At 41.3% G+C, this 56904-nt stretch overlaps 5 protein-coding genes across 39 annotated transcripts in view; 2 read left to right on the forward strand and 3 right to left on the reverse strand.

The window, feature by feature from the left end:
* Positions 1-3870, forward strand: part of LOC108619667 (uncharacterized protein CG43867) — a 155157-nt gene extending 151287 nt beyond the window's left edge. For all 15 annotated transcript variants that reach the window (XM_089474907.1, XM_089474910.1, XM_089474909.1 and 12 more), the window contains 2 exons: positions 1-292; positions 575-3870. The exon at positions 1-292 is cut by the window's left edge and continues 50 nt beyond it. In XM_089474907.1, the coding sequence (XP_089331033.1) occupies positions 1-292; positions 575-1912 (1630 nt within the window). In that variant the 3' untranslated portion in view covers positions 1913-3870. The remainder of the gene's footprint in view (positions 293-574) is intronic.
* A 99-nt stretch (positions 3871-3969) lies between these two features.
* Sec22 (vesicle-trafficking protein SEC22) lies at positions 3970-6057 on the reverse strand. Of its 3 annotated transcripts, none has more exons than XM_018016370.2 (5): positions 5898-6057; positions 5500-5824; positions 5318-5427; positions 4933-5234; positions 3970-4865 (listed from the first exon to the last, which is right to left on the reverse strand). In XM_018016370.2, exons 2-5 carry the CDS (start codon positions 5572-5574, stop codon positions 4717-4719), a joined length of 636 nt encoding a protein of 211 aa, XP_017871859.1. In that variant the 5' UTR covers positions 5575-5824; positions 5898-6057; the 3' UTR covers positions 3970-4716. The 3 variants fall into 3 exon arrangements, with proteins under 3 accessions (XP_017871859.1, XP_017871861.1, XP_089331063.1); XM_018016372.2 differs by having other exon boundaries at positions 5500-5839; XM_089474937.1 differs by having other exon boundaries at positions 5500-5832; positions 5898-6056.
* Positions 6058-6549: 492 nt separating this feature from the next.
* betaCOP (coatomer subunit beta) lies at positions 6550-10157 on the reverse strand. The gene is made up of 7 exons (XM_018016369.2): positions 9665-10157; positions 8308-9611; positions 7589-8244; positions 7363-7524; positions 7028-7301; positions 6861-6966; positions 6550-6803 (listed from the first exon to the last, which is right to left on the reverse strand). The coding sequence occupies exons 1-7, from the start codon at positions 9974-9976 to the stop codon at positions 6738-6740; spliced, it is 2880 nt and encodes a 959-aa protein (XP_017871858.1). The 5' UTR covers positions 9977-10157; the 3' UTR covers positions 6550-6737.
* A 2423-nt stretch (positions 10158-12580) lies between these two features.
* Tsf1 (Transferrin 1) lies at positions 12581-16231 on the forward strand. The gene is made up of 5 exons (XM_018016627.2): positions 12581-12741; positions 12837-13079; positions 14396-15488; positions 15570-15954; positions 16033-16231. The coding sequence occupies exons 1-5, from the start codon at positions 12648-12650 to the stop codon at positions 16132-16134; spliced, it is 1917 nt and encodes a 638-aa protein (XP_017872116.1). The 5' UTR covers positions 12581-12647; the 3' UTR covers positions 16135-16231.
* A 543-nt stretch (positions 16232-16774) lies between these two features.
* Nt5b (5' nucleotidase B) lies at positions 16775-42574 on the reverse strand. Of its 19 annotated transcripts, none has more exons than XM_089474923.1 (10): positions 42474-42574; positions 42096-42215; positions 40360-40978; positions 39784-39863; positions 19519-19592; positions 19235-19448; positions 19021-19167; positions 18702-18822; positions 17305-18303; positions 16775-17239 (listed from the first exon to the last, which is right to left on the reverse strand). In XM_089474923.1, the coding sequence occupies exons 3-10, from the start codon at positions 40822-40824 to the stop codon at positions 17102-17104; spliced, it is 2238 nt and encodes a 745-aa protein (XP_089331049.1). In that variant the 5' UTR covers positions 40825-40978; positions 42096-42215; positions 42474-42574; the 3' UTR covers positions 16775-17101. The 19 variants fall into 19 exon arrangements, with proteins under 19 accessions (XP_089331049.1, XP_089331057.1, XP_089331048.1 ...); XM_089474931.1 differs by having other exon boundaries at positions 40360-40685; positions 42474-42568; XM_089474922.1 differs by having other exon boundaries at positions 42407-42540.
* Between the last annotated feature and the right edge of the window lie 14330 nt (positions 42575-56904).

Here is a 56904-nt window from a genome sequence, read left to right on the forward strand (position 1 = left end):
CAGCTTTGTTCAGGGCTGGCAGCTGCTCGCACTGGCCGTCTCCTTGTTTGTGCCCAAGTCCAGTCGCCTACTGTGGTATCTCAAGCTGCACTTGTCCCGCAACGCGGACACCAAAACAGAAACGGGCAAATATGCCGCCTACTGCGAGCGCGCCCTGGAGCGCACCCTGAAGAATGGCGGGCGCGAGACGAAGCCATCGCGCATGGAGGTGCTATCCATATTGCTGAAGAATCCATATCATCACTCCCTGCCGCACGCCATACCCGTTCACATGATGAACGCCACGTATCAGGTAAGCAAGCAATATGAACTAGTTCGCCAATTCGGATCATTTTTGGATGGGAACTATTTATGTGAACCAGTTCACTAGTGCATAAGTCTATCATAAGATAGCGCTCTGTTTCGACAGTAGTTTATAGAAACAAGAACTATTAAGTATAAGGACCTCCTTGTGAACTTGTTCAAAAGAACACTAGTTAACTTGCTGGTTAGCAGCAGTTACAACTCGTGATGTAAGAACTAGAGTTTAAGATCTTGGAACCAAATACTGAACAAGTTCATTTATCATCTTCAGGTGGTTTCCTTTGACGGCTCCACCACCATCGAGGAATTCCAAACAACACTGGCCCAGGAGCTGGGCACCCGCGATGCCAACAACGGCTTCTGTCTGTTCAGCGATGATCCGATTGAAAAGGATCTGGAGCACTATCTGGAGCCGCTGGCCAAGCTGTGCGATGTGATCAGCAAGTGGGAGACGGCGCTGCGTGAGAAGGGCTCCGGAAAGTTCGAGAACTCGCGCGTCATCCAGCTGAGCTACAAGAACCGGCTCTACTGGAAGCACACCATCAAGTGCGAGACGGACAAGGAGCGGCTGCTGCTCTGCTACCAGACCAATGCGCAGATCGTGCAGGGCCGGTTTCCGCTCTCGCGTGAGCTGGCCCTGGAGCTGGCCTCGCTGATGTCGCAGATCGACATGGGCGACTACTCGCACGAGAAGTCGCGCGACGTGGGCCTCAAGGCGCTGGACAAGTTCTATCCGTATCGCTATCGGGACGCACTCGGCGCCGATCAGCTGAAGGATGTGCAGGAGCTGCTCATATCCAAGTGGACGCTGCTCAAGGGCCGCTCGACGCTGGACTGCGTGCGCATCTATTTGACCTGCTGCCGCAAGTGGCCCTACTTCGGCGCCTGCCTGTTCCAGGCGAAGCCACGCCAGTGCGAGCCGCACACCGCCGCCGGCACGCCCGTCGCCTGGCTGGCCGTCGCCGAGGATGCGCTCAACGTGCTCGAGCTGTCGACGATGGCGCCCGTGGCGCGCTATCCCTACAGCACGGTGATGACATTCGGTGGCTGCCAGGATGACTTCATGCTGGTCGTCTCGCACGACGACGGCACCCTGGCCGGCGGCTGCGAGCAGAAGCTGCTCTTCGCCATGAGCAAGCCGAAGATCTTGGAGATAACGCTGCTCATTGCAGACTACATGAATGCGCTGGGCCACACCGTGCCGGGCACACCGCAGATGAATTCGCTCACGCGCAACGGATCGCATCGCTCGCTGCGCACCTCCCAGCGACCGGGCGTCGGCGTTGGTGGCGTTGGCGGCGTCGCGGGCCTCACGGCAGTCGGCGCAGCTGGCAGCATCACAGGCTTCTCCACAAATGCCACCACCACGGCTCACAACACGCTCAACTCGCACGCCACCCACACGCTTAACTCCACGCACTCGCACACGCTCAGCAGCTCGCACCATGCGGGCGGTACTGGCGGTAGTGGCGGTGCCGGCGCCGGTGGTGGCAGCCACCAGGGCACGCTCAACTCGCAATCGGGTGGCGGCCATCATCAGCATCACCATCATCATCCGCATCAGCCGGATATACTGAAGAGCACGCCGGATCATCAGCGCATCAAGTGAGCCACGCCCAGGGGCGGGGCGTGTACAGAAGTGCATAAATAAGACAGACAGAGGAGATGCATCTATAAGTAGATATATACAACATATAGTATATATATATATCTAGGTAACGCCGTGCTATACTGTACTGTACTTTGCGCGCTTCTCAACACTAAACAAGAACGTTCTTTCCTAAGCTAAGCTAATAACGGTACTCGTACTCTAAAGCCCATACAAGCGTATATTGTAAACAGAACTTTTTTTTTGAATAGCCTTAAGTCGTACCCCACGTCAGGTACAAGCATATACTATACATGCATATACATACACACATATGTATATGCATACATATATTCATTCTGTGTGTCTCTTCAACGAATTTTCTTTTGTGATTTTCTTTTGTACAGCAGTTTGTGCAAATCGCGTTTCAGCACCTTCTTCTTGATCTATTCGTTTTCACTATTTTACTCTCTCACCTATGTATACTCGTATTGTACTATATACACACAGCTTTATATATATACACACATATATATATATATAGATATATCCGATATTCTTGCTAATTAATGCTTCGTCATGAATCTCACTTTGTCCCTCCATGCTCAAAAACTGCCTTTTGAATGTAGATGATGAAGAAGAAGATGTAGAGAACAAAACCAAGATAATGAAACAAGCCAAAAACAACAACAACAACAACAACAAAATTAAGCTGAAATTGCAATAATTTGCATCAGGGTTTACCCTAGAGCAACAGGGTGGAAGAATTAACAATTGTATAACCATATTTTGTATAGTGTTTTTCATGTCCAGACATAGGATACAATTTTTTTTTTTTTTTATTAAAATATTTTTTTTCACAACTTTTTTTTTAAGATAAACGAAAGTGAGGAATTAGATAACGTAGAGCATAGGCATAGATGGCATAGAGACTAAACATTATCATTATGGCTTCTAGAAAGAGCACTTGATATATTAATGTTGTCTACATAGTTACGGTGCGAGGGGAAGTGTTTGTATTGAATATTTATATATATGTATATCATATCCATGTTTTATTTTTGAAATATCATCATTGTACGATTCCTAATTTGCATAATGTATTTTTGAAATCAGCTCATTTCACAGCAAAGTAGGTTTTTTATTCAAATGTTAACAAATCAAAAGAAATGAAATTAAATACAAATATTTATATAAGTAAAAAAGTAAAAAACAAAACAACAAGAATAGCCAACCGAACACAGCCAGAGCTTCTAGTGACAAACAACATAAGAAACTTAAGCGAAAATAGAAATTCCAATTGATATACAACATAGAAACGTTCTTTTGTAATTTATACAAAGGAAACGTCCAAAGAAACAAGACACAAAATTGAATAATGAAAACGACAACAAACATTTATTGTATACAAAATATTGAGATTTATATATTGTAGTAAAAACCAATTTTCCTAGTAAGTTATACACTTACGCAATCAAAGAAAATACAAAATTGCTGTAAAACAATAAATTAACACCAAATAGCACTCCAGCTGCTGCTCCCTGTCGATTGGCCGTTTTTACTAAGTATTTGTCAAAGCACTTTCGAATATTGTTTCATGTTTTCTGTTTTGTTCTGTTCTGTTTCGAAAGAACTTATAATATATCATATATAGTATATACACGTACACACACACACACACACATTTATATATATACATATATTTAACGAATGAAAATTATACAAGCATTATATAACTGTGTAAATGGCAACAGCGCATTTTTTTCCTAATTGTAAAAATTTGATATTAAAAATTTATATGCAAAATCGCAAAAATAAAACAAAAAGCAAAAAAACAGAAGGCGACATTCAACTAGTATATATAAATATACATGCATAAACATTTGTCAGCGCATATATGGCAAGGAATAGGCGAATATATCAACACTCCAAAACAAAGGAAATAAATATATATATATAAAGGAAAAATTAATCATTAATATCTAACCTGCAGTTTTAATCTCAGGAATGCGAATTGGTATGGGTAATATATGCGTAAATAATATTTATGAACTCAAATTGATTTAATTGTTCAATAATTTGTTTGAAATTGCCTAATATAGTATTTTATTGATATCCATCATTAGTCATAGTGATGATTAGCATCATATACAAGCTATTTATACACACATTTGTTTGGGCTTACGATAATTTACAAAAGTTTTCTGTGCCTGTGGGCCGGCTCCATAAACAGATAAATACAGTATATAAAACTAATTTTGTCCATTACTCTCACTCCCTCTTCCTTTCTCTTTCTCGCTGCTGCATGCCAGATAATGGTGTTAAGCAAGCCAATTAAATATATGAACAAGTGTCATAAACCGTAGTCAGTATATTATCGCCGTTTTATGGAGTTGTGGCTCGCCTCTCTTTGGGAGTGTGTGTGTGTGTGTGTGGTTCAGTGTTCGTATGTGTATGCTTGGAAATAAAAGGTAGTTTAAACCCACAACGCAAGGTATAAATTGAAGCAAGCAGCGGGGCAGCGTGTCAAAATGATGTGCCCCCCATTCAGTGGTTATTATTATCTAGGTTGTTGTTGCTGCTGCAGCTGCTGCTCTTGTTGTTGTTGTACAAGTACTATATTAAATATTGAAATGTCTTTTGGCCTTTGAAACTAGCAGCACACAGTTGGCGCCACGACCGCTCCGCTGCTCGTCGTCTATGACGTGTTGAAAGCAACGATGCCAGCGGCACACAACAAAGATGAAAGCGTGCCGCCCGAACGAGCCATACATTCATTACATATTGACAACTAACATCTAGTGCGACTAACGTACGTACATATATTACAAAACCCAAAAGTAAAGTATAAACACTAGAAATAGAGTGCCCACGGCGGCCGCCTGGACGTACATTGATTTGCGATTTAATAATTTGGCATCCTTCTTATACTTCTGTGACATCATCGACAAGTTCTGTGTTTTAGTGTCCAGCTCTGCAAGCGATAAGCGCAAGGCATTAGAATTATTTAGTCGACTAATCGCATTGTTCTTTATACGCACCCGCCAAGACAGTGCCACGTTGCAGTACATCGTCAATGTTCTGGACCATTATGCGCTGCACATCCTGCAGCTGTGTGTTAATGTTGCTTATGTTGCGTCTGCGGTCTGTCAGTTGTTTTTTCGCCTTCTGTATGTACACGTCGAACTCGATGAAGGCGTAGGGGCGTGTCACCGAATTGACACGCCGGCCGTAGTTCGTATGAAACTCCTGTGCCAGATCCTCCAGATAGTTGAATGCCAAACGCTTCGAATACATTTTATCAACCATCACCAAGTAGCAAACATCGTTCTCGATAAGATAGCTGTGCGAGTGCGAGGTCAAGTCAAGGCGATTAAATCAAACGATGATTCAATGTTGGCAAATATTTCAACATTCGCAACTTACTGAAATAAATATGGTCCTGTTTCGATGCTGCTGCGCGCTGGCGAGTGTGTGCCCAGCTTGCGAAATAGCATTTTCGCTTGATTTTGATAATCCAAGATGCTACGACCGCTCTAATGCACAAAAAGTGAAAGTGTTATAAAACTGTGAATGTGTATATACATATGTGTGTGTGTGTGACGCACCTGCTCGTCGTCCTGCATGGTGCCCACCAGTGGCAGACCATCAATGACCCGGGCAATCATCGTCAGCAGCGCCATAGTTTAGCCTGTGTCCTTTGCTCTCTGCTCTCTGGGACTGGGGTAATATCAATTGGAAATGTTTGTGTGTGTGTGTGTCTGTCTATGTTGCTTAATGCGCGACTGTGGCCACGGCTACAGTTTAATGCGGCTGGCTTTCCACTTCGTTTATTGTTGCCGCGGCCGCTACTCCCCACTTTTGGCCGCTGTGTCCGTTGGAATCAGTTGTTGTTTTTGTTGTTGCTTTGAATTAGCAACTTTCATTTAGAGTCTGAAATACTGAAAACTGTATGATTGTTGAAATAAGTAGCCCTGCACACTGTGCCCAAATTTTGTATCCTTACCCAAATGACTGTGATGTTATTTTGTTGGCGAAATCACGATTTCGTACATCGCCCGATAAATTTACGGAACTATGTTGTGTGAGGGTAAATGGATTCGTGTTTTTGTATTGCTTGAAACACGTCAGCGGCTAGCGCTGGACCTGTCAAAGCACGATGCATCAACAACAATCGTTAAAGCGTGTATCTATGTGTGCGATAGTATCGATAGTTGGCCAGGCGCGGTTTTGATCTGGCAATCGAAATTTCAAATTTAAGGAAAATAAATACATATTATGCAATTTACATAAATGAATAAAGCAGCTTAAATTTATACTCAATTTAGTGGACGAAACTTCGTGGCGAGTACTTTTTTTGTTTTTGCCGTTAAGTTAATCACACAAAATCTGATTTAAAATGCTGACGTGACACATGTGAAAAATTTTGAAATTGAAATTTCCCACAGCATTTTATCTATTAGTTGATGAAGAGCACTTCAGTAATTACAAGTTATCAAAGATAAAAGCCAAAATCTACTATATTATATAAATACACCGTTATGTTTAGCTGTGTATGAAGGCATTTCATTATTTGCTATCTCGCTCTATTTAACAACGAATTGCGTGTTCATGTATCTCCTGTCTCTGTCGCACAATGCAAGTAAAATAAAGTTCAATTTGGGGCGGTTAACTTTATTAAATAAGTATATAATTGCATGCATAATCATAATATGTATGTAATAGGCTGTTGTGGTCTGCTTTTATTCAAAATCAGGCGGAATGCAGGCCGTGGCTCGGCCACCTCTTAAATAAGCTTGAATTTCTTGTGCTGGCTCCTGCTGTTGCTTATACTGCTGCTGATTAACTAGGCGGCCTGCACCGATTGCTTCTGTGAGGAGCTAATCTTATCGCCCAGGCTAAGTGCCATGCCCTGAAAGAAAAATGAATCATTAAGGTGTGACAAATATGCTGGAGGAGCTACACTTGCCTGGCTCTTGGCGCGAATACGTATGTGGCCAGTTACTTTCGAGTCGGGATCATCGACAGGCTTCTCAATGCTCAGATTGGCAAGAGCGTTCTCTCCAAAGATGGACCTGTTAGAATGCGAATCGTTAGACTGGACAGCAACAGACTGAAAGGCAATGCGATACGTACTTGGCATACATGTTTGCGGCCATGAAGCCGCATTGGCCGGAGAGGGCCTTCTCGGGCGTCAGGCACTTCATGTTGGTGCTCTTCAACAGGTGCTTGAGGTACTCGTGCAGATCGGTGAAGCTGGTGTTGACGGTTACCTTGTTCTCCCACTCAAAGTCCTGCCACATCTGACGGAACTCGGTGTCCGTGCAGCTGGCCGGAATGATGTAATCCATGATGTCAATGTGTATGGTATTGAGTACCACGACGTTGGTGTTCAGCGCCGTGTCGTATACTGCACGATGTGGAATCAGAATCAGTAAAGGACATAAATGAATCATTCCCACGTCACTTACCTATGTTGCCAAAGATGATACCATTCTCTGTGGAGGATACCTTCACGTTGGCCTTGATGTTGCAGAAATCGTGAGGCGCCAGCACCACCGGATGCGGACGCTCCACCAGCTTCAGATCGCCCAATGTCGCCAACTCCAATGTGCAGTTCTGCAGCGTATCATCTGGAATATGGACAGATTATAGAAATCTGACCTTTGAAAGGTTTCAGTTAAGAGATCGACTCACTTGTCTGGTTCACAATCAACACGTCCAAGACGATGTCGTACTGGTTGACATTGACGTAGGCCTCGGCATAGACCGGATCGGAGAAGCCAGTTAGCTGGGTGACCTTGTTAAGCTTGTTGTTGGGCGAGGACATGTCGCTGATTTGGGCTGTCTTGGTGCCGGCTAACGCCTGATTGAGGCTGGATTCGAATACGTTCTCGCCCAACTGATTGTCGCGTCCGTTTGAGAGCTGGGCAAACAGCACCGGCGAATCGGGCTGCACCTTGGCCGTGGCGCGCTGCTTCTCCTTCAGCATGCGCTGGTCCTCCTCCGTTTGGGCATCCAGCATCTTGCTGAGTGCGTCGCGGCAGTCGTGCAAAAAGACGCCAACAGCCTCCGGTGTGCGCTCGCTAAGCGTACGCAGGCAGATCATGATGCGATCCGAATCATCGTATGTAATCGGCTTGGTGGGGAAGCCAGACTTGCCCAGATGCAAGATGGAGCTCATAATGAGCATGACCTGTGTGGTGAGACGGTTCACGGTGCGCGCATCCGTCACCAGCTCCGCGTAGCGCAACGCCAGTTTGGTCAACGTGGCTGAGAGGGCGGCGCCAAAGAAGAAATCCCCATCCATCAAATATTGGCGGAGTGGTGGTCGCTTTTCCTTCTTGGTTACGCTGCGGGAAAAAGGGCGAACGATGAGGATGGCTGTTGGACATGATCCTATTTTGGGTACTTACGGTGCCAGGCTGTAGGCGCTCTGCGTGGCATAGGTGCCATCGGATGTGACCTTGTTACTGCTGTTTGTTGTCTGTTCACCACTGCCGGCTGTGCCCTGTTGTTGTTGCTGCTGCTGCAGCTGCTCCTCGGTCTGGTCGCCGGCGAGGCGACGCTGCTCGGCATCGACCATGGGTATTTCGCCGAGAGTCTGCTGTATGGCTGCAATAACCTCAGGAATCTGTTCACCTTCCACATACTCGCCCAGAATCCAGACGGCGGCACGATGGATCTTCGAGGATTTGATTTGTGGGAAGGCCTCGATCAGATGCTTGATAATAAGTCCGCGCAGAGCCGGGAACTTCTGTATGGCTTCGCGTATAAAGATCAGCACATCGACGGCGGCCAGTTCGTTGGTGTCGGAGAGGAACTCCACCAGCACGGGGATGACACTGCTGGCCACATCCGGGAACTTGATGGAGCAGGTGTGGAGGGTGCGCACCAACAGCTGGCGATATTTGCCCGTGTCCTCGTGCTCCACGTTGTGCGTCTTGGCCACCTCCTTCTGCAGCACTTGGATCATTTCGTTGATGTTACGCGAGTAGACCAAGTCCATGGCCAGAGCCAGAGTCTTGCGGCGCACCTCGATGTCCGGGGCAGCCAGGACGCGCAGCACGTCCATTACCAGGTCCTGCATGACCTTCTCCATGTTCTCGTTCTCCTTCATGGCAATCAGACGGTCCAGCACAATAAGCTTCACATTGTTGTCGCTCTCCTTGACGATCAGTTCGATGTAGCAGCCGGCGGCGGCCTTGATGGCGGTGGGTGCCAGCGAGAGTGTGATCAGCGTGCCGGCAGATTCGTAGCGCACTGCATTCGACGGTGAGTTGAGTAGATTGTAGATGCAGCGTATGAAGCGCGAGCGCTCGGCGGGATTGGCGTGGCACACCTTGTAAATGAGCTCCACAATGACCAGTTGGAGGATGTCGCCGAAGCTCTGCACCTGATCGATGCACGAGGCCAGAAAGTTGAGGGCACGCTCCTGGTCGGCATGCAGCAGCATGAGGAAGGCGTTGCGCTTGCACGACATGTCCTGCTGTGTGTCAAGGAAGTTGGCAATCAGCTCCGGGCCATCTGGCACCAGCCAGTCGAAGTTCTTGTATATGGTGAAAATGGCCAGTACGGCGTTGCGGCGCACGTACGAGTGGCGATGATCCAGGCAGGCGCGAATGGCCGGCATCAGAGGCTCCAACAACTCCGGCTCCTTCAGTTTGCACAGAAAACGCAACGTGGAGCCACGCAAGAACTCATTCGGATGTTGCAAGTCCTAGAGGGATAATGGTCAGTTCATAGTTCTGGCAAAAGCAATGCTGAGCTTACCTTGCGATAGGCATCGCACACGAGTATCATCTCCTGGAGCAACTTGCCATCGGCGGAGGTCTTGGGCACGATTTCCCAGAAAATGAGCAACAGCTTCTTGATCATGTGATTTTGCACGGGCAGCACGAAGCGTATGATGGTCATGATGAGGCCCGGATAGCGTTCGCCATTTAGCATCAGCTTGATCACCTTCTTCAGCGTCTCAATTTTCACATTCGTGTCGCCTTTTTCGAGGTCTTGCTTCAGCTGCATCTCGTTCGGCACCTCGAGGTCCGGCGAGTTGATGATCGTGTAACACGGTACTTGGGTCATCTTTGCACCAAACTAAGCGGCAACGCTGTCCACGATTTCTATACGGAATTTGTTATTGAATAGTGTAGTTAATTGCCGATTTATTTCACTGTTTGGCTCCCAATATCCAATTCACTTGACGTGTCATTTGTTTCGAGGCAAAAGTTCAATGTGACCAGCTATATCGGTTTTGACACTTGCCAAGTGTGACCGGATAACAGCTGACTAATCGCTTGCGTGTGCCACTCGAGTCGTGCTCAACATCCGCCAGGTGGCGCTATCATATTTGGCGCTGCTAGCGCATGCAGTGCTGCCATTGCGCGGGAAATTCAAATTTGACAATGTACCATTTATTTGTTCAGCTCAGCTGTAAATAGAAGGAAATTTCTAGAGCAAATCTGATTAGCAAGTTCATTGTGCATACTTTCTTTTTGAGTATATTATGCATAACAACAGCAATAAACGGCAATAATTGGATGCGCTGCCCACCTGCCCCCCAAATGCTCAGCTCTGATTAAATTTAAATTGAAAAATTCCCGGTACGTCATTTGGAAAGTCCCGTCGATGCGTTGTGTTTTTCAATTGACCTTTCAGCACAACGTCTGCGATGATATACAAATCAACATATGCCAATATATGACATTAGTTATCTAATCTGCTAAATCATATCATATTATACATATATGCAATGTTGGAGGACTATTATGGATAATTGAAGCCAAGCGCACTTAGTTATATGTGCATAGCGTCAGCATTTAATTGGTTCAGCTCGGTGCCCCGTCCAGCAAGTGCACCATTAGTAGGCAGTAATAAAAATAAATGAAATACATAATTAAATTCTCCCGTTGCGATATATTTAAGAATTACTTTTGTGATCTTGTTTACCCAGACTTTTCCAGCGAATTCTATCAAGCTTCATTTAGAAGTCTACTACCGCCCACCACAGAGCTCAGGCAATTTGCTCAGCTACTATGTATGTATACACTACCTCGCCCCTTCCACGCACCACCCATGGCCCCCCCAGCACGACACGCCCCTGCATTTTAAGTGAATCGCAAAAATTTATATTCGGGAAGGGGCTGCGATGGGATCGTCGGCTGTGAGCTCTACAGAACAGGTTCTACTGACATGCAAATAAATCAATTGTTTGCCTAAGAAAATCACAAAAAATACATTTAAAAGAATATAAAAAAGAACCTCGCATATAATGACAGTGGGTATATATGTATATGTGTATATGTGGCTGGTTATACTGTAGGTCGGCTCGTCAATTAGTACTCGCCTAGCGGGCGGTAGGCGATAGGCTCAAAAAGGGGCCGGACGGGTCGGGGGCGGTGGTTGTGCCCTGTCGCTGACTGGGACCTTAAGTGACATCGTTGCATTAATCCAATAAATACTCAGAAATTATTATACTGTAAGTGGCTAGTGGTCTATGCCTATGCTGCTCCACGGCGATAACCTGTTTAAAAAAACCACATTATATATACATATAGAATCTATCTATGTTTGAGTGTTGATGCACTTGCAGAAAAGAATAGGGAAATAGGGTATTGAAGAGCAATTTAATTTTCAGTTGAAGAACTTTGCAATTGAATAGGATTTACTATATATAAAGACACATATATACCTATGTATGTATGTATTATTACTACTTTTATATATATTTTAATTATTTTATTATTTATTTTAATTACTTATTATTTCTACTCTTTGAATTAAAGCAATAAATTGAGTATTGCTGTTTTTTTTTTTTTTTGCCAACTCTACTGAAAATTCGTTCAGTGTACATAGGCATATACATATAAATATAGATATGAACGTGCTCAGCCTTAAACAGTTTGCTGATTCAGCCAATTGGTAGAGGCGAACGGCAAATCAACCGATTTACATTATGCCAAATAGAATTTAAATTGAACTACTTGAATAGTTGAGCAGTTGAATAAATATATGTGTATATACAATATACTCGAAATGTTTGTTAAATATGAATTATTAATTTGATTTTTAATATCTTTATTGATCACTAATTGTAGCATAGAACTGGCTGTTAAGGCCTGCATAAAGCCAACTGGCTAGGCAAGTTTTCTGTGGCTCTGACTTGAGATGAATCTGGTTGTTCAACTTTGATCGCTGCTCGATCGTTTGCCTAACTCTACCCAATTACCCATTTCAGCTGGGATTAGCCATGAAGATACACTAATTATAAGCGCTAGCACGATCATTATCAATTGATCTATAAATGCGCGTGGGCCGATCGACACGCCCTGTCGCTATTTCGTAGCGCAGACCTAAGCTCAGCCGGGAAGAACCCGCGATCGGGCGACGAGTGCCTGAGACGTTGCTATATACGTATCGTTTAATGTTTTTTTTTTCCTTCTTTTTTTTTTTTGCAGTTGTCGCTTAATGGAAAGATCACCGGCAATCAAAACATTGGCGGGCGTTGCAATCGAGGCAAAAGAAAAAAAAAAAAAGAAAAAAATAAACCACACACAACACAACAGAACAAAACAAAACGAAACAAAATAAAAGACAACACAACAAAACAGAGCAAACAAACGCGAAAATAATTGCAAATAGAGCAAAAAGCGAGACGAGCTCATCGCAACAGCAGCGACGACCCCTTGTCAGCTGCTAGCCTATAAAAAGCGCCGGCCGGCAAGCCGAGCTCCACAGTTGATCCAAGGCGACTACGATGGCATCAGCGACGATCACACGGATTCTGCCAGCAGTGACGCTGCTGGCGCTGCTGCTCCATGGCAGCTATGCTGCCGACGAGGAGCCCATCTGTAAGCAAACTATCTGAGTATCCATATATATATATATATATTATACAGATCGTGACTAATACACACTTACATATATATGTACATATCTCTTGCAGATCGCTTGTGCGTGCCCCAAATCTATTTCAGTGATTGCCAGAAGCTGCTCGCCGATCCCTCGGAGGCGGGCATTCGCATGGAGTGCGTTGCTGGACGGGATCGTGTCGAGTGCCTCGAACTGATCGAGCAGCGCAAGGCCGATGTGCTGGCCAGCGAGCCAGAGGACATGTACATGGCCTATCATCGCAAGAACGAGGACTATCGCGTCATCTCCGAGATACGCACCCAGGACGACAAGGACGGTGAGTACGATCAATACGATAAGCAGTGCAAGTGAGTGAAACATCCAAGAGACAATTACAGTAACTAGTCTTATGAGACGATAATTGAAAGATGATAATAGATGGGTTAGCATAGAGAAAAACATAAAGTCAGCAGTAGATTTGGAGAAATCGAGCAATAAAAAATAAACATCGGACTTGTCTTTCGAAACCAAAAAAACAAAAAAATTAAATAAATAAATAAATAATAAAAATACGTATATGAAAGAGAAAAAGAAAAATATGGAAGAGAAAAAGAAAAATATAATAAAAGTAAGTTTGACTTCTTCAAACATCCCTGTAATAGAATCTTTTGTATTATTCTTTTTAACTAGAGTTCTTCATACATATTTTGATATACAGTTGAGTCTCGATAATTTGTAAACCGCAAAATCAAAAATCGTGATAAGTCGAAAAAAAAAAAAAATTCAATCCTTTTGAAAAAGATTTGTTCTCGATAATTCTCTATAATTTGATTTTCTGTGTATTCGATAAAAGAAAAAAAAAACAGATAATAACTGACCTCTTCGAACTATCGGGAGTCGAATGTATTGAAATTTATAATAAGTTATTTATATTAGAAATGGCATTGGGAAGAAGAAAATAGAGAAAAGAAAAATTAAAAGAAGCGATTTTCAGTTGAGTTCCCAAAATTTTCATGCAAACAGAATTTTTTAACTAATATGTGTGATAGTTTTTGAAACTGATGATATTTAAATTTAAAAAAAAATATTATAAGATTAAACAGAACTATAAATTTACTTTATTGTAAAGAAAATTTAAAAAAAGTGACTTTCAGTTTGAGTTCTTGAAAATTCCATATAAAAATAATTATTTAGAAAATCTATAGATTTTCGAATGAGTCTCAAATACAACGAAAACTTACTTGAAAATGCATATTTATGGCTCAAAATTACGCATAATTAAATTATATATAAATTATATACAAATATAATATACAAGGAATAGATATAATATAATAGACATTCAGGTCTAATGCTAGTTCTACGGCTGCCATAAAGGTCATGTGCTCAAAAACATTTTTCTGAAACTTCGACTTGTTTCTAAAATGATTCAATTTAATTTAATTAAATATTGTATTTTATTTTAATGATTTAATCGCAATGTTAGTACATTTCATATAAAATTATTCAAGGTTTAAAGTAGCTGATCTGCCTCAACAGATTTTTGATTAAGCAAACTCTTTTCTGATTCGACTCGATTCAAGTCTTTGCTAGGTTTAAGAGTTCCGAAACTCGACTTTGTTTTCTTACTCACTTATTCGCATTTACCTACAGCCGACTTCCGCTATGAGGGCATTATCCTGGTGAAGAAATCGTCGGCGATTCACTCGCTGAAGGAGCTGCGTGGCGCCAAGTCGTGCCACACCGGCTTCGGTCGCAACGTGGGCTACAGGATTCCGATTACCAAGCTGAAGAATACGAATGTGCTGAAGGTCTCGGCCGATCCGCAGATCTCGGCCACGGAGCGTGAGCTGAAGTCTCTGTCGGAGTTCTTCTCGCAGTCGTGCCTGGTGGGCAACTACTCGGCGCATCCGGACACGGACCGTCTGCTCAAGAAGAAGTACGCCAACCTGTGCGCCCTGTGTGAGAAGCCAGCTCAGTGCAACTATCCGGACAAGTACAGTGGCTACGATGGCGCCATCCGCTGCCTGGACAAGGGCCAGGGCGAGGTCGCCTTCACCAAGGTGCAGTACATCAAGAAATACTTCGGCCTGACCGGCGACGCGACCGCCCCAGCAGCCGAGGGCAAGCCCGAGGACTTTGAGTATCTGTGCGAGGATGGCACACGTCGCCCTGTCACCGGACCGGCCTGTTCCTGGGCCCAGCGCCCCTGGAGCGGCTACATATCGAACGAGCAGGCTGTGCACGGCACCGAGAAGCTTCATCAGCTGCAGTCGCGCCTCGAGCGCTTCTTTAACAATGGGCTGCACGCCGACAACCAGGCGGCGGCCGCCCACCTGCTCATCCAGCCGAATGCCGTCTACCACAGCAAGCAGGAGGCCATCGATCCCAAGGTCTATCTGGAGCGTGCCGGCTACAAGGATGTGATTGAGCGCGATGGCAGTGCCATTCGCAAGCTGCGCCTCTGCGCCCAGCGCGACGCCGAGTTCTCCAAGTGCCAGGCGCTTCATCGTGCCGCCTACGCTCGCGATGCTCGCCCAGAGCTGGAGTGCGTCCAATCCACCGACTGCATCGAGGCGCTGGCCAACAACAAGGCCGACATGCTGGTGGCTACCGCTGCCAGCTATGCCGATGCACGGGAGCACAAGCTCTTGCCGCTGGTCTTCGAGAAGCTGAGGCCCGAGGAGCTGCTCGTGGCCGTTGCCCCGCCCACTATCAGCCGCGACGACTTGCAGAAGGCGCCCATGTAAGACAGACAGATTGAGTGCGAGCGAGTGAGAGCAAGGCCTGAATTTTCGCTTCCTTTCCTTCTCTTTCCCTTTCTCAGTCACTTTGATGCCACCAGCGAGCGCGCTCGCCTGAGCGCCGCCTTGTTGAACAAGCGCCGCAGCCTGGATTGGTGCAAGATCGAGCCGAGCACGGAGCAGCAGCTGCTGATCGTGCCCGCCAAGCAGCTGGAGCAGCACAAGGACTGGCAGCTAGTCTGCCCCACCCTGGAGCGTCGTCCCGTCACCGACTTCACCAGCTGCAACGTGGAGGTGCAGCTGCCGCGCGCGATCTTCGCCCGCGCCGACACCACGCCCGTCGAGCAGGAGACCATCAAGCATCTGTTCGCCCTCATCTCGGACCGCTTCGGCGCCCACGGCAAGTTCGTCGATGTCTTCGCCCTCTTTGGCGAGTACCAGAAGGGCGAGCAGAATGTGCTCTTTGACGTAAGTGCTCCCCGACCTGCCCCGACCTGCCCCTAATGCAATCCGTTCATTCATCAATCGGTGTCTCTCTTCCCACAGGACAATGCTGGCGAGCTGGTCACGAAGCTGGAGAGCGACTACCAGAACGAGGCCATCTACAATGACCTACGCTGCGATGCCAACAAGATTGCCAAGCAGTAATCCAAGCGCCGTGGCATCTGCATATGCAGCCATTATCAACTATAGCACTATAAAGCATCGTTTTTTTTTTCCTAAATATATACGATTATTATGATAACCTAAGAGAACTTTCAATTGAGCTGACGGGCAGAAGCTGGAAAGGGGAAGAGCCTTCATAAAGTTCAAGATCTTTAATACAAAAATCTGCATATTTTTCCTCATCTTCTTGAGAAGCCTAATGAAAATGTCGAGATCGGAAGCTTCAGTTAATCATAACTGATTTATTTTGTCATATAACGGAATTTAATTGATTCAAATCAAAGTTTCCTTGATTACAAACCTCAGGGCGGTACTGTATATATGATCATTGTTGATCCTACTCTTTGAAAACTTACCATTTCTTCTTATACAGCAACCAGTTCTTTATGATCACAACCAGTTCTTTATGATCGAGAGAAAAGTGGAATACAATCCTAATTTCTAGACCTATCAAAAATGTCCCTCAGTTAATATTCACTCAGAAAAGCTCTCACGACAGTTCTAATTCCAGATCATGAAAACCTTCAACTGCTATTGAACAATCATGGGAGTTTTTCATATTTTGCGTTAGATTCCCACAGTTCAAACTAATCGAACCGCTTTAGAAAATATGAAAACATGATTAACCCGTTTGATTTTCACTCTATTTTTTTTTTGTTTTTTGTTTTTTTTTGTTTTTGTTACAAAATACATTTTCTATATTTTTTGGGCAAATGGAACCAACCAGCTAGTGTATATATATTATATATATTTTATAGACTTTATAACTGTATATGTAAAATCGAAAAAAAAATCGCTTGTTTCTCACTAGTTGCAATGGGGGGTAGAAGGAGACTGCAACCTTCGCTTAGGTATACGGAGTAGATCTGCCAAATTGACCACAGAAATAGGATTTGCAAATTCGTTGATCTCCGCACATGGGGGAGTGAGCGACAGATTGATAATTCATTTAGTCGGAGACCTCGCGCTTCTGCTGCTCCGCCGAGGACTCTGCACCGCTGGCCGACTCCTCCTCCTCCGAGTAGTCCTCATCGTGTGTGTGAGTCACCACAGTGGGCGTCGATGGGCGCGTGTGCACAATGGAGCTCTGCAAATGGACAAGATGATTAGCCAAGGGCTCACTCAAAGCAGTCTCGATTCTCAAGAGCTTACCGCGCGATGCAAGTCCTTGCCGCTGTTGCCCTCCTTCGCCGGCGCATTGCTGCCAGCGATGACCTCGTCATTGCGCAGCGCCGAGTTGAGCTTGGATGCGACGACGCTGCTGCTGGCACCGACCAGTGCGGCCACCGAGGAGGCGGGCGGTAGCGGTGGTGGCGGCTGGTGGGCCTGATCGTGGGCCACCGTCGACTCGTGGGGCAGCAGCATGGCCGGGGCGCGGAACATGTAGGAGAATGGATAGTAGATGAGATTGAGCAGCGTTGCGGCATAGACGTCGGCGTATCGGACCACCTGGCTGGAGAAGAAGGTCTGGCGTGAGCCAGAGCGGAATAGCGAGCCCATCATGCCGTAGGACATGTCCATTTTGTGTGTGACATCCCGGATGCAGGTGCGCAGCTGCGATATGTCCGGCTTCACCTTGGCACTCGAGTCCAGGTCGCGATACAGCTCGCCCAGCTTGATGTCCAGATTCTGTAGCTCCGCAAACAGCTGGCACTCCTCCGTCCACACGTTCAGCTCCCGCACCAGCTCCGGCACAATGAGGAACGTGCGCCAGCCGCGTATCTTCTTCGACTTGAGTATGTCGCCAAAGATGTGATCGCCCACATACAGCACGTCCTTGCCCTTGGCATTGATGAACTTGGTGAAGAGCTCGCACGACCCGCCCGAGTACACCTGCCCCGGCTGCAGCGGCCCAATATGCGTGCCAATCTTCAGGTCGCCCGTCTCCGTATCCACCTGCCGCAGCACCGTGCCCTCGTCGAAGAACAACGGCTTGCGCGCATCCACCACAATTACATCGAAATAGCTCTTCCAGTCCCGATGCGGCTCATCGGCATTGGCGCCGTGCGGAAAGTCGAACAAATAGGTCATGATCTCATTGGTGTACGTGTAGTCGCTGTTGGTCAGCATGAACAGCTTCGCGCCCGACTCCCGAATGCGGCACAGAACCGTCGGCAGACGCTTGTCCTTCTTCACATAGTAGGCCATGTTCTGCGGAAAGGCGAGATGTGAAAATCAATTGGCAGATAGTGGAAGGAAACAGCTTAAAGGTTTACAGATAGACGACTGAATCAATGTAGAGAAACATTCATTGCATCGAAATTCGTAAACAATTCAATAGACTCTAATGAGGAGTAGCGGTTAGGAAACCCATTGAGAGAGAGATCGCTCTAGACTAATTCTATATAAAAATTTAATTCTGAAACATATTGGATTGCTTCTGCCAAGGATCAACATAGAGTATGGCCAACTGTTAGTATCGATGGAAAAACCTACAATCTCATTTCAGTTTGATTACTAACTTCAATTAAGAGAACTAGAGTACAGAGATCTTCGTGTCTGATAATGGTCAATTTTAGTAGAGTTGATAAACGAATGCTGGAACTCACCTGTGTGGTACGACGCTTCAGATCGCCATCGGAATGCACCCAGTCGACGGCGCGTCGCACGTCCTGGAAAATCGACTTATACGTAAATAGAAAATCACCAGCTTTGATTCCGCGTTCAACGCTGTTGGGTATACGAATAGACATAGAGAGAGATAGTGAGCGAGTAAGACAGTGACAGACAAAGAGAGAAAGAGAGAGGAAGAGAGGGAACGAGACAGTGTGTGTTAGTGTGGAGGGGGAGAGAGAGATAAAGGCGCATCCAGGGAGATCGCAGCAGTTGGGAAACGTGCGTCGAACATAACATTTATGCAAAACTCACCGAACAAAATCTTTGCTGTTGGTAAAGAAATCGACCAGACAGGCCAGCAAATAGGTTTCGGGCAAATTGAATAGAGTGTTCAACACGTAGACCCTAGACTCGTCCAGCTTGAGGAACTTGTTGGGATACAGCTCGTACACCTGATGGCTGCCAAAGGGGAATACATTGTTAGTTAAATGTACTAAAGTTCTTACTATTCAACAGTGAAACCTACTGCTTGATGAACTCAAAGCCATGCACACAGACCAGAATGTTGCCATAGGCATCGACCTTCAGCAGATTGCCGTAAAGCGTATCGAACCACAGGCCACGCACTGGAAATGTTGGATCGTACTCGAACTGCAATATCTCCTTCGGATAGCCCATCGAGACGAGTCGCTCCTTGACCAAATTGAAGCCCAGCTGCTCATATTGCGGCGATTTGTACTCTAAATAAAGAAGATTCATAGATATATAATAAGCGATCTTATTTATTTCTACTCGATTCGGTGTACTCACCTGCCAAGGTGTAATCCATGTCGAAGCCATAGAACTTAATGTTCTCCAAATGCAGCGATCGGTTCACAAAGACTCTGAAAGAGTGAAGATTTCGAAAGATCTTAGGATTGGTTGTTAACATTTTAAAATGTATTAAATATTTATTTTTAGCTAAAACTTGGAGCTTAATGCGACAGAGACTCTTAGTCAATGGAATAATTATAAAATTATCAAGTAACTAAAATTGTGCTTTAGTATTCAACTTTTGATTTTTTGCATAGCAAAATAAATATTGCCTAACTTCAGGCGCCAGGCGTAAAATTAGATCTGGGAGCAAAATGAGACAAAGATTTATATTTTACTGCTATTCAATCGTTTGCCTTTAAAGATTCCTTTTAAAAAATATATATGTATATTTTTAAATACTTTAAATAATAATCCCATTTATAAATAACAACTAATTCAATGTGTACATCATCTCTGATCATTTATTCCACTTGATGTAAAAAAACAAGTCAAAAAACTAGTCGAGACTGCCCGACTACGAAATCTCCTTAACCCTTCGAAGAATTGATATTTCACTATGGAAATTTAATTGCTTAATAACTTGTCTTTTTGATGAACTATGTTCATGAAACTTTCAGATCGTTAATATACCATTAATGTGCGTGTATATGTCAAAGCACAAGTTTGAAATACGCCTTTTACAAAGGTGGGGGTGAGAGGTGGATATGGGTGGGGGATAAATTACAACAAAAGAGCGGAACTATATAAATGCATATAAGTCTACATTTCAAATTTAGAAGCTCTAACATTAAAGATGTAGGAGACATAAATTTATTACTGGTTTTCGATAATGTTTTTAATCTACAACAAAAAACCAGGGCAAGTTATCGATATTTAAAGCAAAACTCGACATGCGCGTGCTATACATGGACCTAGGAAAACAAATTTCAAGTCTCTAGCTTTTATATCTTCTGAGATCGACGTGTTCATACATACGGACGGACAGACAGACAGACGGGCAGAGCCCAATCGACTCAGCTCGTTGCCCTGATCAAGAATATATATACTTTGTGGGGTCTGCCACGCCTCCTTCTGCCTGTTACATACTTTTAACAAAACCATTATACCCTGATTTCCCATTTCCAATGGGTTCAGGGTATAAAAAGAAATTCAAATTCACACAAAATATGAGTTGAAGTTTGATGTTAAGAACTCTACTAATCTTAGCTAGATTTCAGCATTACGTAGCATTGTTTATGTATGTATATGTACGTATTAAGACTACTGAAATCAATTTGTGATGTGATATTATATATTATATATACTCCAACATTTATAGACCAACACCTAATAGAATTGCATAATAAAGGAAACTTTGCAATATTGTTTCTGCTTCAGCTCGAGCACTTAGATGTTCAATCAGTTAATTGTGTTGTTCACAAATATTTGTGATCGTCGCTGACGTCACAAATGGTGTGATGCAAGTTGGCTTATCGCTGACTTTGCAGTTGCATCGACACGGCTCCCCCCTTTTGGCTGACTCCAAACGAACTGTTCGCCGGGGTTATCAAGCCGCTTCACGGCAATTGCACTGCGCAAAAGGCAAAATGCAATTGAGCAATTGTGAACTCAGGCAAATTCAATACAACATATAACGACCACACATTTGGCTTAAACGCCATTCAAAGCAAAACAACGTCCAAATGCAATTGTTCTTAACAACGGAACTTGGATGTGGTTCACGTTGGCCGCAGGCCTCTCTGCGGTCAGCAATTAGTGTAAAAAACTTGTTGTGGGCGTTAACACGCCCCTTTCGCCTGCTCACCAACAGTTCTCTCTCTCTCTCTCTCTCTCTGCGTGTCCCTCTATCCCACGCCCGCTCTGTCTGTCTATCCTGGCTGTGTGTGTTTCTGTGATAACCACGCCCATTAGCGTTACGCCCCCAATTGCGGCAAAACTCATTAGCAACAGCAGCATTGGTAGCGCTTCGCTTGCCATTCAATTTTTTTTTGGAAAAGGCAAGCGAAAGCGTCGATTTTTTTTGGCAAGTAGCAAAATCTTTTAAATTGCCAACAACAAATTTGATTAAAGCACCAAAAGTGTTCTTAGGTCCCTTTTTTCTTCTTTACTGCCTCTACTAAATCTTCAACTTGAATAGAAAATGGGTATATGGCATTCATAATGTTGGTTTAAATAAAAAAAAAAAAAACTTTATATACTTTCATTAAACAAATTAAATGCTCGCAAAGTATAAAATGGCAATATATTAGAAAGAGACGGATAGCTTATACTAAGAATGTATTATAGTCAGAGAGAGAGAGAGAGAGAGAGAGAAAGAGAGAGTGAAAGAGTTTGGGAGAGAGAGACATCTATAGCTGGTGCTGAACATGGATAATGCTGCGTGAGAGTGAGAGGACAACATATGTACTTGGCATAGGCTCACTCATATTTCGATAAACGAAAAGAATGCGACCAGAAATCGAGAGCTTGCAAAGAAAGAGACAGAGAAATGACAGGACTTTGGGACATGTAAGAGACGAAACGACATCGGGAGTACGTGGAAATATAGCACAGCTCCAATGGGACGTATATGAATAATATCGTATAAAATCCCAACTGCTTTCAGCTAAGTCAAATGATATCAGATAGCTTTAATGTGGGTTGAGCCCATTGAGCATATTGAGACTTTTGCTTAGTCAAGAACATTTTGTGACACATTTTTCTTGTTGTTGTTTGTCAGATATATTGTCAACAACGTGTATGTGTGTGTGTGTGCGTTTATTTATTTTGTTGTCGCTTTTGCAATTTGCTTCACTTGAAAATTTGCCAAATAAGCGAAAAGTTGCATCCTTGCCGCAGAATCCAGCTGCTCGTTGTTGTTGGTGTTGTTGTTGCTTGTTGTTTAACCCAAATTCGAACAAAGTGCATAAATCTGACACAGAGGCAGTAAAAGAGAGAGACAGGCACCCAGAGAGAGAGAGAGGGAGAGAGGGAGAGTCAACAAATACCAGAGATGAAAAGCATCTTAAACTATGGCCAACAAACTGTAATTATTTCAAACAGCCAGCAAACGTTGCCAATTCGGGCAAAGGGAAACAAGTTAGGCGTTCGCTAAAAATCAATTAAGTGTTAACCCAGAAAAGCAATTATTATCGATGGCATCGATTCAAATGGTAATCTGCAGTTCGCCTCCTGCTGCCTGCTGCCGTCTCCTGCCGTCTGCAGTCTCTCTATAAATAGCCAAATCACATAAGAGATCGCAAATGATTTCTCACTAATCTGACGAGCTCATTTTGCGGCTGTTGCTTATTTATTTGTTATTTGTTTGTGTCGTTCGTTTTGAGCGGCAATTAATAAAAACAAACACAAAACGAGCGGAAAAACAAAATTAAATTCTAAAAATAATCACAAAATGCAGTGCCAGCAGTCGTGGCGCTTATTTTAGCTGCGCTGCGCACTTTGACGATAATCAAAGCTAATTAAATATGAAGAATCACATTAATGGCAGCAAAAATTAACTTCAAAAAACTTTAGTATAAAGCAACAGCAATCGAGAAAAACTTAATTGATTTTAAATTCATTTCTGAAGCTGAAAAAATCTCTGAGGATATAAATAAGAATTTTCAATTATAGCTAATTTTCTTCTCATATATTTACTAAAAACTCTCTAAATTAGTTTCATGAAAATACATATAAATAATAAAGTAGTATATAGGGTAGGGTATACTTATATATAAACAAATATTTTCGTGAGCACATTGTTTCTCGGAATAAATAACATATAAATTACAAAACGAATTGCCTATTAAGCTCATTAAGTGTGTTTACGATTATCATTAGCGCAAGAATAATTACCTACAATATTTCTCTCTTAATGTAGAATTTCAAGTAATTTTCACTCTCTCTTATAGTATGGATCTTTGATCAACACATATTGTTTATTGGTAAACTGTTACAAGATAAAAACTTATCTCTCGTTTCTCTCTTCACGTTAAACTGAACGCTCTCTTTGATAGTTAGATCTTTAATAAATATATATTGATAATTAAATAACTGTTACAAAATAAGAAAAACTTATCTCATTTGCTTCTCTCTCAAAACAGCTAACTCTCTCTCTCTCTCTCTCTTGTTACATCTTTAATAAATTTATATTGATAATTAAATAACAAGATAAGAAAAACTTATCTCATTTGCTTCTTTCTTCGAGTTGACTATTAAAACAGTTTATACTCTTTGGCCCTTAATAAATATGTACTGATAATTGGATAACTGTTACAAGATAAGAATACTTATTGCATTTGCTTCTCTCTTCAAGTGAAATTTTTTCAAAATTATAGAAGTCTAGAACATAAATCCGTTGCTTCTCTCTTTAAGTAAAATTTGCGAAAAATTTACTATCTATCTTACAATGAAATCTTTCATGAATACATATTTATGATTAGAAAAGATTCAAAATTATGAGAGTTACATATATTATTGCACATAGAAAAAGTTTATCAGATCTTCGGCATTAGGTGCAAGTGATCCTCATCGATCAGCATTGACATTGTTGCTTTGATTTTGAAATGAAAAGTAATATAACAACAATGTATAAGGAATAGACAACAATGATGATGGCAACAAGCTAGCACGACACGAAAGTGCGCAATCAATTGCAAATCATATATACTATATACTGTATGGCTATATGCACACCGTCGATCGCTGATAAAGCTAATCGCACTCACAAATGCACAAAAGAGTGCGGAACTGACTGAGTGCCAAAAAGATTACAAATAACTCAACACTGGCAAAGGTCTGGCTGGGTATCTCGCCATCGCTGGGGTCTATGTTTGCTCTTTAAACCAAAAGATTTGCCACTGTCATTGCCATTGTTATTGCTGTTGCTCTTGTTGTTGTTGCTGTTGTAGATTGGCATTTTAATTGGGCTGTTGACATTTGCATGCAGCATGCGCCTTTGCTATTGCTATTGCTATTGCCATTGTCAATGCCATTGCCATTATCATTGCCATTGCCATTGTCATCTCTCTTGTCGTCGCCTTCGATTGATCAACAAAATGTTCATAAAACAAAAGGAAAATTCTGCTCGAAAATTGTCTCAAGAGCAAAAGCAACTGTTGGAAATGATTTGCATTTGTAAATGGGAAAATAGCAGAGAGAGAGAGGGAGAGAGAAGGAGAGAGTGTGTAGCAATGTTATTGCAACTCTCAATATTTCAATTCCTTCAGCTTGCTGCACAAAATTGTAAAAGTTTCGTGTTGATTTTCTTCTGCTTGAGCTTTTCTCTTTTGTTTCGCGCTTTACACTTACGAATTTAGTGGAAGGTGCAAAGCTGTTGTTGTTCTTGACTGCTGGTGGTTGTTGCTCCTCGTGTTGTTGTTGTTGTTGCTGTTAATATTTGGCAGTTGCAACAACAACAAGGAGTCTGCGTGCAAATCGGTTTGTGGCACAGCTGCAACAGCTGCCACAGAATGTGGCTGCTGCTGTGCGGCAATTGTTGCTGCAACTCCTTTGCAATTGGCATTACAAGAGTTTAGACTTGAGCTCTTCTCGTCGTTGCCGTTGCCGTTGTTGTTGTTGTTGTTGTGTTGCATTGTTGGGCTTGTATTGCGCTTTAATAATATATATATACATAAACAGCTGTGGTCACAAAAATAGTAACACCTCTAAGCAAATGCTGGAGTAGAAAATTCAAGAATAAACACAATATTTGGAAAACAATTTGAGCCAAGCATTGAGCTTTACAAAACTTGGGAGAGATTCTCAAAATGTAGTCATTGAAATAGTAGTGGCTATTAAAAAGGGAATACTCTTTAGTATATTATTTAAGAACTATTCAATACTTTGGCTCTTATTTTTGTGACCACTGCTGTAAATATATATATATATATATATATATATATATATATATATATATATATATATATATATATATATATATATATATATATACTGTATATTCCTCTTTTGTCCTTCATTTCAACTAAATTTGAAAGGCGCTTAAAAGTTGAAGCTTTCATAAAACTATTTAGTTAAAGTTTGAAGTCCTAAGCTCTGCTTCAATTGAGACATTGATTCACGGGCAGACAGCAGCAATGCTGGTGGCTAGACAACATGCTAAACGGCATTCACGGAGCGAGCGAGAGAGTGACAGCAGGGCGAAGGATGTGCAGTGATTGTTATGGCCATCGTCCGTGCGAACGAACTGCAAACGGACTGGCGACAATTTTATTACGCCACATCCGCCTCCTGCTGCTGCTCGTGCTGCTGCTGCCGTCGCTGTCGCTGTTGGCGTTGCAGCTGATTCAGTTCCGGATCCAGCACGATAATGACAATCGATTCCACAGTTGCCAATTACATGCGCCATGTGCGGACACTGAGCAGGATAACAGTTTATGATGCATAACAGGCGACGGCTCTTCAATTTGCCAATTGCGTAATTGCCGGACACATTTGATAAAGTTTCTGAGTGCATGCCAGCGAGAGAGAGAGAGAGAGAGAGAGGAGGAGAATGTGTGTGTGTGTGTGTGTGTGTGTGTGATTTAATGATTGATAAACTAACAACCTGTCAGCAAAAATCAATCAGCTTCACATCGAGAGACAGCAAGATAAACCGAGAGAAGCTTAACTCCGAGTAGCTTAAAGCTGCTTGTTCAAGCAAAGCACTGTAAAAGCTCTTGACTAATCCCCAAGTGAAGTGACAGAAACTTGACTTAATCTCAGCTCTAAAGTAAAGCAAATTAAAGCAGATTTTATGAGCTGTGTTGGGTCTGTCGAGTTTGCTGCTCGACGTGGTTACGTAAAGGGCCAATGTCAGCCTCATATATGGCCCTTTGCTGCTCACAATTGAATTATATTACAGAATTACATTCTTCTGTCTCGCTTTGTTGCGTTGCCATCAAATGCAGCTGACAATTCGGTTGGTCAAAGCTGCCCTGCAGTTGTCGCTGTTGTTGCTCTTGTTGTGGGAGCCACGTGGAAGCCGCACGGCAATCGAGCTGTCATTGTCTTACGGACGAGTGCGCCTGTCACCTGCATATGCACGGCTCAGGCCACAAGCTGCCAAGCTGGGCATGGACAAGCGCAAAGCAACGTCAACTGACCATTCAAATGGAACGCTCGATGGCCAGAGAAGTAGTCAGAGAAGCGAATTAAGTTCATTTATCCTGCAGCTAAACACTTTAACTACCTGTTAACTGACAATGCAGCAGATCTTCGAGGCGCATAACATATGTATGTATATTCGTACTGCATTAATTAGCTGTCTTCTGCAGCTATCCTGCAAATGGTTTTCCCAACATTTTGTCCATCCCAATGCTTAATCTAGTTGCCATTGAATCGCTCTGCATATTGCTGTTGTGTGGGTGCGCTCAAGGTGAGCCAGCTCCACTTTCAGTTAGCCGCAAAAATCTGGCAGGAACCAAGCGAAATGGCATTGAGAGCCCCAGGCTGGGATAAATTGAATTCTTTGCCAAGGTCAAACTAGATATACCGCATGGGAGCCGACAGTTGTGATGTTCCGGTCTTTTTGCTCAATGTGCTTCCAATTAAAATCCAAATTACAAACAAACACCAACGTTTCGAAACGTTTCGAATAACTAGCATGGCAACACGAGGCAAAGCCCAGTGCGCAAAAAGCAGCAGGAGCAGGAGCGGTAGCAGGAGTAGCAGCAGCAGCAGCAGGAGCAGCAGAGACCTTGAGCTTGAGACCTCTTGCTGGCCGCAACATGCGCAACCGATCTGGCACAATTGGGCGATAATTGACTTAATAAGCATAACCACAAAACCGAATAGCCTAACAAACATCACACAGACGCACACATAGGCAATAGCTCACACACACGCACACGCACACGCACGCACACATACACACTCAGTCACACGTGTAGCCAAGTGACAATAAGTGTAGCAGGAAGAGCATTTACACTAGTCAACAGAATTGAATAACAACTGAATGTGAGTGTGAATCATTGGCAAATGGAACGAAGCTGAGAAAAGTGCTTGGGAGAGAGGGAAGAGAGAGGGAGAGGTACACAGGGAGATAGAGAGAAAAAGTGAAGAAGAGAGAGAGAGATAGATAGAGAGAGAAAGAGAGTGAGAATGAGAATGAGAGAGAAAGAGAGAGATGGATTCCAAATGGTTATATTCTGAATAGTTACCGCTTGAATACTTCAGATAGACTGAGAAAGAGAAAGAGAGGCATATTGTATCGAAAAGAGAGCGAGTATCTCTCCTCAGAAGACAAAGGGGAGAAGTCGAGAGAGAGACACCGATAGTGAGAGACAGACATCAATAGAGTAAATGAAGACATAATGGGATTTTGAGTAAGTTAAATTATTGAGAGAGGAGAGATATCTTTACATGTAGATATTGAGATATAAACTGAAAATACCTAGTTATAAAAATATAATCATATAAATAGACATAGTGAATAAATATGAATTCACAATAAGAGATGGGGAGACAGTAAAAGAGAGAGAGAGAGAGAGAGAGAGAGAGAGAGAGAGAGAGAGAGAGAGAGAGAGGTAGACTGACAGGGAAATCTCAATAGAACTGAAATTAGTAAGGAGTAGAAACGAATATAGCTGACAGATTGAGTCAATAGTTAGCTATTGTTTCAATAGCCGTTTGAATATATGTACATATATAAGTAAGAAAGAAACAGACATAGAGAACAGAGATAAATGAGTAAGCAAACATAAGAAAAAGAGTAGTAGATAATCGACACCGAAAATATGGTTCAATAAATAGGCCAAGAGTCAGAGAAATATGTTTTAGGTCCAACAACAACTCTGACTATGGCTCGATTATGCATATTATACAAAGATCGTATAATATATTAACTATAACTGCAACGATTTTCGCATATTTCCCTTAGTTATGCCTATGTTTCATGCCCAGGGTTAAGGGAGAAATAGACAAAATTGCTGGACGGATTCAATTATTTGTGTCCACAGAGCATTCAAGTTTCGAGCTCTACCTAGCTAAGGTTGATTTTTGGCTTGTTGAGGAATTAAAAGCGCAATACAACTACAACAACACGCAACAGCAGCACTATGCAATTAGGCACACACACACGCACGCACGCACACATGCACAAACGAACAAGGATACAAAAGTGGCGCGCTGACAAGGAGGCTGAGTCCTTTTGTATGAAACACAATTCGCGTTCGGCTCCGTTGTCCAAGCTGCACTTCGAGCGAAATCAAACTGAGGCCATTAGGGAAAAAAGAATGAAACGACCTGTTCTATGGTCTATCTAGAACTTGTTTTGCCTACCGCCCGTCTCCCGTCTACCGCCTCCCGCCTCACACCTCTCGCTGATGCCCCACTGCCCCTGCCCAGAGATCATAATAGTTAGTCTAGCTGCGTGGGTCGTCGCAGCTCGTCCAGCGTTTGGTGGTGCGTGTGTCCACTAAACTTGATGAATGCAAACAAACATGGACAAAAAAAAAAAAAAAAAAAACACACACACACACACACATACACAACTACAGCAAAGAGAGTCTAAGCGCGACTAAGAGATACTCTGGAGATACTTGGAATAATTTCAATTTTCTACAGGAAGTAAGCTCTTGCTACATTTGCCTCTACTTTTACAAGCCGTAGAAACTTTTGGCACACCCTGTCTTTCGTCTAGTCGTATATACCCCTGCTGAAGCGCTCTTCAAGTTCGCACTTTCAATTTTCAAGCAGCGGCCCATTGCGTGTGGCCTTGGGCCAGAGCACGGCATCGAGGCGTTCAGCGGGTTAATCGGCTGCGAGGGGCCTCCACGTAGTTTGAACGGCTGAGCAGGGGAACTGGGGGGCTGGGGTCACATCTGCGCGGTATATGCCGCTTTAGTCCGGGCCTTTTTTCCGTTCAATTGATTGAAGGCGGCTTAGCATGTGAATGGCGGGGTTAATTAGACAGCAAGGGCCACTGGGCACCCCTCACCAATGCGGCAGAGCAACCCCTGCTGTGGTCTGCTCTCCAAGGGCAGCCCAATGTTCTTGCTATGCTCAATGCTGGTGATGCTGCTGCTGCTGCGGACCAGCCAGACTGGGACAAAGGCTAACAAGTGAGCGGCATAATTGTCATTGATCAAATAAATAAATAAAGGTAAATTAAATTGTTTGTCATTGTTGTCGTTTTCTATTTTCCATTTTTTTTTTTTCGCACTGCTTCAATCTAACTCAATCAAAAGGGGGGCGTGAGAAATGGACTCAAGTGGAGCAGCTATGTCTCATCCAAGAAGCGCACTACGGAAGTGCCCAATTGATAAAGAAATCAAATTGCTGGAAACTGGAATCTAAACTAATTAAGTGCATATACAAATTTCAACAGATTTATGCACTAATTACTTGATCAATGCACAATCCAAGTGTAATTTGGGCAAGATTGTGTAAATTCATTAGATAATAAATATTATAGAGAACTTAATTAGTAAATAACAACAATTGAAATCTATAAGATCCTAATGACTCCAGAGATCAAGGCAATTATTGATTGACATATACATGAGATGAAAATATTATAGCACTTACTGAATATTAACAAAATGATAAAAGGACTTCATTAATTAATTACTCAGCTGAGTCACGATTTGCAGAAAATGAATAATTATGATAGATCGGATAGAACAGCTACCAAGATTATTTTTATCATAAAGAGATTTTTTTTTTATCATATATAGGCAATGTCATTATAGCATATAAAGATTTAAAAGACTAGACTAGATTACTATTATTATTTATTTGGTGTTCCATTCGTGTCTAGAAGGAAACTTCTTCAACTATTAAGAGCGCAAATGAAAACTTCTTTGGCTATAAAGAGCCTAAAAGGTCTGTCCGCCTTTACTACTTGCAGGCGTGGAACATCTAAGAGTTTTCGCATTAGTTCGACATTGCGTGAGTGTGAGGTTTGTGTTTATATTCAGAATACATTTAGTTTTAGCTATTAAGAGAATGAGAGATTTGTCTGTGAGAGGTCAGTCAGTCAGTCAGTTAGCTCCAATCAATCTCCATAACACAACTTCACTCGACAGGCTTTCACAGAAAGTCCTTAACCTAATAGGATTTTTCTAAGAATATTTCAATATAGTATGTAAAGAGTGAAAGGTCCGTACGTGAAACTTTTATCTTTAGCTACAAAGTGAGTGAAAGGTCTCTCTGTCCATAATATATGAATCCTTAAATAAATTTAAGTTCTGAAATTTGCTTGCCTCGATAAAATTGATAAGAAATTCAAGGGAAGAGAAATATGGAGAGAGAGACAATGAGAGAGAGAGAAAGAGAGAGTGTTTGAGCCCGTCTGCCTATCCCTAATACATCCTTAGATTAAAGTTCTCTAACCTGCCGAGAGAGAGAGAGAGAGAGAGAGAGTGAGCAGGAGTTCAGTTGCAGACAATCCTGGAAATATTTAATTAATGTCACGGTCTCGGAGGGCAACACGTACATTCGCGTATCTGCATTCAGCACTTAGTTCTGGCAATCCGGACGCATTCGAATGCAGCTAGCATTGCATAGCTGGCACGTAAACGCGTTGACGACTTTTAATGCCCGCCCGAGAGCCAAGTGTGACAGAGCTGTCAATCTTTCCGGCAATTTGTCATTTCCTGCGCGCTTCACGTTCATTTTTATTTTTTTGCTTCGTTTTCCTTTTGATGATTGGTCAACATGACAAAGTGTCCGGCGGTAGCTAAGCTGTGGCTACGGAGGACTTTTTACCACTGTCAGATCGACTAAATGATGATTGTTAATTTCTAGCTAAGTGTGTGAGAATTCCATTATTCATGCTATCCACTGCTTTTTTCATGGCATTTAATGTGGAAATATTTATGACGAAAAGTTTAGATTTTATTTATCGAAAATTGAAATAAGGTTTGAAGCCATCTAGTTGTTATACTATATAGTAAATCTTCGCCTTACTGTCAATGTACAATAAGATGAATGGAATCTATACAAATAGAGAGCGTTAGGAGCCGCAATAATCTATATCTTCTAAAGCCTTGAAGCTAAACTAAACTGCTAGGGGCGTGGTAAATCATATTAGACTATATCTTTCAAGCTCCCAAAGTGGAAAAGTCCATACTGAATCATACTGAAATACCATAGAACATTCAATTGTTTTTGGACCGTGACTGTAGCATTACTAGTTATAAATGTATCTTATTTGATTACATATATATAGAAATTTAACTGTTGGATTTCACTAATTTCAACAGCCATTTCTTCAGGTTATTGAATAAAAACTATGAAATTTATTGTTATTTAAAATTTATAGAGATTCTCAATAAGCCGTAGATCCTGTCGCTGTCCTTGGCCCGAGGCATAAATTAAATTCCGTATGCGCAGCGGTAATAATAATTACAATATTCAGAAACCCAAACTATGCCAATTACAATGTTAAAGCCATTAATTTGCTGGCAAACAAAAATGGATGTAAAAGCAAAAAATATTATTTTTAATAAATATAATAAGAGACTAATAAAAGAAAAGAAAAAACACACATTTTCCGGTCGAATATCAATGAAATGCAAATTACATTAAACTTTTGCTGCTGTTGCTGCTGCTGCAACGGGTGCTGCGGGTGCTGTGGGTGCTGCAGCTGCAGTTGTTGGCGCTGCTGTGGCGCGACTCTTCCGTTTCCGGCAGCGCAAAAAGTTGCAAACGTGCAACTACGTGAGCCCAAACCAGGCAACGAATTTGTAGCTGCGGCTAAGACTGGCTAAGGGGATCGAGAGGAGCTGGACCACCGCCTGGGCGATGGGGGGGTGGTGGCTGGGGGCCTGGGCTGCACAAAGCCTTTTGATTTAAGACAATTCAGGCGAGCCATTGTTTGCAATTGAGCTGCATGCAAAACAGGTGCACGGTCACGTCTGGCAGCTCAGCTTGACGATAAAATGGCGCCCCAGCCGGGATGCACGTGCAAGCCAAAAGGTAAGGGGGCGGCAGCAGTGCGCGAGAGAGGGAGAGAAAGAGAGAGACAGAGAAAGAGTATTTCGACAAAGTTATTCGCTAGAGTATGAAATGCAAATCGACAGGCAAAACATAAACGAAAATTACATAAATGTCAATTTAGCTGATTTACGACGCGGGCCATTCCACTGGCAAGGGTTAACAGGCTGTGTGAGAGAGAGAGAAAGAGAAAGAGAGAGAGAGGCGTGGCCCCCAGCCTAATCAGCATTGATTAGCAGCAGCACAGATTATTGTGACCACATGTGCGCAGAAATTAATATTAATTGGCAAAAATTCTGAGCTTGCAAAATAAGCTAGAAAATTATCGAAATTGCGCATACGCCCGGTGCTGCCGGCAGAACTAAAGCGACGACATCAATTAGGCACGCTGCCAGCCAGTGCTAATAATTAACAGAGAGAAAGGGAAAGGAAGAGCCAAGAGCGAGAGCGAGAGAGAGTGAGAGAGAGAGGCACACGCATGGCCAAGGGCACGTCAACAACTTAACCCACTTCCACTCAGACCCCAGCCCCAGTCCCAGCCCCAGTTGATAAATTGTGGCGCACATCATGCGCCCCTAAGATATGCAACAACTTTGCACCTGGGTGGGTGGGGGAAAGTGAGAGTGGAAATGCAAATTGCAGCTGCGAATGCGGATGTCAACTGTGAACTTGGGAAATCTGCAACTTCAAGAGATCCGAAGCGAAACGAAATTAGTTTATGTTTGCGGATATTTCGGTAGTTCCCATTGATGGCATGATTTATTGACAGATTGATTAGATAACGCAATCCGCTGTTAATCGTGCAAAGTTTGACATGAAGCGGCTTGATAACCCGCGTTAAGATAAGCGCATATGTCATATTTTGTAAATTAAGTACGCTGCACGAATTACGTACTTGATTAGAGCCAAGCCAAAGCGTGAAGCGTTTACCAACACTGGCATGAGACAAGACTGAGACCGTGCAAGACGTGAACTTATTGAGTGCATGAGGAGAAGGGGAATATCATTGTACGTTTAACAACACTGATCGACTAATACCATGTAAACTAGGCAATAACTTCACATGTGTTTATAAATATTACTTAAAGTTTAACAGCACTGGTCCTAAGTGCAGAGAACTGAGAGAGCTGCTGATTTTGCAGCACATAAAAACAAGGTTTATGCAAGTTTTATCAGCTAAAACGTAAATAAGCCCAATGCTCATAAATCATTTTGTGCTTAGTTTAAGCTAAACATGGCAACTGTTTTCTTTTTTTTTTTTTTCTCTATAATTGTATTCTTTTCTTTAGTTTTTTTTTTTTTTTTTTTTTCATAAGATTTCATTAAAAAGTGTAGATCAGAAACAAATTTGAGTTCTTAGCATTTGCTTGGCTGTCAAAATCGAAAACAAAAATATGTTCAAGATAAATTTCACAAATTCAAAACAGTCGCAGACATCGCCACAGACCTGGGGGGCTATACGAGTATATATATAGCTTTTATTTATATCCTAAAAAGATCTCGGTAAGATCAACAAATCAATTATAAATGATGAATAAACCGTGAACAGGAAGCACAATTGCATATGCTCAATAAGCCCATTAAGACAGATATAGCTCTGTACCTAGGTGCATAGAGTGATAAATGTCGAGCAATTTGTAGATGTCACTGCAGCTGTTGCTATCTCTGTCGCACACATAATGAGCAACAAAGATGTGCCGATTATTATTGGGATAAAGACAAAAAGCTTATTGCATATTGCAAAATTGATGCTATCTTGATGAAATTCGACGAAAACTTGACGAAACTGAACGATGACTGTTGACTCAGGTGTTGACTCAGCTTTAGCTTGAACTGTTCTTATTGCTGTTGTTGTTGTCATTGTTGCTGTTGCCGCTGTTGTGGTTGTTGTTGTTGTTGTTCTCACCTGTGTCCCTGCTCACGCTTATGGCCATGATAATAGATGTCCGCATTCAAGTGCAGGCCATTTAGCACAGATTGATCCATGTCCGTTTCACCAATCGTTTGTGTTCGTTCGCGTGATTCGGAATTGCTGTTGTTGTTGTTGCTAGTGGAATGTGATTGTTGCATTTGCAGCTGTTGTTGTTTTTGTTGTTGTGATTGATGTTTTAGCGGCATTTTCGTAAAATCTCTACTGCGCCGGCTGTTGCTACTGTGACTGGTTAGCCAAAGGTGCCAAAGAGCAATGCCAGTATAACTGCGACGACGCGTCGCTGCCGATAAGCGATGTGACGATTGCAGAGCACTCAAATAGCACAGCGCGCCGAAACACTTCTCCAAAGCGAGAGCGCGAGAGAGCGGATGAGCGGGAGATGCCGTATGAGAGAGCGACAAGGAGGATGAAGAATGACAGAGTGAGCGAAACAGTGAGAGTGGGAGAGAGAGAGAGAGAGGTGGAGTGAGTGCGTGCGAAATATGAAATATGTAGCGCCTTATCAGATGGCTGGTGGAAACGTCACGAAACTATGCGCAGACGGCGCAGCAGCAGCAGCAGCAGCAACAGCAACTGCGCGTGTAAGTGGAATGATATTGTACGTGGGATGTGCTTATTATTATTATTATTGTTGTTATTGCTTGGCGTTCCGCTTTTGTTTTGTTTTTGTTTTGTTTTTCTTATTATTTTCCGTATATTTTTGTTTTCTATTGATGTTAACAATTAATGCTTATCAGATAAACAACTGGAACACACACAGTGCGGTACACGAAAAAAAAAGTTAAATTAAAACAAAATGCATAAAAAATTGGGCTTGTTTGAATATTTGTTTTGCCTTTTGCGAGAGAAGTTTATGACGAGAGCAACAATTTCGGTCAACGTTCGAATTTCAACTGACGACGGCGTCGACGGCGACGCTGAGCGAATGCAACGTAGTAGAAATGGGAAGGAAGCAGCACTAGTAGCTGTAGTAGTAGTAGCAGCAGCAGCAGCAACAGCAGCGCCAGCACTAACAACAACTAGAAGAAGGAGAAGAAGAAGAAGGCAAATAAGCAAAAGAGAACGAAGGCAGCTGAGCGACGCGCGCATGCTCTCTCTCACAACGGCATCGAAAGCTCTCCACACATTTGCGTGTCAAAGAGTAAGCGCACATAGCACAGCTGTGTACTTGTATTTGCTGCTGTCGCTCTTGCTGTTGTTGCTGTTGTTGTCGTTCCTCGCCTTTTTGTTGTTGTTCCCCTTAACGATTTGAGTCGTTGTTGTTTTCATGCCTTTTATGCAATAAACATAAAGTTTTTTGTCTTTTATTTCGAATGGCGCGCTTCTTGCCGTCCGCATTTCAGCTATATCATCGCTCAGCGTCATGGTTGCGAATAGATAATCGTGTATTAACATACGCTCTTTTATGTCTCTTGCCTTAAGTAACATCTGTATTTATGAATAATTTTTGATTATTCGAATTTGTGCTAATGAATATGCCTGCTTATGCATTTCATCAAGTAGAGTATTAGCACTTCTCTGTATGTGAGTGCGTATTTGTTGTTTTTGTTGCTTTCAATTGCTTTTTATCTTCACGCCATGAAGCGAATAGAGAGACGAATACGCTCGAAAATAGCTGGGACCCAGGGAAATTTTAAAGTGCCTGTCGGAAGACTCATTTGAAAGCAAATGAGAAATTATAAATAGCGCGCACAATAGACAACGTACACGCACACGCACACATAGACACACACACACACACAAAACTCAATTCGAGCTTGGTTTTAGTGTTTGGGCGTGGGGATTAGTGCGTGGGTTTGTGACTTGGCTAAACGAGCTATGGAATTTTTTTCTTATTTTCCAAAGTGAAACGTGTATATGCATACATATGTATGTGCATGTATGTCTTTACTTACATATATATTTGTACACGTAGTTGTTATCTATGGAGCGCACAAACTAAGAATTCGTTTGTTAATATTATAACAAATGCGTGTTTACATATTAGTCAGGTTGCTGGATATGCAAATATATTATTTGATTTGCTTTGACACCATTGGCTGACAAATTGGCTTTGATATGCTGTATTGGGGTCATATATTCAGATGACTGGCCAAAAGTAAATGCACAACAAATACGCATTCAATTTATACAAAATACATGTACAGTGGAGATTCCTATTGGCGAATACCTCATAAATTGTTTGATTTCCCTGGCACTTATTAGTTATTGCATTGGCCAACAATAACAATTCTGGATTTCCCACCTTAGAAAAGGAAAAGTTAATAAAATCTTTTCGATTCGATTTTCTTGAGAGTTTAAAAATCAAAACATTATTCACAGCTATCGAGCGGCCACTGTACTAGGCTAATGTGCCTATGCAAAGCACATCAAAAATGCCTAACAATCACCGTGAGTGCGAAAACTGTTGCCACGCACTGTCCAATTATAGTAATGATTTGCTGAGCGTGTTTTTTGCTGTGTTGGATTCATAAATATTTCAGGTGTCCCCATAGTTTGTCAGGCCACGCACTTACACACACACACACACACACACATACGAAAACCCACTCAGAGACAGGTATTTGTATTTAAGCTTAATATGAATATCAATATTTAAATACGTTATTATTTATGAGGCACGCGCTTTGCATCTCGATTTTATTAACAATTTACACACATTTTATGAACAAGATATCTCAATGGAATATATCCATATATAAATATATATATGCATGTATATATATTTTGATAGTATTTACGATTGCCATAAAATTTGACACAGAAATTTTTGAGTCTATATATATCTATTATCATATTTGAATATAATTTGTATACCCTGTATACTCTGAAAGTGTATGATAGGGGGGGTTTCGCCAAGTGTTTGTAGGTTGTACCTATCTTGTACGTAAGTCTATCAATCTGAGAGACCCTTTTGATTTAGATTTGATATAGATGAAATAATCGATTTCTAGTACTATCGATAGACATCAATATTGACTATCAATCAATATAGCATACCAAGACATACATAACTAAACCTGGGTTGTAGGGTCTCAAATACATATCAACCTAGATAAAGTTGGATTTAAGATAATTTTTCTTTATAAATAGAGCTAAGAAACTATCAGATTTACCACACGAGCTGTGTACAGGGTATCTCTTAGTCGACTTACGCACTCTTAGACCCTATATCAAAATGTTTTAAATCTTTTAAGCTTACTCGTATATAATAACAAGTAAAGTTACTTATCTATTCGCCTGTCCCTCTCCCTCCCTCTCTCTCTCTCTCTCTCTCACTCACTCTCCTCCCCTGAGCAAGAACTGGCCTGATAAACCTGGCCAAATTTAGAATCTGTTGTTAATTATTTTGGTCGACTTCAGTCCGATTTGGTGTTTATATTTGAATTTCATAAGTGGACGAATATATCAAGTGGATCCAATTGATTTGCTCAACTCAGGCGCATAACTGTTTATTTATACTTGGTTAAGATTGCTTTTCAATTTTGAAGATTGGGTCGATTAGGAAAATGAGAAAGAAAACAAGCAGCAGCAATCCACAAGAATCCAAATCGAAATACAAATCCATTGAACGAAAACAAAAATAGGCAAATATTGGCACAGCAACTGCAAATATGTGTCGAGTACACACACACACGCACACAAACACATTTACGGCTCGAAACATCGGAATTGTGCCTGTGGCATGGAAGAGGCTAAAAGTAGGGTATTCCAATTGGGTACCACGACAGACGGGACTAAAACAGTTTGCTCTGTGTCAATGTCAGCTGCATTACGCAGATGTTGACTTGAATATATGTACATATATCTACATATAAATATATATAGACAGATAGACATAGATATACCTACATATGTGTGTGTCTTGGATGCCTGGCTGTCTAATTGGAAAATGCAGTTGACACTCACTTCAGAATGCCCACTTAAAAGTTTATGAAAAAAAGTCGAAAAAACTGGTTGTCAAATATGAGAAGCAATCAAATCGTGGCGAATATATGAAGACTCTATTATATATACCCTAATATATGTCCATAGAGATATGGCATACTATCATACTTGATAATTTTTAAAGGTAATATAGGGTTACATAATTCCTATATTATATAGGGAACAGTAAACAGCCTATACTCTCAACGTATTCCATAGACCCTATACTATTCTATATGGGGCATATATGTCTCTAACATTCTTCGATTGATTGTTTGTATGTGAACAATTCAGTATATGTATTTTCTTCAGTTGCTTTTTAATACGACATACTGCACAGAAAAATCCATATAGTCGATAGGGAAGTGCATGAAAAAGTGTACGTGCACGTCATGCTCATTTATTGCTGTTGTTGTTGTTGTCGTTGTCGTTGTTGTCTCTTCTCTCTGCCGTTTGCTGTCAGTTGTAGTTGCTGCGCCTCTCAGATAAGGCGATAAGGTGCATTCGGCATTGGCCCTAAGCAGAATCAACTTCTACTATATGTAGAAAAGCAACGAATGTGGGCAGCGATTACTGAGCGAGAAAATTGCTTCAATACACTGAGAGAAATTGAAAGACGAAAAGGTAGCTTACAATAAAACACACATCAAATTAATAAATAATCGAATTTGCCTATTATAAAAGTTCTTTGAAACTAATCCAAAGATATTCAAACTGATTCCGAATATATATAAATATTTCTTTGGATATAATATAGATTATAGAAGAATTATGTCACATCATAAAAATAAGTAACTATATTATCTATCTCACTAACTATATTATCTATCACCGCACTTCGATAGATACTAGAATAAACTTAATAGGAATATTTAATGAACATCGTATAGATTCAATTTCCATGTATTTTGACCTTGTCCATTAAAGAGACTGAAAGCCTCTATAGGACGGCTCACAATGTGCACAGTCTGACCTATGTCACCTGCTCTGACAGGGCTGAGCAAAAACAAAAACAATATCAACAATCAACAATCAACAAAGGAAAATCGACAAGCGACAATCGACAATAACAACAAGTGACGCTGATGATAAGAATTTGGGGCAGCTACTCGTGTCACTCTAATGAGCCAAGGAGGAGGCGCTCCCAATGTCAGGCGCAGCATTGAGTTTGTTTACCCCCACAATCGTTAGATCCCAGACCCCAAGCAGCGAGTGCGTGACGTCACCCGACGTCAGGTGGAAGGCAACGGGCTTACACTCTAATTTGTAAAATTAATAAATTAAAACTAATTAAAAAAAATCTATAAATATTTTGTATTTGTACAACTTGTAGTGTTAGCCCGTAACTTCAAGTATACATAATATATTCGGAATAAATTAATTCTAGGTATTAGATGAATATCAGAAATTCAACTTTAGCAGAGCATATGGAAGTCGGTGCAATTCTTAGTGTGTTTGGATAGATTACGTTTTACACTTACCTATGAGCCGCTTGGCGATAATACTTTTTGGGGGCCGAACCGGGGCCGGGCGTATTGGGCGCTGAGTCGCTCATATCGCTCTGCAAAAGATACAAAAGCAGTGACATAGGAGAGGGGGGTTTCTATTGCTGCGGGCCGCAAAGCTGCGGCACTCACACTCGCACACACACACACACAGAGACAGATAGACTGACAAACATCTTAAGTTAGTTGCATGTGACAAGAGATTGAAAAGGAGGTGGAAGAAGAAGGAGAAAAGAAGGCGATGCAGCAAAAGCAATTAGGTGCACAAAAGGACATCAGTGCAGAGCAAATCATATGCTTCTGCATGTGTGTGAGTGTATATGAGTGTGGGTGTATATATGTACATGTGTATGTGTGGGTGTGTGTGCGTGTCTGACTGACACAATTGGTACAGCAAGCTAATGAGCTTTGCTGCAGCTGATTGATGTGCATATGTCTGCATAAAGCGTGTACCGTTTCTTACGCTCGCTTGTGTGTGTGTGTGTGTGTCTATGTCACAGTCTCTGGCACTCTCTCGCTCTCGCTCTCACTCACTCACGCTGCTGTACTTACTTGATAGGGCATGTCGTAGTACTCTCTCACGCACTGAGCGTGTGTCTGAGCCTCCGCCTGTGCTAGAACCACGCTGGCATCGGCCTCTTGTGACGACATTGTTGTCATTTTTCTTAAGCGCGCATAGGGGCAGACGCTTTTATTTATGCTTGCCGTCCTGCTCTTGCTGTTGCTCTTGCTGTTGCTCTTTCTGTTGCTGTTATTGTTGCTCTTGCTCAGCCGTTGAGTTTTAGAGCCACTCCAGATCTCGCTCAGTTTATACAGCAGGCTATCGAAGTAGCTAATTTGGGCTCTAACTGTTTTTGTGTTTGCTTTGTCTGTTTGAACTGTTATTGTTTTTGATGTTATTGTTATTGTTGTTGCTGTTGCTGTTAATGTTGTCTTTGTTGGCTTTATTGTGGCTGCTTGAATTAACTGCCAATTGGATAAGTTCTTCAAAATGTGCGGCGAGTTCACGCGAGCCATTGAGCAAGGTTGCAAGTAGAAAAAACAAAAAAAGAAACAAACGAATACAATACTCTAACGGTGCAAATACGTGTGTGCGTGTGTGTGCCTGTGTGCGTGCCTGTGTGTGGTTGTGTGCGTGCCTGTGTGTGTGTGTATGTGTGCGTGTGTGTGTCTGTGGGTTGTGTTAACGTTAAAATTTTGTAAAAGAAGATGCTTTCCAAACGGTCAAATCAACATCAAAATCAAAGTCAAAATCGAATTGGCTAAACCCTCCGCAACTTGCAACATTTGGCGGCATACAAGTTCACCAGCTGGAGGCCCAACAGCTTATTGCATACTTTATGGCACAATGCCAATCATGTGGCAGGTGTAATTTTGTGTGTAGTGTTTTTTTTTTAATAATAGAAAAAAGGCTAACTAGATACAAAACTATTGTCATTATGAAAGGAAAATAAAAACAAAAACTTAAATTTCTACACTTAGCTGTTAAGTTTATTTTCAGCAAACACACTGTGTAAACATCGCTCATAATTAGGTGTGCAAAGAGGGCATTCAAATAGAAGCTAACAAAAACAAAGCGCAGAAACGAAACTCAAAATAACAGAAAAAAAACAACGGAATTTGAAGTAAAACGAAAAGCGTAGAGGGAAAGCAAAAACAATTCAGTTGAGCTGCCTAAAAGTATAATACGAAAATTCGACTGCAGTTGCGAGCTTCATGAACTGTTATATACAAACATACGCACGTACATACTGATGAAGTGCGTACATACATGTACGTATGTATGCAGCTAGTTACGTATGTATGCATGTTTGTTGATTGTGCTGCTGCTGTTGATGCTGCGGCTGCTGCTGCTGCGCTTTTTTAGCTTTCGCGCTTGGTCCAATTAATTGCAAAGCAAAAATATTCTTAACTTATATGTATGTACATACGTATGCATGTGTGTATGTATGCATGTATGCATGTACATATTTGTCGAGTGTATCGATCTATCACGGCTATGCGAGTGGGGACCACAGTAATATACGTTTTAGTCGGGGATCTAAAAATAAGACTCCATAGGCCATGGGCCACTTGCGTGTGCGGCAACAGCTACATATAAGAAATACAACAGCAACAGCAACAACAAACAGCGCACACATGAGTCACCATTTACAGTTAGCAGCGATTTTTCACACCATTTAATTAGGCCAAATAGAATTAGAATAAACAAATTTTGTTCAATTTGACAGCTTGCACTCTAGAAAACTCTTTTATCACTCTCACACACACTCACACCAATAATATACCTGATACAGTTAGCTGTAGAGTTTTATCAACTTATGAACGCACGCGAAATTATTTATTTTATTTGCTTGTTCTTAAATTTTTGCACACGCGTTTCGCAAGATTACTCCAGCACGTTGTGTCTTAAGAAAAAAAAAAAATTATATATAGATATAAATATATGCATAAATTAGATGAAATACTAAATTTGTATATTTTGTACATATACAGTTAGCGCGACGCGACGAATATGCGAATTGGGAATTTTTCTGTGACGTCTGGCGAAAAATTGAATTTGACTCTAATTTATCATGCGGTCGCGTTAGCTGCCTACTTGTTTCTTTTCGCTCTGCTTTGGCTTCTATTATATTTAAGTTTTGTTTTCTCTCATTTTTCTTTACTTAATTGTTGTTTTGCCGCTCACTTTTCACAATTTTTCCTTCGTTTACATTTTATATTGCAGTTTTGACGTTTGCAGCGCACGCGCTCTCTCAACGTAGCCGCAAAGCACACACCGCAAGCGACAGAGCGCAATAAAGGCATTGGGAGAGAGCGAAAAGAGAGAGCGAGAGAGAGAGAGCGCGTGACTGCGTGAGCGTATGTTGTGGCAGTCAATACAATGCCGGCGAAAGCTTTTGCGTTGTTTGTAAACAAAGCTGAAGCTTTGATGAACTTCATTAGCAGCTGGCAGCGCTGTCGCCGTCGCCGTCGCCGTTGCGACTGCATTAGCGTTTTGGCGGCAACCGTTTGAACGACACGCCGAGAAGCTTCCACCCAGCACAGACGCCAGCTAAACAGTGGGCGTGTCACATTAACTATGCACTCAAGGGCAGGGCGCAGAGATAGCTGCCAAATGACGCACTAGCATACAGAAATTCATTTCTTTTAATGGCAAATATATGCACATACATATATAAATACATATGTATATGTATGTGGTGTAGGTGGTTAATGAACTACTTATTTAATTCGATATACATTTAAATGTGCGGACTACATTAATAATTCTTACTATCACGATTACTATTGCTATTACTATTATTATGATTATTGCTTTTAAAGTTGATGATGATTTATTTTTTAAAGGCTCTTTGCGGCAGGTGTAATACATTCATTCAGTGGCAGTTAAATTTCCGCTTCATCTAACGAGCCACTTGGCTGCACTTGCGGCCATTTCCTTCTGGTTGTGTCCATAAAAGGAGCCACTAGTTGAGGCTGGCAAATGGCTAACAAACAGCAAGTGCAAGTGCCTTGGCCAATAGCCATTTGGCCATTTGGTCATTTAGCGGGCATCGCCTTACGCAACGTTACATTTCAGCCTTATCACTTGCTTGCTTGGCTGATGTTCGACTGCGTATGGGCGAGTTTTTCCTTCTCCTTTTCTCTTTCTCTTTCTCTTCTTTTTTTCAATCAGCTACCGCTAACCATAAAAAACGAGAGCATTTCAGTGCGTTGTTTTCGCACTTGCCGCTTAGACGAGCTGTAAATAAAGTGAAGTGGCCTGCAAGCGATCCGGCTCAAGCAACAACAACAGCAATACCAGCAGCAATGGCTACAACAACAACAACCACATTAACAATGGCAGTGTTGCCGCTGACCAAACCACTTACCACTTGCCACTAGCCACCTGCCGCCTAGCCTTTGCGGTTGTCGGCTTAGTTAGTCCACCTTTTTTTGGTTGCCGGCGCAAAAATTTAAGCCTGGCTGTAACAGTCTAAGCCAACATGTTGTATACTCTATCCGTAATCAAATTCTCTATATGTCTATATCTACATATATCTATATCTATATCTATATCTATATCTATATCTATATCTTATATCTATATATCTATATCTATATCTATATCTATATCTATATCTAATCTATATCTATATCTATATCTATCTATCTATATCTATATCTATATCTATATCTATATCTATATCTATATCTATACTATATCTATATCTATATATCTATATCTATATCTACATCGATATGCTTCTTTCGGATAGAGTATAAAACAATTGCTCGCAGTCTGCAGCCAGCAGGCAATTGTTGCCTTTGGTTGCTGCAGTTGTTGTTGTTGTTGTTGTTGTTGTTGCAGCTTCTGTTGTGGCCTCGGAAATTTAGCTAAAAGTGTTACGGATCGTACCTTAATTGCATTTGGTGTGGTCGTGTCTGGGCTGGGCCTTTTTAAATCACGATTTTAGTTTTTCACTTATTTTTGGCTGGCTTTAATGAGACGCGTGGACGGCTTTAATGGCTGCGTACGCGGCGTATGCGTAATTAACGCCACAATCACAGTTAGCCGGCTTTAGTTGGAGCCGCACCAATAACAACAATCGCCGAGCTGACCACAAGTGGAGCACTGGCTGAAGGGAACGGCACACGCATATCGATGAGCAGCAGGAGCAGTAGCAGGCGCAGCATGAGCAGGAGGCGGGGCAGCCATGGGGGGTAGACAAGCAAAAGACGTCTATCGTACGACCTCTGACGATAGACGAAGACATTCGAGTGTTTAGGTAAGCTCGTTGAATACATAACAAGGTTATCATTCGCGAAGGCTCGTTCAACGCTCGCCGACGCTGACGTCGACGCTGACGCTGACGCTGACGGCGATGCCTTTGACTTCGCCTTTGACGTCGTCGTCGTTGTCATTGTTCTTATCCTAGCTGTTGCTGCTGGGGCTTCCTCAACGAAATCGATTCATAAATTATACAATGTAAGCCCCACTACACGCAGGATAGCCCATCGACTGCTACCTTTTGGCTCCACCGACTCCACCGGCTGCCCCGTTCGCCCGTCGCCTATGCCAGTGCGGCTAGCCGAGTCGCATCGCGTCTCGTCGCGTTGTCCCTGCCCCAATACACACGCATCGTACATATGTTAGCTGATTATGTATATTTTTGGGCGTGGCACGTGAGCGGCTCCTGCAGCTAGGGCGTGCCGGTAAATATGTTGAAGCCCTTTCATTGGCTAAAATATGATGAATTATTGGGTCCGTAGAACCAAATGGACCAGCAAATCGTCGTGCCTAAGAAGCTAAGAGGCAAACCACAAATAAACATAGAAACAATCATGTTAATGTTATGTTATGGATATGTTATGTTATGTGAGCGATGTGATTGTTGAGATAGAACAGATGGCTAACGACATGATGGAATGATGAGAATTGAATTGTGTACTGGAAATAGATCTTGGTATGCTAAATCTGGGTATGTTATTCATGGTATATTTATTCAAATGTCCCGAATTTTATATTCCATTAAAAATTATCAATGTTTTCATGATTATCTATTTTCTTTCCTTCAAAGTAGTTCTCATCAGATTATGATAATTATGTCTTGTTTCGCAATACTTTTTGAGCACACCTCGTATATACTGATGTTCATATACACTCAAGAAATTGTAGCTCATTGATAAATATAATTGAATTATAATTATTTATAAATATAATTGAATTATGTGAAGGTATGGATAATATATATGCATAGCGTAATTGGGCAATTATTTTACTTCTGTTTATTTTCCCCGTTCACTCCAAAATCAGAAATACACTCAATGAGGCACTTAACATGATGGCTTACATTACAGAGTCAATCCAGAGATACTTAACACAATTTTAATCACATAATTAAATATCCAGAATCCATATATAGCCATAAATTTAAGGATATATGAATACCTAAATACAGACTCGATATAAGTAATACTAAACATATATTTATCAGGCTGACGATACTCTATACGCTAAACGGCATCCACATTTCTATAGCAACAGGTTATAAACTTTACAAACCAAGATTAACAATTGGCTAATCCCTGGGCACTTCAGAGGTCACACATCAAGCAGTGGTTCTCTGTCTCTGTCTGTCTCTGCCTGTCCCTCCCTCTCTCTGTCTAGGCCATTCAGGCTTACCTCCAAATTACCATTCTCGTATTCGAATGGACAAGTCGACGAGCGACGCATATTGCGAGCACATGCCAGCGGGCTTCTCGGCCAACTGCCTTTTCGGCCAACAAAAACTAATAAAGCAACTCAATTAAGCAGCTGCTGGCCAAAAATATTCCCAATCAGAAATGTTTTTACGGGTTTTTTCCTATATTTTTGCGTTCTTCTTCTTCTGCGTCGTATTGTTGTTGTTGTTGTTTTTGTTGTTTTGGATTCGTGCTTTGTATGGCTGCTCAGAGGCTGTGCAGTGCGGGTCTCCAAATTATTTTGGCTATAAATGCAAATATACATATATGTATATGTAAAAGTGAAACTAATTTAATTAAAAGGCAGCCGATGGACAACAACAACAACAGCAACAACATCAATACGTCATAGAGATTGGTTTTTGGCATCGACGCACAACGCCTAAGGCCCCCAACACAACTTATAGGAGCCCCTCCCAGCCCGTTCAGAAATCAGGTCGCTGCCGCGAAACTGTTGCAATTCAAACAAGCCGCAAAGCTGCCAAGTCTTTCCACACATTGTTTTGCTGAATACTCTTTGAATGCAATGAATGAAGTAATATATGTATGTATGTGTGTATATGGACTTTTGCTTCTTAACTGCTTTAATTGGCCTAGAGCTATGTGAGTATCTGCTAGTTGCCTGTGCTCTGCAGCTCAATTACATTAAGAAAACAATGAAATATAATACATATTTATAAGGGTACATACATATGCATATGTTTGCATTCCATTTAAGTTAACATGAGGATGCTCATAAACAGAGCGTTAGCAGAGCTTGCTCTTCTTCATATCAGCCGAGTGAGAGCATTAACAGCAAATTACACTGTTAAAAGGGGCAGTATTCCACAACTATACAGATCAGAGCCGTAACAGAGCTTAACAGAACAGCGACAGAAATGAGCAGCGCCTCAACAGAGCAGCGCCTCAACAGAGCAGCACCTCAACAGAGCAGCGCCTCAACAGAAAAATGCCTAATCAGATCAGCGCCATAGCAGAGCAGCATCGTAATAGATTATATGTAGCATTAGCAGAACAGATCGTTAGCATAACTTTGTAGAGTAATATCACTGATTGAGTAATTGAGTGAGTGTCTGTTAACAGTGGTTGAGCACCATTTAATCGTTGCTGTGCATTACATGCTATGGAGCGCGTCTTAATAGCACAGCCCTTTTCATTGGTGGGCTACAATAACAGAGCAGACACTTGACTGATGGTCTGACTCTCTTAACAGCGAGCAGAGCAGATCGTTAGCAGTGCCAAGTCGTTGACAGAAGTAAATTCTTATTGGATAGCAGCTTTGACTGATACAACTGCTTAAATTAAATAAAACTATTTTAATTAAATTGTAATAATAAAAAAAAAAATAAAATAAAAATGTTTAATATAGTTGCAGCTAAGCAAAATTCGTATTCAATATCTGAGAGCTTATCAGGTAAGTGTATAAAAACTGCGTCGCTTGGACTCACGCGCCCAATGGTCATGCAACATGGTGCATGGTGGCCGGGTGGTCGGGTGGCTCGGCCTGCACAATTATTAATGCGTTGTGTGATTTGTCGCTTAATCGCATCGCGTTTTACATAAGGCGTCAGCAATTGAGCTGCAATTCACAATTCGAGCAAACTGAGCAAACTTAATTCCAGCTTGACCCTGTCTGTCTGGGCCCGATAAGTTCGCCTGATAAGTTTGACATTTCCTGGGCGACTAGCAATTGCTAACTGGCAATCGGCTATTGGCTATTGGCGATTGGTAACGGGTAGCGGGCGCCTTTGGCCACGTTGCGTATACGCAGCATTGCCCAAGCCAAGAAAATTTATGAAATTTGCAACAGCTGCGATTTTTGAGTGCTGCAACTAATTGCTGCATTTAAGCGCAATTTTCTGCGCATATTCAATTAGCCCGAGCAACTTTTTAGCTTTTAACAACTAAGCTAACTATTTTAATATATTAAGTTTCAACTTAATTAGTGTGGCATTTACAGAGAGTGGTTGGTAAAGCTTTGACGTTCTTATTGCCTTGGGGTATCAATATAGAGTTTACTTTCATAAATGCAATGAATGTAAATGAATGAAAAGCTTCATTAAGAAACAGATCTTGAATTGAAATCTTTATAAGTCAAGTTAGCCAAGTTGATAAAACTCAGATAGAACACTTTGAGTTGCACTAAATTACTTAAGAGTATGGATATATATCTACTTATACAGTCGTCAGTTTGCTCGCCCAATAAATTATCCGCTTGTCTACGTCCACTTAGAATCCACTTAGAATCCAAAAATCTCACTCAACTACAGCTGGAATTATGTTCAGCAACAGCTATCTTTCTCTCTCTCTCTCTCTCTCTCTCTGAAACTATGTTCAGCAACAGCTATCTTTATAACAGCTCTGTACCAGCTCTCAGCCTAGCGCTGCAGTGCACTGGCATTGCTGTAACAGTAGGCTGTTAACTTTACGGTAGCATTCCCAATTATGTTAACGATACGATATGTACAAGTAAGTATGTATGTATATGTCAGAGATTTATGTAATTAACATGAGAATTTGACATAACAGGAGCATGTTATGTTAATAACATGAATGTAAAATGTTGATGACGTAGCAATATAATGCTGCGTTGCCACGTCAGTGAGTCTGACACGGTATTGCGATGTTGTAAAACTTCATAGCAACGAGCTGTGTTGCTACTATGTACAATGCAATAAGCAAAGTAAATGATGACTGAGGAATGTCGGTTAGCGGTAAATTCTATGCCGAGAACGAGGCCCGAGAGCGAGAGAGATGCCTCGGCCGAGTGTGGCGCGATTGTAGTTGTTATGTAAAGAGGAAGAGAAGCACGAGCGTTGAGGCTGTGCGTACGTGGCTTTTAGTCTGAGGACAGCAGAGGTAACAACGAGACAATTGCGACTCGCTGCGTTCAAAAAGCAAAAGAACAAATATCGCCTACTGAAATTAAGAAGTTATTATGGAGCACGAGAATTCAGAGCCATCTCCGACATCAGAAGTGGGATGCCCCCACCCACAAGAAATATCAGGACGCATGCTGGAAGCGATACTGGAGTCGCAAAATAACAAATTTATGGAGATGTTAAAGTCAATGCAGACAGCAGCAAAAACAACAACAACTACTCTACCAATATTCAATCCTGATGCACCGGGAGCTGACGCCCTAGCGTGGTATAGAACAACCGATATGATTCTATCTGAGCATCCTCTGGAAGGCAGTGCACTAGTAATGGCGCTTACAAAGGCATTAGTGGGGAGCTCTTCACCGTGGCTTGCCCAAATCTGTCACACTGGCATAACTTGGCCAGAGTTCGGCGAGTTGTTCATACAACGATATGAGGGCATAGAGACGCCAGCAGCCTTTTTGACGAATATGCTTAACGGACGCCCGAATGCTAACGAATGTATTTCGGTTTACGCTAGCCGATTAGTGACGTCATTATTGACGAACTGGAATTCGATGAAATTGGAAGAGATTGCTGTTGCTGTCGTGCTGGCACATGCATCAAAATTTGACGCAAAATTACAAAAATTAATTTTTACAACAAATGTAAAAACGCGCAATGAAATGCAACAACAATTAAAAGCTTATGCATTTAAACGAAGCGATCATCTGCCGTCGGGTTCAGAGCCAGAAAGGAAAAGACAAAAGATGCAAACTCCAAGCAAATGCTTTTACTGTGGGAAAACTGGACACAAGGTAGCCGAGTGCCGTAAGAAGAAAGCAGACGAGAAACCCGATACAAGGCCACATCGACCACACTCTACATCAGGACGAGAGAGAGCAGGAGTGACTTGTTATAAGTGCGGCGACATAGGTCACATTGCATCAGCTTGTCTGAAGAGAGAAGTATCATCTGGCAGCATTGAGAAGCGAGTAAACTTGTGTACAGTTATAGAGCCAAAGGGAAAAATGTACCAACTGGGTGAGCTCTTTCCATTTTTCTTTGACTCGGGCGCCGAGTGCTCTTTGATCAAAGAAACATTAAGTAATAAGTTATCTGGCAAGCGAATTAATAATCTGACAATATTAAGAGGTATAGGAGAAAATTTTGTGAAAAGCCATTTGCAAATTTTGGCTACAGTGCAAGTGTCTCAATTTAATCTAGAAATATTATTTCACGTAGTAGCAGATGATTGCTTGAAGCATAATGTAATGATTGGTCGAGAAATCTTGCAGCTCGGTTTTGGTGTCTTAATTGAAGCTGACAAATTTGACATTTATAAAATAAAACAAATTAATGAAACATACAAAGAAAGTAATACTAAATTTCTAGAAAATCTAATTGGTAATAATGTTGAACTGAATGAAAGTGATAGGCGAAAACTAAAAGAAATACTTGCTGAGCATTCAAATGATTTTATAGATGGAATACCAAATAGACGTGTATCGACTGGTGCTTTAGAAATTAGGTTGTTAGATAAAAATAAAACAGTTCAAAGACGCCCATATAGGCTGAGCGCAGACGAGAAGGAACTTGTTAGAGGAAAAATCCAGCAAATGATTAAACAAAATGTCATACGAGCAAGCAACTCACCATTTGCTAGTCCAATGTTATTGGTTAAGAAGAAGGATGGTAGTGATAGATTGTGTATAGACTACCGAGAATTAAATGCGAATACAGTGTCTGATAAATATCCCCTTCCATTAATATCAGATCAGATAGCTAGATTACGAGGTGGAAAATATTTTTCCAGTCTGGACATGGCAAGTGGGTTTTATCAAATACCCATACACGAAGATTCTATTGAGCGAACCGCTTTTGTGACTCCAGAGGGTCAATACGAATTTTTAGCTATGCCGTTTGGCCTTAAGAATGCCTCGTCAGTGTTTCAGCGTGCGATTGTAAAAGCTTTGGGTGAATTGGCATATTCACATGCAGTTGTTTACATTGATGATGTTTTGATAGTGGCAGAATCAAAAGAACAAGCATTTGAAAGGTTGGCAGTCGTTTTAAAGGCATTGGCAAATGCAGGATTTTCGTTTAATATAAAAAAATGTGCGTTTTTGAGAACAGGAATTGAGTACCTCGGATTTTATATAAAAAACGGTGAAATAAAACCAAATCCGAGAAAAATAGAGGCGTTGTCCGCTTTACCAAAGCCAAATAGTGTCACACAATTAAGGCAATTTATAGGCCTGGCCTCATATTTCAGGCAGTTTGTTCCTAGATTTTCTGAACAAATGAAACCGTTGTATCACTTGACTGCGAAAAATAGCGGATTTGTTTGGAAGGAGGAGCATGAACAAATACGTCAAAAAATCATTTCCATGTTGACAAGTGACCCAGTGCTTATCATTTTTGATCCGCAACTCCCAATAGAACTTCACACAGATGCTAGCTCGTACGGTTATGGTGCTATGCTCATGCATAAACAAGAAGGCAAATGTAGAGTAGTCGAGTACTACAGCAAATGTACTTCAGCGTCAGAATCCAAATATCATTCATATGAGTTGGAAACTCTGGCAGTGTACAATGCTGTGAAGCACTTTCGACATTATTTGCATGGCACAAAATTTTCCGTATATACTGATTGCAATTCATTAAAAGCAAGCCGTACAAAAGCTGAATTGACACCAAGAGTGCATCGATGCTGGGCGTACTTACAATCATTTGATTTCAATGTTGAATATCGGAAAGGCAGCCAAATGGCTCATGTAGATTTTCTGTCTCGAAATCCATTACCCAAAGAGGTCAAAATTGTAAAGAAAGTAGAAGTTCGTGTGGACTTAGCAGAAATCACAGTTAATTGGCTATTGGCAGAGCAGCAACGCGATTCAGAAATAATGGATATAGTCAAGCAATTAAATGCTGGGGAAACCCAAAATGATGTTTTAAGAACATACGAAATTAGAGCCGGGTTGCTGTATCGCATTATTCAGCGAAATGGCAAAACACGTTGTCTGCCTGTGATTCCGAATGCATTTAAGTGGTCCGTAATTAATCATGTGCATGAAGCAATAATGCATTTGGGTTGGCAGAAAACTCTGGACAAGGTCTTTGAGCAATATTGGTTTAAAAACATGACGAAATATGTAAGGAAATTTGTAGAGAATTGCATAACGTGTAAGTTGTCTAAGCCTTCGTCCGGAAGAATACAAATGGAAATGCATCCCATTCCCAAAATTGAAATACCTTGGCACACTATACATATAGATATTAGCGGCAAGTTGAGTGGCAAAAATGATGTTAAAGAATATGTCATTGTTCAGGTAGATGCATTTACTAAGTTTGTCCATTTACATCACACGTTAAACCTTGACACAAATAATTGCATTGAAGCCGTAAAGTCAACTATAGCACTTTTTGGAGCACCTAACCGTATTATTGCAGATCAGGGCAGAAGCTTTGCAAGTAGCGGTTTTAAAGATTTTTGTTCAAATAACAAAATAGATCTGCATTTAATAGCAACAAGCGCTAGTAGAGCTAATGGGCAAGTGGAGCGCGTGATGAGCACTATCAAAAGTATGTTGACAGCAGTGGAAACAAGTTCACGAACATGGCAAGAAGCTTTAAAAGAAGTACAGTTAGCCATAAATTGCACGACCAATAGAGTAACTAACTTTAGTCCACTAGAGTTATTGATCGGTAGGGCAGCAAGGCCCTTGGGCATGCTACCTATCGGTGAAGAAACGAAAATTGATCGTAATGAAGCGAGAATTAAAGCTAAAGAGAATATGGTCAGGAATGCCGAGTATGACAAAAATAGAGTAGATAAAAACAAGGCAAAAATAAGGCAATACAAAGTTGGTGATTATGTTTTGTTAAAAAGTGAAGAGCGGCATCAGACAAAATTGGATCCAAAATTTAAGGGACCATTTGTAGTGACTGAATTGCTAGAAGGTGACCGTTACATTTTGAAATCATTAACAAATAAAAGAAAATATAAGTATTCGCATGAATTTTTACGAGCATTACCCGATAAGCAAGTCGAAAGAGAAATGTTTGACGACATTGACCACGGTGAAACAGACGCTGGTCAAAAGGTTACCTCTGCCACCTAGAAGGTGTGGAGGACATCATACACAGGGGCTAGGTTCAAGTGTCAATGTTCACGCTGGTGAAGGCTGAAATTGTTCATGGCGGACAGTTGATCTAGTGAGAGATCAAGGTACATGTGGTACATATCGTCGCAGAGTGGCGGCAAGAGCCTGTTTAACTGTGGTATGATAAAATGGAAAGCCAAATGGTCGGGTTTGCGCAGAAGAGTACAAGCTACTGAATTTGAGTGATATCCTGCCAAACTGTCATTTGATGGAAAGCCAAATGGTCGGGTTTGCGCAGAAGAGTACGAGCTACTAAATTTGAGTGATATCCTGCCAAACTGTCATTTGATGGAAAGCCAAATGGGCGAGTTGTTACGGAAGGGTACGATGTACTTTGAAAATGTAAATGAATTTTCCGTAACGCTGACATTTGAAGATCTAAATATGTAGATGTAAGACAAACATGAAATCCAAATGGTTGAGTTTATTTGTATTAACTAACATTTGAAGATATTTGAAAAATGTGTAATAAGATTGAGTAATTATTATGCGGGTAATGAACAGAAAGATTTAATTGTAAATTAATGTAAATGTTTAAATGAAGCGAATATGTTGTGTTGAATGATGAAACCATGTAAAAGAATTGGCTTATTTTGATTAAAAAAAAAAAAAAGATATGATTCTAGTCAGAGTGTTTAATTTCATACACGAGGACGTGTAATCGTCAGGAAGGCCGTGTCAGAGATTTATGTAATTAACATGAGAATTTGACATAACAGGAGCATGTTATGTTAATAACATGAATGTAAAATGTTGATGACGTAGCAATATAATGCTGCGTTGCCACGTCAGTGAGTCTGACACGGTATTGCGATGTTGTAAAACTTCATAGCAACGAGCTGTGTTGCTACTATGTACAATGCAATAAGCAAAGTAAATGATGACTGAGGAATGTCGGTTAGCGGTAAATTCTATGCCGAGAACGAGGCCCGAGAGCGAGAGAGATGCCTCGGCCGAGTGTGGCGCGATTGTAGTTGTTATGTAAAGAGGAAGAGAAGCACGAGCGTTGAGGCTGTGCGTACGTGGCTTTTAGTCTGAGGACAGCAGAGGTAACAACGAGACAATTGCGACTCGCTGCGTTCAAAAAGCAAAAGAACAAATATCGCCTACTGAAATTAAGAAGTTATTATGGAGCACGAGAATTCAGAGCCATCTCCGACATATATATATTTATTCCCGATCAATTTGAGTTGATTGGAGTGCTGCCTGTCCGTCCGTTCATATGCTCGCCGCTGGCAAAATCTAGATAAATGTAAGAGAGCTATAGAGAAAAATAGGGATATCAGTTTATTAACCATTCAACGATAAATGCTTTGCTATTCCTATTGTTAAGCATAACTAAAAAACCTGGTCGAATTGCCTTAAAATGTGAATAATAAATTCCTATAGAATATAAACAACATCATCGGGTGGGTCTTGCTCTTCCCAGGTCCCTTAAAGTGCACACAATATTCAAATTGATGGGCAAATGTTAATAATTTGAGCAGTCATTGTTCTTGTGTGTCACTCACAGACAGATGAGTTTTCTTTGTGTGCGCCAAAAGTGTCTGTAAATGGCATCAGAAGTCGACTTAACGCTGAATGGAAAACTGTTTACGAAGATAAATGTTCAAGTTGAGGCATCGCCTTTGGCCTTAACTGACTGCCAAATACTCTATAAAACCGTGTAAATCTGGCTCAGAAAATTCGCTTTATAGCTGCTATCGCAAGGACTCGATCAAGGGAGATCATTATGATGATAAGATAAGCAATGAAATATCTCATTTCTTGCCTTTGGGTTTCTTTCTCTCTCTATCTCTTTCTATATATCTATCTCTCTCATACTCAATCTCTCTCTCCTGTTCACTATTTTTGTTTTTCATTTCTAGCTCTCTCTCTCTCTCCGTCTCTCTGCCAGTCTCTACCTCTTCCTTTGTCTTTCGATCACTATGTATTCATCCTTTCTTTCTCTGCTTTTCTATATGTATATTTGTCTCTTTGTCACCCAATGCATCGTTGAGTTTCCATTTCTGTCTTAATTTAAATTAATGTAAAATAAATGTGTAAAAATTGAATAAAATATATGTTTTTTACTTTTTAAGAGAATAAGAAATTTAACAATAAGAGATTATATTTTCTTTTTATTTTAATGCTGTTCAAGAAATGATTTTAAAACGCAATTTCGCATTAAAGAAAAAGAAGCATAAGTAGAAACAAATTTACAAAAAACCTTTATATTCCTAATCTTGTTAGCCATAAAAGCAGTCACCCAGACCCAGAGCTAGAGCCAGAGCCAGAGCCGGGTCCAGAGACTAGAGCAGTCACCTTAAGGCAAAATAGAAAAAATTCTATCTGAATACATACAGGCATATGACATACATACACGTATGCGTGTGTGTGTGTGTGTGTGTATACTACCATACAAAAACCCACAATAAATAAATGCACAAAATTTCACAACAAATTAATACACACACACACATTCAGATACCCACACACACACACACACACACACACAGTCGCGTTGTGGGTATCATTTGTGGGCGTGTCTATCGGCCTAAGCGATTCTATCCAGCAGCTGCCACAGCGACGCAAACAGCAATTGTACTCATGGAATACTACAGAGTATGACAAAAAAAAAGATAGAAAAAGGTAGAAGAGGCATAGATGCTTGGGCAAGAACGAAGTGGAGATACTCTAACAGTTATTAAAAACTTGTATTGTTAAATTGTTTGACAAAATAATGTCATAGAAAGAGAAAGAGAGAGACAGAACGAAAAGGAACAACACTCTTTGTTTAATTAGAGCAGTATCCAGTTATAACGACGCTCAACGGACCTGGAATACCTTATAGCCATAGGAATAGATAAAATATATGTTATATTGTATATACATAGGAGCTTACTAAATACTTCAAATAGCCTAAATAGCCGTTTTATAGAATATTCTGAGCTTTAAAGGGCTGTCCATATTCGACGGATCTGGCAACCATAAAGGTTATCCATATTCAGTTTGGTTTTTTTTTAAGGTTTATTTTTTATGTCAAAGAAAAGCACAATTTTGTTATGTTGACGATGATAATCATTTTGTTTGGTTCAAGTGGGTTTATTGACATCACTTTTTGAATATGATATCTCTCAAATGGTCGCCTTGTATTGTGCTCGTGCTGTCAAAAGATATAGGGCTGCCAGATGGGTCTAACTCCAGCCGAAGAGCTCTGTGGCAAGTACTTTACAAAATAAGTTAGTTTAGATTTTATTATCTCCAAAGTTCAAATAAAAAATTAATAAAATCTGAGCTGCTTTGTAAAACTTAAACTAAGACTTATATGAGATAAAAACCAGTTAGCATATAGAATGATAAGGTATGTCAGATATACATATATTGAATTTTAAAGAATATTTGATATGGAAAATTGGGGACTCTTCATTAGGTCTGCCGATTGGAATAAACAGAAAACAAAATTCAGAATTGTAAACTTATTTCTTATATTTATTATGATTTCTTATTAGACTTTGATTTCAAATATGTATATATTGTGGACTATGAACATTTACATAGAAAATTATTTTAGAATTTTGAAAAGATATAGTCACGTTCATCCGCTTCAATACGAAACCGAAATAAACTCCCCACGGCTCAGTTCCCAACAAAATGTCAAAAAATCTACACCGAAATCTTTGCATCGGGGGGCGTGAGCTGTTGTTGTTGTTATTCGTTGTTTTTCGTTGTTGCTTGTTGTTGTTGTTGTTGTGGGTAGGTGTGGCACTTTTGCTTATTGATTCCGAAATTGAAGGCTGAATTTTAATGTGTTTGGCGCTGTATCTACAAGCACTTATCTCTAGATGTACAGCTACAGATAC

This window comes from Drosophila arizonae, chromosome X, assembly GCF_054131065.1.
Source record: "Drosophila arizonae isolate 15081-1271.41 chromosome X, UAZ_ARI_1.0, whole genome shotgun sequence".
Taxonomy (NCBI): Eukaryota; Metazoa; Arthropoda; class Insecta; order Diptera; family Drosophilidae; genus Drosophila; species Drosophila arizonae.

Excerpts from the sequence above, each read along its gene's own strand:
- Sec22 (XM_018016370.2), bottom strand. The coding sequence starts at position 5,574 with ATGGCGCTGCTGACGATGATTGCCCGGGTCATTGATGGTCTGCCACTG. Across the intron at positions 5,428-5,499 it reads CCATGCAGGACGACGAGCAG|AGCGGTCGTAGCATCTTGGA; the intron begins GTGCGTCACACA and ends TTTGTGCATTAG. Across the intron at positions 4,866-4,932 it reads ACGTGGCACTGTCTTGGCGG|AGCTGGACACTAAAACACAG; the intron begins GTGCGTATAAAG and ends TATCGCTTGCAG.
- betaCOP (XM_018016369.2), bottom strand. The coding sequence starts at position 9,976 with ATGACCCAAGTACCGTGTTACACGATCATCAACTCGCCGGACCTCGAG. Across the intron at positions 8,245-8,307 it reads AGCGCCTACAGCCTGGCACC|CGTAACCAAGAAGGAAAAGC; the intron begins GTAAGTACCCAA and ends TTTTTCCCGCAG. Across the intron at positions 7,525-7,588 it reads GTTGATTGTGAACCAGACAA|ATGATACGCTGCAGAACTGC; the intron begins GTGAGTCGATCT and ends TCCATATTCCAG.
- Tsf1 (XM_018016627.2), top strand. The coding sequence starts at position 12,648 with ATGGCATCAGCGACGATCACACGGATTCTGCCAGCAGTGACGCTGCTG. Across the intron at positions 12,742-12,836 it reads TGCCGACGAGGAGCCCATCT|ATCGCTTGTGCGTGCCCCAA; the intron begins GTAAGCAAACTA and ends TATCTCTTGCAG. Across the intron at positions 15,955-16,032 it reads AGCAGAATGTGCTCTTTGAC|GACAATGCTGGCGAGCTGGT; the intron begins GTAAGTGCTCCC and ends CTCTTCCCACAG.
- Nt5b (XM_089474923.1), bottom strand. The coding sequence starts at position 40,824 with ATGGCTCGCGTGAACTCGCCGCACATTTTGAAGAACTTATCCAATTGG. Across the intron at positions 39,864-40,359 it reads ACTACGACATGCCCTATCAA|AGCGATATGAGCGACTCAGC; the intron begins GTAAGTACAGCA and ends TATCTTTTGCAG. Across the intron at positions 18,304-18,701 it reads TGAAGCGTCGTACCACACAG|AACATGGCCTACTATGTGAA; the intron begins GTGAGTTCCAGC and ends GCCTTTCCGCAG.